Raw genomic sequence first — 72,089 nt, 5'->3', positions numbered from 1 at the left:
TAAGATGGAGACAAAAAGTGGTGACACAGATATAATGTAAGTACCCCTTTGTATTATCCTTTTAGATGACTACTACAATAACCAATAGAAACTCAATGAAAAGCCTAGAATATCTTGTTGATTCTATCAATTCTTTATATTATTAGAGAGTACAATTGATAGTAAACTCAAAACAACTACATACTACTAGATTTATTGTACTTTTCCTAAGAGAAACAAAATTTTACAAGCCACTTGGACCATCACAATGCCTTGAAAACTCATTTATAAAGCATGAGTTGCAACAAGCAAAGGGAAAATGTGACTGATAGGTGTCTTTTTACAATGAGGGAAACAACAAAACTTCTCAAAATATTTTGGATCTTTAACATAAATAGAAAAAGGTAGAAGTAGTTGCACATGACAACTAGAGCATCAAATCATCAATTTCGTCTTCTTCTTCAACTATCTCCTATTGGTAAAGCCTTTATCTCTATGATTTCCTCCCATACAAAAACTTCTCTCTTTGTTGGCCACTCACATGCTTTGTTTGATGTGAATTCACCAATAGACCTCTGCCACCTGGCATCTGTAACTGCTCTCCCTTCTATTATAAATTTAGTCATTTCATTTTCAAGTTTAAACAATGTATCAATGAGTTCATTAAAAGAAAACTCATTAGTGTCACCTTCAAAAATGGATTTCACTTGTGGAAATTTCACAATATGGTCAAAATAGTTGGACCACTCATTCCAATTTTTCACTTGGCCATCTGAGTTAATGATTGAAAGAATTAAAGAGTAAAACCCATTTATCAAAACTTTCATCTTATTTTGAATAATTATTGATTTCCTAGTAAATAATTGTAACAAATATTTCACTTTTCCCATGCTTTCTTTAAAAGAAATGACCTTATTTGTAAGGTTAGGCTTCTTAGCTAGCAATGGTATCAATCTATCAAAAAATTGCATGTAAGGTCCCCATTGTTGGAAAATTGGGTCAAGCCAACCCATAACTTCCTTACATACTTGCTCTACAGCTTGCAAGTTGGTGCATGCATTGTATGCATCTTAAGAGATTCTCTTTAAGATACGTATTCTATGATTTAGCACATTTAACATTACACCCTTCTTTGTTGCACTATCAAATTGGGGAACTTCTACTTCCACACTCACCATAGGCATAGGCACTATCACCCCTATGGGTATATCTTCTATTTGGGATTCTAATTCCACAATGTGCCTTACCTCTTCCACATCTCCTTGTACATGCTTTGCCTCTATTGCAATTTTGAGTTGGTCTTTCAGGGATGCCACTTCTACTTCTAAGCTCTATATTTCTCCCTCCTACTCTTATATCTTTTGTTTCTGCACATAGTTGGTCTTCAACTCTTCCTCATACAATCTTCTCACATCTAAGCACTCATTGTAGTAGCAACAAGCCTATCTTCTATATAATCCACCTTTGCTTCATTCATGAGTGAAAAATATTTGACTAGGTTGGATATCTCTTTGCCACTAGTATTATCTAGTGTTTAGACAATCATGTTGCCCAGAGCAGTCTCCTTGATTTCCATCATTCTATTTTTTTTGGTGTCAGGGGCAAAACTCCATACTGCTAGGGTCTTTGTATCTACACTAAAACTTGATCCTGTCTTTAGTCCTTCACTTCTACTAGCTTCATAGCTAATAGCCTTATCTTGCCTTCTCATCTAGTCAAGAACAAAAGCTTTCTCCATATCCCACCCTAGCACTAGAATCATGCCGCTCCTATGAACCAACTCCCTAGCTTCTATAGGGGTCATTGTTTCACTATCTATATCATATGCTAGTAGTTTATCAACCAATTTCTTATTCTTTTCAAGATCCTCTCCTAGCATGAGGCTCAATGTGAGCTCATTTTGCTTAGTTTTGTATAAAAATCTTTTAAAATTAGATGATTTTATAAAGTCATCATCTTCCATAAATTTCTCAGATTGGATGAGTCTATCATCCAATCTAGAAGCTACAATTTGTATGTCAATTGAGGCTCTTTCTACCTCTATAGCCCTTTTCTGCAAATAATTTTGTCTAATATCAACAAAATATTGGTCATTTCCTGGCATGACTTGCAAAGCTTTACTCATTACCCTCTCTAGGGTATGTATTGTTTTTTGCCTTTTATTCCCTTTGGCCACCCAAGTGGAAGATGATGGTTGTTCTTCCTCTTCAACATCAAACTCCAATTGAACATCTGGCTCAAGGGATTCTCTGTTCACCATTGCCTCCTCTCCCTGTAGCTCATTTAGCATTTGAGCCATGATGTGATAAAAAAATTTAACCATTTTTCTTAAATCTAGGTTAGTCCTCTTTAAGGCTTCCTCCAATTTCCTAATTTTACAATATTTTCCTAGCAACTCATTTGACTCCCTTATTGCTACTATATTAATAATTAATTCTTCTATAGGGATTGGTTTGCTAAGACGAAAAATATAACCCCTAATGGTTTTTACTTCATTTTTTATATAGTTTTCTGGGTCATACATTCTGTAAGGTCCAGTAACAAACTTATACTGGCCTAGGTACTCACTCAATTCTTCATATGCATTCTTCCCAATTACAAAATCTCCTACTTTAAAGCTTCTACAAACAAATGTAGGTTTTCATAGGGAAGGAGGAATCATTTCTTTGTTCATCAATAAGAATTGCCAAAAGAATTCAATGATAGCTAATCTAGGAGGAAGATACTTAGGTAATAAATAGGGTGGCTGGGGGCATGCATAGACTCTCATCAATGTACACTCCTCAAACAAAAATATGTCACCCTAATTGTGATCTAATTTTATTTTCTCATTTGAAAACAAAGGTCTAAGTAATGTTCTTAGCACATTGGGGGCCTAAAGAGGGTATGATCTACCATCCTCATAATAACATAACTAAACAAATTGAAAAACACATTTGCATTTGAATAATGAAAATTCTTATCCCAAATGGAATTCCATAGTTGCACAGGTAACTCACCAAATTCATCAGAAGTTTGATCAATGAAATCCTAGTAGATGTAACCAATATTCCTATATAGGATTAGGTGCATCAGCAATGAGTAATGATGAAATTTGAAGTCCTTCATCTCTCCTTTCTTGGAATTGACTATTTGATGGTGCATGCTATCCATGATGAATCCCACATAATCATATTATTTGTTATGGAAAGGGTCTTGTATGTCACATGCCATCTAAAATAATGAACCATAGACACAATCCTCAACACCATCACTTCCTAGAACGTTGTGTAGTCCATATACTATATTCTTAAAGTAGTTTTTGAATCTGCTCAATGGTAAGTGATCCTCTACTTTATTTAGAATCATCCCTACCTTTTTTACATTGTAAGGGATGTGGGGTAGCATCACATTGTTCATTTATTCCTCCCAAATTTTCCCTATAAATATTCAATGTCTATGGGCACATCCATATGTCCCTCCAAACCAAAAGCTTCTATGAAAGAAGTCCTATCAAGTGTGCATAGAATACTCCCATTGTGCCTATAGAATGACCTTGTGATTGGATTATAATAATTTATTAGTGCTTTCAATAAGTCCACATCAATAAATACCTTTGGGAATATCAATTTTTCCATGTTCTTGTTCCATGGGTTGGATACTAGTATGTTCTTAGTTCTATTCTAATAAAAATACAAAAATAGATTAAAGCCATCAATCTTAGGGCATTTTGCATCCCTACACAACAAGTAAGGGTCCTTGAAAACATGGTCATTCGCTGAAATTGTGTTGGATGACCCTAGAAGAATTTTTAACCAATCCTTTGCATGCGTGTTTGGCTTTCAAACCCTGAACTTCTTCTCTATTTTCATAGCACCCTTCTTCTTCCCTTTGGCTGTAACCTCTATGACATCATCACCTTCATCTTCAACTTATACTTCTTTAGTTGGAACCTCTTCAACCTCCATGTCAACCATATTTTCTACAAACTTACAACTTAACTCTTGCAACAAAAGCATAGAAAATCACAAAGCTATGAACACATCTGAAATTATTAGAACAGAAAACACAAGCTCTTCAAAATGGAAAATATTCTAAATGTTCAATTGAATCTTTATGGTTTAATTATGAAATCTACCATCTTTTTTAATAAATTATGCATGCACAAGTTTTTAATAACACCTTCATAGGCTATTAGCAAGGAATATCAACCGTGTAATTTGATCCTGGAGTACTTTCTTTCTTTTTATTTTACTTGGCCATGGTGAATTTGTCCTTTTCTCATAACTAGCATAACACCTCAACTAGCCACCTTTTTTCAAATTTGGTCTTCTGCTCATACACTGAATCAAAACTCCTCAATCTTTGTAACCCTAGAGATACAACTACCAAACCTTTATGTCTATCCTGTGATGCTTTAGAAAACTCCAAGCATAGAAGTTTTAGGGTTCTTTAAACATAGTTTTATAATTCCTTTTACGCTCTTACACACACCTTATATCATATAATTTCAAGCCTTTTTAACATGCCTCTCTATACTTACACTTTAACATATCTCGTACCAGCATAAAGCCTTGGATACACACTTCATTTTACCATTTATGCTCATATGGACAAGTACCACTGAAGGCCTTTAGAACTTTCTATATGCTCTTATGCTTGCTTCAATTTTTGAATCATCATAATGCTCCTTTCCTTTTCTTTTTTTTCCTTTATGCCCACACAAGTTACCATATTCTTGTAACATCAGAAAGCCTTTACAACCCTCCTCCCACTCTTATGGTTTATCCCCCTTCGTAGCATCATAAAGTGCTCATTTGATTACCCATTTACCTTTTACACTAATATGCTCAAACAAATCTTGTAGCCATGAAGAAGGAGATGAAACAACTCTTAATCCTCATGGTATGCTTAGAAACATAAGAGCATAAATGAAAATACTTATTTTAACAAATCAATGACCCAAATTAAGTTTCATAAAAAACATCACCATTGATTTAGCACATGCAAAATAAAAGATTTAAGTTATTCTCCATGTGGACTAGGCCCATATGTCACCTGCAAAGTTTCATCATTTGATTCATTCTTCTCAAGGCCCAAGTGGCACTTCATCAGGTCCCACACAACATGTCCCTCTATATGACCTCACTTTATGATTTCTCACAAGCTAGAATAGCAAAGGCTCATAGATGAAATGAAACCTTGCCTTGTTCTTATGGGTTCCTCTTGAATGTAGAACCATAAAGCCACTTTATGTCTTCTCATGAGATATCCTTTATGCCATCATAGGCCTTTATGCTCTTATGAAATTCAATGAAACATAAGTGCATGAAACAAAGCAATCCACCCTTTTGCTTATTTGCTTAGTTCATTACTCGTATCCCCGTAGAACAACAGACATGGTAACTTTTAAACTTTATTTTGCTCATATGCTTAAAAGCCAAACATATGATCAGAGGTTCCTCAATGATTTGCTTTTGCTCATTTGGGTTAACTCATCATTGTGGCATCATAAAGTAGCTTACAAAGAATTAAAAATCTTTTACACCTCTCTGCCCAAGGATCAATTGTATGACTAGAAGACCCCAAAGAGGACCGCTCTACTATTACAAAATACATAGTTGTATACTCATGCAACATGAATTCCTTTACATATTTACACCATTTTAGTGAAGTGTTACCATGAAAATAGAAAATAGTAAGCACTTCTTCCTTACAGGGAGCTCGAACATCATAAGACTACAAAGGAGAGAAACTTAGGCATTTTACAAACCCTTTTCAAAAAATTGAAAATAACCTAGGGTTTTTATAGGCTTAGGGAACTTTAATGACATTTTTGATGATAAACCTTGAGAATTTAATATAATTCAAACCACATAGAGATCAGGTTGTGACTAGGGTAACAATTTTTTTTGAAAAAATATAAAAGAGAAACCCTAATCTACAATACACGGGGATTACATGATTTTCACACATTTTTTCAAACTTCTTTGCACTATGAAAAATCAAACCATCAATAGTATTTGTATTAATATTTTGGTACTTCTTTAGAATTTGTAAGTGACTACTTTATTTCCAATTCAAAAAACAAAGGGTACTCATGTCCACTATTAATTAAATTCCTAATTACTAGGAAAGACCAAATACATACCATACAAGGTTGTCAACATTGGCAAAGATGTCATCAAAGGTTAGAATTGTGTTGTAGTGCCTCTCCCATTTGACTTCTATAAGTCATTCTGATGGATGCAACCTTGTTGATCTATTGTTGTGTAGGATCATGATTGTGACCTTGAGTGTTTTTCACCGTAGAGGTGATTTGATGTATGTTTCTGTATCAGTTGCCTTGATTATGCTTTGACTGATTTATGAGATTATGTTATGATTTATGGTTCACTGAGGTTTGTGCTAGTGCTTACCATGATCGATGTGGTAGCATGAGGTTGTTCCCTGATTACCTTGAGATGTGTACAAAGATTGCACTATGTACTATTACCATGCTACACTAGACTAGGTTCTTGTAGCAGTGGTTAGTCATGTTTATGACTGTGGTTGTTTATGTGTTTTAAATGCCTTTTTAATGCAAAGTAATCAAACTTTATTAAATTCTTAAATGATTAGAAATGTATTATCCATTTGGATTATTTGGTTATGTGTTGTGGACATTTACCTTGTTATATTTTGATCTGAGAGATATTTGTTACTTATGTCATGTTTTACATTTGAGATGACCTAAGGGTCAGATGTTATACTTTGATTTCAGTATTATAGATGTTAGACTACTATGTGGTTTAGTTGATCATTTTGCATGATGATGTCATTTTGAAATGATAGTGTGTTTTATGATGAGATCTAGTTATATGGTATTTGGACATACCTCTGATTATGTTAGGTGATAGATTTAATGCTTTGGTTATTTACTTCATTCTTGCATTGTTATGCTTTATGCAAATGTGTGTGATGTAAATATATTATTTTAATATAATTAAATAAATGGTTAAATTAGGTGATTTAATGAATTTATTGCTTTGGCTATGTTATTATATGCAATTGCACTTGATTGCGTTGTTTAGTGTGTAGGATTTATATCCCTGGTTGTGGCACATGGAGTTAGTGATTTAGCCATTCATATTTTACCAATGTCATCATTGTATGGTCAATGTATCCTTATTTTTAATTGTTTAAATTAAACCTTTCGGTGATTATTAAATCCAAACTCATTTGCATTATGTGATTAGACCACTGAGCGTGTCTATGCATTAAGAGTTTCACATTGTCGTAAAAGTTATTAAGGAGATTTTTGTGTTTTTGGGTTTTTGGGCTTTTTATTTGATTTATTTTAATTTCTAGTAGCTTTTACATAGATGAATTTCTATTTCTAGGATTAGCCTATTTTTGTTTGGGTTGATTCAGAGTTTAACTAGTTTGGTTGGTTAAATGCCCTAATCGATTATTCACTCAAAAAGTGAATAAGTATCCAAAAAGGAATTTAATTCCTCACTTCTCGCTTTCAAATTATAAAGTTGGAGAGTAAAACCCAAAAATCCTCTTCATGAGGATTTATTGTTTTGTTCGTTGTGGGAGCTACGAGCGTGAGATAATCGTAAGGTTGAGCTCATTGATTCTAGCTTGGGGAAACCTTGGATTGTCGCAATTTTTACCTATTTCTATGAGCTATTTATTTTATGGTTCAAATTCTCATTTTTCCCTTTTGTGTGTGAGGTAGGGCTTTCCTATTTTATTGTTTCAGCTTTGTTTCTACTTCTATTTTTGGTAGCTATTTGTTTGGAGGCTAACAACTAGTGTTCCCTTCTGTTTATGTATGTTAGTTCTACTTGGTTGGGCAGGTATGAACATTTCCCTATTTTTTAGGATGAGGGTTTGGGGTATTATGCCGTTATGCTAGCAATTTTTTCATACAGTGTCTAAACTTGATTATTTTTTGATTTTTGGGGGTTTTTGTACCCAAAGGCCAAATGGGTTTTAATTTCAAATGTTTGTCCAAATTTTGGGGTTTTTACCTTGTTTTGTGTGCTGTCCTATTTTCTCAAGTTTTCTTGGCACAATGTGGGTCGTGGACCTACATGATCTATTTGGATATCAGTTAGACCACTATTGCACTTTTATGTTGCATTGGGATGTGTGTTGCATCCGTATTCTCGATGTTGTGTTTGGTTGAGTGATTTTATACCTAGTGTTATTATTTCTTTTAAACCCTTGTTATTGTTTCGTGGACACTAGGATTAATCTAGAATTCATGCTCTCGGATTGAGGCCGATTGAGTGAGTTCATGATGTTTGGTCTTGTTGCATCATTGGGATTCATGTAGAATTCCATACTCTCAGATTGAGGTTGGTAGAGTGATTTCATGATGTATGGTTTTATTTGGCTTGGGATTCATGTAGAACCCATCCTCCTGAGTTACTTTTGATTGGGTGTTTTGATTTTCATTTTGTCCTCATCCTATCCTTGTGTTATGATCTTCGTGATGGTGGTGCACCACACACAAGTACGTGCACATACATTTGTCAGGTGACTTGCGAGGCTCGATCTTCTGTGGTACTTTTGAAAGTTATGATCATTGTGGTTGGGATGGGAGTTTGCATGCCCATGGGCACTTTTTGTAGGATGAGCATGGGTAGGGTAGGGTAGCATATGGAGGGGGCTTCTATCTCATAGCTTGGTGTTTATGGTGCCAGAGGTTGACGGAGGATAGGAAGTTTTAAGTAAGTGGTAACTAAATTAAAATGCGTGAGTGTTAATAAAATTTAAGATAATGAAAAGATTCACATTCATGTGATGGTTCCAAGGGAGTCCCTTGAGAGTGTTGCCACACATGATCCAAGCTTGGGCTTTTGGATTCCAAGTGACTCTCTATGATGTCAACCCCTACTTAGTAACCTTTTGAATGTCTAACTAGGACCTTTACTTCTTGCATATTCTTAGGTTCTTGGTTTCATCCATCATACTATCTGGCATGAGTGTTAGCCTTGGATGTTGTATTGTGTGTTTATGGTTGGATTATTATCTCCATCAGCACAATGAGTGTGGATATATAGGTGCCACATGGTTGGGAGGCATAGCTAACTTCACCACTACTAGGGATTGGTGTACAGAGATGGTCTTTTATCCTAGTGCGATCATTTCTGGATGTTTTCACTTGGTACTTCAGGTTCCAAAGTATGCTTTCTTGTGATTTATGTTTTCATTGGAATGCTTGGGTATCATGTTTAGATGATGTTAGTTTATTTGATGCATTCCCATATTATGATGTTTAGTAGTGCCTAGATGATGTGAATTGTTGTATTAGATTATCTATTACTTATTGGTTTAGCATGTTAGATTTCCTTAGGCTTATATTGTAGCATGTTTTAGTAGTGGCATCCCTATTACAATAGTACCGATGATCTGATTGGTGGCTTGGGATGTCATGTGTGGGAAGTAGCTAGGATCCATGATGATCTTATGATGCTATTGACAGTTGGGAGGAACTGTGTACTTAGTTTGTTTGTTTAGTTATTGAGATGTATTTTTGTACATTGCGATGTTGCTTCTGTTCACTGTGATGTTTCTTTGAGTATGTTCTTATTGCTATGGTTTCGATGGATAGATGTTCCTTTTTCCTTGTTGTTTATGCTCTTGAGTGTTCATTTCTTGATTTACGTGGATTCGTTACTCCTTGGTGTGGAGGTTTTAATGTTTTTTTTTTCTTTTTAGTCTTGTTCTATTGTTGTGCTGATGTATTTTCTCACGTGGATAGGCAGTGCCTCACACAAGAATGTACTTCTTCACATGAGAATGTACTTCTTCGCATAAGAATGCATTTCCTAATGTGAGAATGCAAATTCTCGTGTGATGTGCAAAAATCCTCACATGAAACCATGCACTTTCTCACATCAAACGATACAAGATCTTGCACAAAATTCAAGACTAGTGTACTTTCTTGTGCGAGAAATAGGAGGTAGTTAGGCTTGGCCGAGGAAGATTTGAAAGTTGGTTTTGGACACCCTTTTGGATTTTGCACCTTTCTAGTTCAAAATAGTCTTTCTAGGGGGTTTAAAATATATCATTTAAGTATAATTCCTTATACTTAAGATATATTTTAATATATGCCACGAATCTTTTGAGATAGGTTTTAGACCTCTCCAAGATAAGATAAAGATTCTAGAAAATTTCAAGGCTTTAGAAATCTAGACTTAGACAATTTTCAGGGCTTCAGGATTTCAGACTTAGCCAAATTTTTAGGATTCTACTTTTTACCCCAGCTTAGTTTTCTATTGATGAGTGGTCATTCCTTCAAGCTCTCATCATTTGCATAGTCATTGTTGGCTTTGTTTGTGTGTGTCAGTTTGGTTGTGGCATTCGAAGATTTGTTGGTTGTCGAGATTTTGGTGAAGTCTTTCGTTGCGATCTTTGTGATCCCTATATGATGTTGTCATGTTCATTCATACTTGTAAAAAAAAATATCTTGGCTTGTATTGAATCCTTGTTCCAAGGATCTCCAGGTAGGGCATGACATTTGCTATCAAAGCCCATGTTCAAATATTGGGATCTCTACATTTATGTTGCCCATGTGGTTGGTGTTGCATTGTGTGAGTGCGAGTGTCTTGGTGAGAACTCGTGATCCTTTTTGCTTTGGTATCTACTTGTGATGGACTTGCTTGTCCAGTAGATGTGACTAGATCTATGTGAGGAGAAGGAAGTGAGCCTTCCTTATTTTATTGATGGAATTGATGTGCCTTGTTGGTTGATTGCTTGTGTGTGACCCTTTTAGATGGAACCACTGATTGGTGTCCATGTGCTAGCTTTGAGTGCCTATTTGTTTCTCCTTGTGGAGAAAGGTGCATTGTTTTCCTATTTTCTCATTGTTGTAAGTAGATAGATGAATCTTATTTGTGATTCTATGTTATGTCATTATACTAATGAAATGGTTCCTTTCATTGAAAAATGAGTGTTATTGTGAATCATTACAAAGTAGTAGGTTTGCATTATGTCCTTGGGTTAATGACTTAAGTCCCGAACTTGATTGCCTCTAGAGCTTGTGAAAAAATATATTAATTTGATGGATATCTAAATGTTTCATTGCATGGAAATTATTGTTGTCTACATATGCATGAGGTTACTGATGGTATACTACTTGATGTGTGTGATTTTTTCTCTAACATTTCTAGGATGATGTATTGCTTAGCATTGTGTGGTGATTTATCCCTCTTGTGTGACTGTATTCAATCATCACCTATAATGTGATTTTTTTGATGCCTTATTTTATTTGGTTAAGGTACTTTCCTCATGTTGTTGGGCTAGAATTGGTTTTTGATATTTTTCCTCTCTTGGAATAGTCATCAAAATTTATCTATCACTATCTTTGTGATAGTTGTCACATTTGACTTATTGTTGAAATGAACTCTTTATGATACTTACTATTGGAATCGGCAATTTCCCCCATTTGGGCTTTTTGTTTTGGTTCATGATGACTATTTAGAATATGTTTTAACTGTTGCCCAGTTGTGTATTGTGGCTCTATCATGTTCATCTCAAACTTCTGGTGGTATGTATAAGGGATAATATCATGGAGAACATGCTAGTGTGTCATTGATAGATTTAAAGTTGTTATTGTAATTGAATGGTTTAAAAGATGAGTAAAAAGAATGTTATTCTTGAAAGAAATTGAAAGATATGTACTTGTTTTATGGTGACTCTTGAACCCTTTCTTTGAAACCTTTCAATTTCATTTTGCATTAGTGCTTATGTTATGTTTAAGTAATGAAATTTATGAAAGAAAAGTAATGATGTTTTTAGCATGTGAACTACCTTTCATTCCATGTCTTATGTTATTTTGGGCATGTGTGTTCTTGAGTGGATTTGGATGTTTTTTTCATCACTTGTCTTGGTGGTCAAGACTATTTTTTTTGCCTTTGTGGTTTTGTTTTGAGTGGTGATGCAAATCATAGGTGTTAGGACTCTGTTAGATTCTTCATGTTGTAGTCCTTGTTGATATCTTTCTGACACTTTTTGAATGGAGTTAATCCATTTGCGAATGTGAAAGTTATGGACTCCAAAGTGAAGGTAGTTTTTGTGTTGATCTGAGATTTGATGTGAGAAACTGGTGGTCATGCACTTTATCACCTGCTTCATTTCACTTTCTCACTTGGTTGGCTGAGAAACTTTGCATGAGATTGTGCTTATGCAAATTTTTACTTGGGGAACAAGAAGTAACTCTTTCACACTTTTGGAGTTGTTGATCGATGTTCCAAGTACCTTTTTTGAGTAGAGGCCAATTCAATCATGACATATCATATTTATGGCCATTGGAGAAGTTTAACTCTTCATGTTATTTATAGTGGAAGAGTTATCTAGTCTTCATAATCTAGTAGGTACTTGTTGGAGTTCGTGCTTGGGTTTGTGTGTTCCCTTTTGCATTGACCCACCCTTATGAGGTGAAGTGTGGTTTGTGAGCTTTCCTTGTTTGAGGATGATGTTGCCTTATCATTTGGGAGTGACTTAGTTCTTTGATGAGTCTAGATTCTCCTTTTTGGATGTTGCCTTGGGTGCATCTTTGTATCCTTTTATCTCTTGTGAGAGTAGGCTAGCATGGTCATGCCACTAGCTTAGTTAGTGTCTTCAATTGAGTATGTTGATAGTTGGTGGAATTATGATTTCCCTAATGTGTCATGGACTGATTTAGTGTAGAGGTTGAGAGAGACTCCCTCTCAGTCCTAATACTCTATAGTTTCTTTCTCCCTAAGCTTGTTTCTTTAAAGGATTGTCTCAGTTAAGTTTTCTCATTGATTGTTGACTTCAGGCTGGAGATTGAGTTTAGCGATAGCTTGGGTGTGGCTTTCCTAGCATGGTGCTGGAGGGACATGGTATTGTTGGACACCTGTTAACATCTTATGAGTTGGTATGTAGACATTGCATGATTGTATCCACTGACGAAATTCTTTGAACCTTGTGACAAGGTGATATCTTGTTTGGTTGGGTTGTGTAACCCTAGTTTCTAGTGGTAGTTGAGCTTTTGTACCTTGGAGAGGCATTGTGCTCCTATGCTTGGTAGTTAGTGGTGGTGAGTATCCTTTGGTGTGTGCTTTTTTTGTAAACTGTCATCCTCTTTTTTCTAAGGTTGAGTTTACATGGATTCTAGAATGCTCATGTGTGACATGATGGTATTCTTGGGAATTTTGGGATGCTTATCCCCCATGATTCCAACTCTTGTTAAAAGTGCATCATGTGTTGACCGGATTTTATGGTCATGAGGTAGGTGCATGTCTTTTTGGGGCCCTATTGACAAGGTAGAGTGGCTTGTTCCTTACCTTGTATTGTTGACCTATTTGGGGGTTGACGTGATGGTTTGAGAATGTTGGAGTGATCTAGTTTGACTTGTGGAGAGTTTGTTGAGTCATTCCTTTTGCTCAATTTTGGATTTTTGGTTCTTGTGTGTTTTGGTTTCTATTCTTGGATTGCAAGCTTCCAAGAGTAAGCCTAGTCTTTGTGGGGGATGATGTAGTGCATCTCCCATTTGACTTCTATAAGTCATCATGATGGATGCAACCTTGTTGATCTATTGTTGTGTAGGATCATGATTGTGACCTTGAGTCATTTTCACTATAGAGGTGATTTGATGTATGTTTCTGTATCAGTTGCCTTGATTATGCTTTGACTAATTTATGAGTTTATGTTATGATTTATGGTTCACTGAGGTTTGTGCCAGTGCTTACTAGGATCGATGTGGTAACATGAGGTTGTTCCATGATTACCTTGAGATGTGTGTAGAGATTGTACTATGTACTATTACCATGCTACACTGGACTAGGTTCCTATAGTAGTGGTTAGTCATGTTTATGACTATGGTTATTTATGTGTTTTAAATGCCTTTTTAATGTAGAGTAATCAACCTTTATTAAATTCTTAAATGATTAGAAATGTACTATCCAATTGGATTATTTGGTTATGTGTTGCGGACATTTACCTTGTTATATTTTGATCTGAGAGATATTTGTTACTTATCTCATATTTTATATTTGAGATGACCTAAGGGTCAGATGTTATACTTTTATTTTAGTATCATAGATGTTAGACTGCTATGTTGTTCAGTTGATCATTTTGCATGATGATGTCATTTTGAGATGATAGCATGTTTTATGATGAGATCTAGTTATCTGGTATTTGGACATACCATTGATTATGTTAGGTGATGGATTTAATGCTATGGTTATTAACTTCATTCCTACATTGTTATGCTTTATGCAAATGTAAGTGATGTAAATATATTATTTTAATATAATTAAATAAATGGTTAAACTAGGTGATTTAATGCATTTATTACTTCGGCTATGTTATTATATGCAATTGCACTTGATCACATTGTTTAGTGTGCAAGATTTATATCCCTAGCAGTCACACATGGAGTTAGTGATTTAGCCATTCATATTTTACCAATGTCATCATTGTATGGTCGATGTATCCTTATTTTTAATTGTTTAAATTAAACCTTTTGGTGATTATTAAATCCAAACTCATATGCATTATGTGATTAGACCAGTGAGTGCATCTATGCATTTAGAGTTTCACATTGTCGTAAAAGTTGTTAAGGAGATTTCTATCTTTTTGGGTTTTTGGGATTTTTATTTGATTTATTTTAATTTTTGGTAGCTTTCCATAGATGAATTTCTATTTCTAGGAATAGCTTGTTTTCATTTGGGTCAATTCGAAGTTTAACTAGGTTGGCTAGTTAAATGCCCTAATCGATTATTCGCTCGAAAAGTGAATAAGTATCCAAAAAGGAATTTAATTCCTCACTTATCACTTTCAAATCAAAAAGTTGGAGAGTAGAACCGAAAAATCCTCTTCATGAGGATTTATTGTTTTCTTTGTTGTGGGAGCTATAGGCATGGGATCGTCATGAGGTTGAGCTCGTTGGATCTAGGTTGGGGAAGCCTTGGATTGCCACAATTTTTAGCTACTTCTACAAGCTATTTATTTTATTGTTCAGATTCTCATTTTTCCCTTTTGGCTGTGAGGTAGGGCTTTCCTATTTTATTGTTTCGGCTCTATTTCTACTTATGTTTTTGGTAGCCATTAATTTGGAGGCTAAGAACTAGTTTTCCCCTTCATTTTTGTATGTTAGTTCTACCCAGTTGGGTGGGTACAAACATTTTCCTATTTTTTGGGATGAGGGTTTGGGGTTTTACATCATTATGCTAGCCATTTTTTGCATATAGTGTTTGAACTTGATTATTTTTAGATTTTTGGGGTTTTCATACCCAAATGCCAAATGGGTTTTAATTTCAACAGTTTTCCAAATTTTGGGGTTTTTACCTTGTTTTGTGTGCTGCCCTATTTTCTTGAGTTTTCTTGGCACAATGTGGGTTGTGGACTTGGACGATCCATTTGGATATTAGTTAGACCACTATTGCACTTTTATGTTGCATTGGGATGAGTGTTGCATCTGTACTCCTGACGTTGTGTTTGGTTGAGTGATTTTATACCTAGTGTTATTATTTCTTTTAGACCCTTGTTGTTGTTTCGTGGACACTAGCATTCGTGTAGAATTCATACTCCTAGATTGAGGTCGGTTGAGTGAGTTCGTGATGTTTCATTTTGTTGCATCATTAAGATTTGTGTAGAATTCCATACACTTAGATTGAGGCTGGTAGAGTGATTTCATGATGTATGGTTTTATTTGGCTTGGGATTCATGTAGAATCTATCCTCCTGAGTTGCTTTTGGTTGGGTGTTTTGTTTTTCATTGTGTCATCATCTTGTCCTTGTGTTATGATCTTCATGATGGTGGTGCACCACACATGAGTACATGCATGTACATTTTTTGGGTCACTTGTGAGGCTCGATCTTCCATGGTACTTCTGGAAGTTATGATCTTTGGGGTTGGGATGGGAGTTTGCATACCCACGGGCACTTGTCATAGGATGAGCATGGGTAGGGTAGTGTAGCATATGGAGGGGGCTTCTATCTTGTAGCTTGGCATTTATGATGATGAAGGTTGACATAGGATAGGAAGTTTTAAGTAAGTGATAACTAAATTAAAATAAGTGAGTGTTAATGAAATTTAAGATAATGAAAAGATCCACATTCGTGTGATGGTTGCAAGAGAGTCCCTTGAGAGTGTTGCCACACATGATCTAAGCCTGGGCTTTTGGATGCCAAGTGACTCTCCATGATGTCAGCCCCTACTTAGTAGCCTTTTGGATGTCTGACTAAGACCTTTACTTCTTGCATTGTCTTAGGTTCTTTGTTTCAACCATCATAATGTCTATCATGAGTGTTAGCCTTGGATGTTGTATTGTGTGTTTGTAGTTGGATCATTATCTCCATCAGCATGATGGGTGTGGACCTATGAGTGCCATGTGGTTGGGAGGCATAGCTACCTTCACCACTGCTAGGGACTGGTGTACACAGATGATCTTTTATCCTAGTGTGACCGTTGCTAGATGTTTTCACTTGGTACTTCGGGTTCCAGAGTATGCCTTCTTATGATTTATGTTTTCATTGGAATGCTTGGATATCATGTTTAGATTATGTTACTTTATTTGACACATTCACATATTATGATGTTTAGCAAGTGCCTAGATGATGTGAATTGTTGTATTAGATTATCTATTACTTATTGGTTTAGCATGTTATATTTCCTTATTATGATGTTCAACATGTAATAGGTGAAGTTATCTAATTGGTGGCTTGGGATGTTATGCACGGGGGATGGCTAGGATCCATGATGGTCTTATGATGCTATTGATGGTTGGGAGGAACCGCGTACTTAGTTTGGTTGTTTAGTTATTGTGATGTATTTCTATAGATTGCGATGTTGCTTCTATTCATTGCAATGTTTCTTTCAATATGTTCTTATTGCTATGGTTTGGATGGATAGAAGTTCCTTTTTCCTTATTGTTTATGCACTCAAGTGTTCATTTCTCAATTTACGTGGATCTAGTACTCCCTGGTGTGAAGGCTTTAATTTTTTTTTTCTTTTTAGTCTTGTTCTATTGTTGTGCTGATGTGTTTTCTTGTGTGGATAGGTAGTTCCTCGTGCAAGAATGTACTTCTTTGCTTAAGAATGTACTTCTTCATGTGAGAATACATTTCCTAATATGAGAATGTGAATCCTCATGTTGTGTGTAGAAAATCCTCGTGTGAAGCCATGCACTTTTGCAAAATTCAAGACCTATGTACTTTCTCATGTGAGAAATAGGGGGTAGTTAGGCTTGGCTAAGGAAAATTTGAAAGTTGGTTTTGGACACCCTTTTGGATTTTTCACCTTTCTAGTTCAAAACAATCTTTCTAGGGGGTTTTAAATATATCATTTAAGTATAATTCCTTATACTGAAGATATATTTTAATATATGTGATGAATCTTTTGAGAAAGGTTTCAAACCTCTCCGAGATAAGATAAAGATTCTAGGAAATTTCAAGGCCTCAAAAATCCAGACTTAGCCAATTTTCAGGGCTTCAAGATTTCAATCTTAGCCAAATTTTTAGGATTCTACGCTTTACCCTAGCTTGGTTTTTTTTTTATGAGTGGTCATTCCTTCAAGCCCTCATCATGTGTGTGGTCGTTGTTGGCTTTGTTTGTGTATGTTAGTTTGGTTGTGGCGTTCAAAGATTTGTTGGTTGCCGGGATTGTGGTGAAGCCTTCCATTGTGATCTTTGTGATCCTTGTATGATGTTTTCATGTTCATTCATACTTGTAAAAAAAAATATTTTGGCTTGTATTGAATCCTTGTTCCAAGGATCTCTAGGTAGGGCATTGCATGTGTGATTTGTGGATCGGAGTTGTAGCAATAAAAATTTCATCATAGTGAAAGCAAGTATTCAAGCATAGATGATTGGGAAAAGTAATAGCATATTAGGAGTTATTCTAGTTCTTTAATACTAGGATGAAGATTATGCAAGGTGCCAAGGAGATGAAATGATAAATACACGCATTTTTATAGGAGATAGGGTTTGAATCAACATCTCATGTATGTGGATGAGTAGAAAAGAAAAGTTAGAAAAATTATCAAATGACGATGGTACAAATAGAAACAAAAGAACCTGGAAGAAGAGTGTAGAAGTTGTAGATGCTCAGGTACTTTTTGATTCCCTCCAAAATTTTCTTATGAAAATCTTAATTTGATTGCCTATGTTCACTTGTCTATGTGTTCTCTATGCCTCCATACCTTCATATCAGATGAAAGATTTTGCCATCAAAATCATTCTATCTGTGACATATGGAAGAAATAATTTACTTCGAATGGATATTTGTGGATGTGATTTTCTCCTTTCCTCTTCCACTCTCATTCCCACCAATCTCATCTTTCACATTCATTAAAACTCTTTTTAGTACATTATTATCATGAAGTCGTAAAGGGAAGCATTCAAACAAAAGAGAGAATTGATTTGTAGTAGGATGTTTGATATTTAAATTTTGAATTTTATTCAAATATTATTAAATTATAATTGAAATAAAATAATTATGTTTTAAATATTTGAATAATGTTAATTTTTCCTATATAATTAAAAAATTAATTGATAAATAAAAATTAATTTTAAAATAAATATTTTAAGATTTTATAATAATTATGGTTAGATTTATATAATAATTAAATTATAGTAGAACAAAAAATATTAGTCATTATTAGATATGAAAGATAATTTTTATTCACAATAAAAAAAAAAAAAATTATTTGATTCAATAGCACATTTTCTTTATCATTTGAATAAGGAACCCTCCTACTAATTGGTCATTAATCTTTGAATAGTTATGTGATTAAAAAATAAATTGTAGATATGTATTCAAGGAAGATAAATGTATATATGTTAGAAAATAAATGCCTTGTGTAGGTTGTCTACCAATGATAATGTCTTTAGGCTCCACTCAAGATTGAGATCAATTTGGATGCACTATAAATTGAGTAAATAAGCTCAATCACATCCCAACATATCAACTATGTATGCAAATTATAACAACACACAATAATATCCAATTGAACTTGAGTTGATATGGTTTGGTGTACTAAAATACCTATCAATGTATGCATTTTGAAGATGTTCTACCTGAGTTTGGTAGTGATTATGATTTTACTTTCATTTATATGTGATTGGATAATATGAAGAGAGCCTCCAATGGAGATAGTAGACGTATCTATAATTTTGATAATTTTGTTTCTTATGGATAAGTTGATCCAAGTTTTATTGGGAGTCAAGATCCAAATTTGTTTGTTGATCCATATATTGAGATAACATATTTTTTATATAGGCATCAAATAAAGTGATTCTCAATATGTTTATACAAGGAAAGTACATCAACACTCTTTTAGTGCATTACTATCATGAAGTGGTAAAGTGAAGCATGCACATAAAATGAATACTTGTTTGGTTACAATTAAATTAAATATTAAATATTATGAAATTAATTTATAATTGAGTTAAAATACTTATATATATAAATATTTAAATTTAAAAATCACCTAAAATTCATTTTGCTCTTATTATAATACACACACACACACACACACACACACACACACACACATAATGTTTATAAATATTTGATTTTAAAATCACCTAAAATCTAAATTTTTGGCATAAGCGAGGTGTAGATGGATTTCTCATGCAATAATCTTACTAGGAGACAAACATTTATAGTAAAATGGAACTTCTAATTTATAGATTAGTCTATTATTATTTTATGAAATTTTATTATACATGAGTAATAATATTGTATTCATTCATTTTTGTTTGGGTGGCTAGTTATTTTTGATTAAGTAAAATAGATTTTATGGGTGATTGGTTATTAATGATTAACTACTTAGTCATTTATTTTGTAGTTTTTGTTTAGGTGACTAATTATTAGTGACTAATTTTCACTCATCCATTCAGTCACTTTTATTTGGTGAATTTTCTAATTTTACCTGATGAATTTATTAGTCACGTATTTAGTCACCTATAGTTTTAAATTACAAAGAAATAGTAGAATGTGATCAGTTTTAGTTATATGAATAAAAAATGTAGTGGTGTGACCAAAGATTTTAGTCACATAGTCACATATTTGCCAAAATGTACTAGTGCATGTATTTCAAATATTTTAGGTTCAATAGAATCAGTTGTTTGTTATGCATGAGGAAGTCCTCAAATGCATATCATGGTTACTTGAGGAAAATTGGTGTACATGGTGCATACATTATTACCTTTATCAAAAATGTTTTTAACTATTTGGAAAATAAAAACAAGTGGCATTTCTTGAAGTTAAGGTAAAGTGCCAAGATTTATGAAATATTTCCAATGTATTAAGTTAACAAATATAAATTATATTTAGGGTTTGGACATCTTTTGGGAACTTTTTAAGTGCCTAAACTTGATTTGATAAATAAGAATTTGAAATAGATGTATATATATCGAGGGTATTCATATGCATACATAACACCTTGATATATGTACACGTGTTTGATTTCTCTCTTTGTTGTATCATGAACCCTACACACAATAACAAAATACAAAGACTTGAAATTGGCTGGTAAATTGTGAGTAAATAAACAAAAAAATGCCCAAAGACTTTTTTTGCCTTTCTTTGCTTCAAAAAATTCAATTCTTTTTTTAAAAAAATCCATGTATGGCTGAATAGCTCAAAGTCTATGGCTCAAAGGCAAGAATGATCTTAAACCATAATTCATAATAAATAATATTAAAGATTTAATAATACATAATAGTAAGGTTTCAAAATCTATGCTTGAACTTGGCATGAAGACCTTGGTATGCAAATAGTTCATTCACCTTACAGTGATGGCTTACCCAACAATATGTACATGTTTGGGGACTCTTTAGGAGATGTTGGCACCAACAACTTCATTCCTAACAATATTGTGACAAAAAAATTTCAACCACATGGTGTCTCTTTTTTTAACTATCTAACTGGTCACTTCCTCAATGGCTAAACATCTTTTGATTTCTTAGGTATCTATTTGTCTTCAGTATTTCTAATTGAATTTAACAATAAATTGTTTTTAGTATATGCCAAAATATAATTCATGTGAGGCCTCACCCAATTTGTCATAGTATAGATGACATATTTGCATTATGATACTTCTAATTTGATGTTTTGATATACTTTTGAGACTATAGGGTTATGTTATTTTAATATCTACATTTTGATGATCTACACTTATGTCTACACATTGAGACCTAAATGATATAATTAATGATTTCATTCATGTTCTAACCCTTTTTTTAAAAATCGATTTAATAGAAGCTAAGTTACGGAAATGCTTGGAATGTGAAATCGTAATGCTTAAGTGGGGGCATGTTACTTGCATTTTGATATTTGAAATTTGGATATTTTGAAATTATTCAGGACTTAGAAGTACAATGGCTTATTTTATCTATCAATTTTGACATTTATAGTATTATTTTTCATTTATGATATGTACTAAGAACCTAATATTGTGAATGAGATGATCAAACAAATATGAATGCAACTTTACAAATTGAAGGATAGAAATTGGATTATAATATGATGTGAAAGGTTAATTTGATTATGATGATGATTTCATATGATATGCAGATTTTGATATTCTAAATTTTGAATGATTTATTGGAAATGATTAGGAGAAGAAATTTATTTGAATTATGGATTTTGTTACATTTTAATTTATATGCATTTATGATATGTATTTTATATGACATCCTTGGACTATTGATACTTGATTTTAGTGTGTAGGAAGTGGAACCATGGAAATTTTGGCAGGGGCGGGGGGGAACAAGGTCCAAACCTACGTGAACACATTTTAGGCAAGGAAAACCTTTGGAAGATTCAAAAACCTCATTGTGATCTATTTTATTTCCTAAATGTGAGCTTGCTTGTGTGTGAAATTTTTTAATCATAAAGATGCATTAGGGACATGTCATGATGATGTGGAATATGCTTTTATGTGTCAATTGATAATTATGGATTTTGTGTGTTAATGACATTTCATCTAGGGTTTTGGTCATGGTGGCATTTTACCCTAAAACTAATTATCTTGTTAATGATTAAGTAAACCCACTTGACAAAGGCTAGGATGGGTCATTATCAAAAGGAAATTTGAATTTAGACTTGACTAGGGTTTTGAAGGGTCATTAGGTGGTCCCAAAGTGTCTTTTGTGTGAAAATAAGCTACTCATATGCTAGTATAACATGTTGGGGACCTAATTTTGACCATGATAGAGCTTAGACATCCTAGGGGGCCCTTTACCAATGCCTTCTTCCATCAATTCGAAAATGGAGTTGTCACAAAGCTCTTTTCCATGTTTTCACTAAGTCAAAAATAGAAAACTTAGAGGGAGACAATTTTGTAAAGGAAGTGGCTTGGTTTTTTTGCTAAAATAGTTAGTGGGAAGGCCTTTTTAGGGAGTTTTGGAAAAACTAGTGGGGTGTTCACCCACTCTCTAAGTTTAGAGACTATTAGGGTTTGGAATCTTGGAGCGAGCTCTTCAACAAACTTTCATTACCATTTTGTAAAGGAATTTCTAGGTTGGTGTTCTTACCATGTAGTTAACTTTTTGCATCTTAAAGTTGAATCTTAGTATTGCATTCATGAGTATGTAGGTATACAGAATGGTATTATAAGAAAAATGTGTGGCATCATCTTGTATCATGTTGTGTTGTGTTGTGATGAGCATGAAGTTTGGATTTTTCATTGTCCTCTTATTTTCTTGAGTTTCCATGATTTTGTGCATGAGTGTTGTTATGGGTGTGAAGGCTTCACTCACCCTTTGGGAAGGGAACAGAAGTTTATTGGTAAATGTAACATGAGAATGAGCCAACTTGATAATCTAAATGGTATAAATAAGAGGTCAAGTTGTGAATTCTAAGTGTGGTTGTGAATTGATGTGATATGAGGACAGATTATTTTGGATGTGAATTTGAAGGATGATCAAAGATCATTGAGGAGCAGAAAAGCCATATTTGATCAAGGAGGATCTAATGATGTAGAACAGAGACCTATAATCAGCAATTTAGTTGCATCTTATTCAGGTCAATCCATTTTTTCTTTCTAACAATTGTAGTAGTGATTTCAAATCTCTTAATAGAGTTGGTTTAACAACCATTTTGTAAATCCTCTAACAAGGTGATAGTTTATTTGAATTGTTTTAAAGACCTCTAGCAAGGCCACTCCTAACAGGGTGATTAAATCCTCTAACAAGGTCACATCTAATAGTGTGTATTGTAACCTTTAATAGGGTTGGCTCCTAATAGGGCTCACTTCAGAAGAGTGAAAAATTGATAGCTAGTTACTTGGTGATTTTTCCCATAATGGGTTTCCACGTTAAATCTAGTGTCTCTTGTGTTCATTTTATTTAACCTTTGCATGCATATTAATAATTATGAATGCTAGATGATTAGTAACTAGTTAGTCAACCGATTTTCAACAATCTTACAGTGTTTACCAAGTATTAATAGTAAATAGGTATTTAAGGCATCTAAGGGATCTATGAATTATTTTGTGGTAACTAATTCACTCCCCCTATTAGTTACTCCATCTATTATTCCAACAATAGGTATCAGAGATTTTTGTGCTTTTAAGAAAAAATTTCAAGGATCTAAGCTAAAGATCAGGATGTCTTACAAGAGGGAAATTCCAAGACTTAACAAGGACAACTTCTCAACATGACAAGGATTGATGACACTTCATTTGGCTTCTATTGGTGATTCAGGACTAAAGTATCTTGATGAAAAACATGTAGAACCTGCTAGTACACTATCTGTTAATGATATTGTTGAAAAGAAGATTCACAACAACATGATGATAGATATAGCAACTACTTTGAGTTATGAAGAATTTGATGACATCAAAGATTTCAAAACCACCTTTGAAATGTGAAACAAGATGAAAGAGATCTATGGAGGAGATGATAATGTGAGAAGAGCGAAAGCAAAAAGTTTGAGAGGACAATTTGATCAAATGAAGATGAGAAAGGATGAAAACATTGCAAAATATGTTGAAAGAGTTAAAGCACATGTTAGTGCAATCAAAGCATCTAGAGGAGATATCAAGGAGGAGACAGTTATAAGTAAAGTTCTTAGAACTCTACTTCCCATTTATGCAATTAGAGTCTCTGCACTTCAAGAAAGAATATGTGAAGCAAATCATGAAATAAATTTAGAGGCCATGGTTGGAAGTTTGACTTCATTTGAGCTAGACAACTATGATAATTATGTTCCAGCTACCAAGAACATTGAATCACAATTTGAAGCCAAGCTTTCACTAAAAGAAAAAGTCAAAATGTTAAAGGATCCTTAGTTAGATAGTGATGAAGAATCCGAACAGAGTTTAGATAGTGATCTTGAAGTCGTTGAAGCTCTGCTAGCAAGGAAATATTCAAGAGGCAAAGGAAAATACAAAGGTAAGGTTCCTCTAATCTATTTTTCTTGTGAAGAAATTGGACATATTGCTGCTAGATGCCCAAATATGTAGAACAATGATGAGAAAAAGGGTCACAAATGCAATGGCAAGAAAGACTTCAAATCATTCAAGGATAGAGGTAAGAAAAGATGTTTCATGGAAAAAGATTCTAATGATTCTGATGAAGAAGAAGATGAAATTGTTTACATTGCTATAAAGGATGAATTTGATAATGATGAAGAAATGGCACTCATTTCTCATGTGAGAAAAAATGACCCATGGATTATAGATAGTGGTTGTTCTCATCACATGACTAGTGATAAAACTTAGTTTGAACACTTTAAAGACTATGATGGTGGCAGTGTAAAATTTGGTAACAATGAACCTTGTTTTATAAAAGGAAAATGAAGAATCTCACTAACCAAGGAACTTGTATGTGATAATGCATATTGGGTAGAAGGACTAAAGCACAATCTATTGAGTGTGGCACAACTACTCAATAATGGATCCAAAGTGGAATTTATGCATGGAAAAGAAAGACTGCTAGATGGGAAAGGAAAGCTGATTAGATCAAGCACTCAAACAAAAGGTAACTTGTTTTATCTTGAACTTGGTGAATGTTCATATTTTATTGCTCAAGTTGAAGAAATTTGGCTAAGGCATAGGAGGTTATGTCATGTAAACTTTGACAACTTGATAAAAATTAGTAAATTTAGGAAAGTAAGAGGCATTTCTAACATAAAGAAACCTAAGGTTGGTCTATGCAAGAATTGTCAAATTGGTAAAATGGGAAAGACAAACTTTAAAAGCAAGAACTATCAGACTGAAGAAATTCAAGAAATTGTGCATATTGATTTTTGTGGACCTATTGGCATTGAAAGTTATATTAGTGAAAAAAATTTCATTCTTTTTGTTGATGATTATTCAAGAATGATGACTATTATGTACCTAAGAGAGAAATAAGAAGAATTTGAAAAGTTCAAATGGTATTTGGCCAGAGTGGAAAAGGAAATAGGAAAAAGACTAAAATGTTTAAGGTCTGACAGAGGTGGTGAATTTATTTCACATGAATTCAATAGCTTTTGCATTGAAAGGGGAATCAAAAGATAGGTTTCAGCACTAGGAACTCTAGAACAAAATGGAATAGCAGAAACAAGGAATAGATTTATCATGGATTGTGCAAGTACCTTAATGATTGAGAAAAACATTGCTATCAAATATTGGAAGGAAGCTATCAGCACTGTAGTTCATACCTTGAACCGAGTAGAATTGAAAAATATTCATTCAAAACCCCTTATGAGTTATGGTATGGCTACAAACCCAATGTAAGTTACCTAAAAGTATTTGGAAGAAAATGTTACATTTTGAAAGAATCTAGAAAGGTAAATTTGATGTAAAAGGTGATGAAGGAATATTTTTGGGATACTCTTGAAAAAGTAAAGCATATAGATGTTTGAATTTATCTACTTAAAAAATCATAGAAAGTCCACATGTGAAAGTTGATGAGTTTGTAGAAAGAACTGAAGAAGAAAGCAAAAGGGAACCTAAAGATTACAGAAGATTTGTTTACATTGAACTTGATACAATGTCAAATATACCTATTAATTAGAAATCTTCAACTCCAGAGTCTTTAGTAATCAAGTCACAGGAAGTTCAATCTGAGCTAATGCCTACCAAGTTGCAAGAACCCAAGTTACAAACAAAAGCTACCAAATCAACATCTATCAAGCCAGAGCAACCAGATCTAGAACCAGAAGTTGAGACACAGAAGGATAATAATGCAAGTCATTAAAAAGGAAAGGAGCCCATGTTGGCCAAGTATGTTAGGAAGCATCATGCACCAGATTAGATCATTGGAGATAAATCAAAAGGAACAATGACAAGAAATAAGTTCAAAAGTACTTGTTTACTTGTCGATTTTGAACCTAAAAATGTCAAAGATGCACTAGACAATGAAAGATGGATTGAAGCTATGAATGAAGAGATAGAAAAAATAGAGAAAAAAAAAACATGGACTCTTGTACCTAGACCTAAAAACAAAAATGTAATTAGAACTAAGTGGGTATTCAAAAACAAGTTAAATGAAGATGGTAAGGTGTCAAGGAACAAAGCTAGACTGGTATGCAAATGATACTCTCAAGAAGAAGGTGTAGACTATGGAGAAATTTGTGCTCCTATTGCAAGATTGGAAGTTGTCAGAACCCTACTTGCATATGCTACATACAAAGGATTCAAAGTTTATTATATGGATGTCAAGTCAACATTTCTCAATGGTATATCAGATGAAGAGGTTTACATTGAACAACCTGAAGGTTTTGTTGATCCAAACAAGAAGGACATGGTCTACAAATTGCATAAATCATTATATGGTTTGAAACAAGCCCCTAGAGCATGGTATGAAAGATTGCATAACTATCTTATTCAGATTGGTTTTCAAAGAACTAATGAGAAGAGTAGTTTGTACATAAAGGAAGGACCAAATAATAAGATTATTTTGGCAGAAATATTTGTAGATGATACTTTTTTCACAAGAAATGATGATATTTGTAAAGAATTTTTAGAATAAATGAACAAGGAATTTGAAATGTCAATGTTTGGTAAAATCAAATTCTTTGTTGGTCTTCAAATTCAACAGAGTAAGAATGGCTTCTACATCACTCAATCTAAATACATCAAGGAGATACTAAAAAAGTTTGGTATGGAAGACTACAAACCTATTGGAGCTCCTATGTGTACTTGATTGAAACTTACCAAAGATGATGAATCAAAGGAAGTGGATCAGACATTGTATAAATCTATTATTGGAAAGTTGTAGTATGTAGTGCATACGAGACTAGACATTTCCATTGCAGTAGGAATTGTAGCAAGATTCTCAATAAAACCAAAAGAAAATCACATGATGGCAATCAAAAGGATCATGAGATACTTAAAAGGAATTGAAGATTATGGAATATGATATAAACTTGGAGGAAACCTGGATTTAAAAGTGTTCACTGATGCAGATTGGGTAGGGAATGTTGATGATAGGAAAAATACAACTAGAGGTGCTTTCTTTCTTGGAAAATAGTTGGTTTCTTGGACAAGTAAAAAGCATAATTGTACATCCCAATCCACAACAAAGGCTGAATATGTTGCAATAACAATAAACTGTTCAAACATTGTGTGGTTCAAACATTTATTGAAAGGTATGAAGCAAGAAATCAAAGAACCTATTGTTATGTTTTGTGACAACACAAGTACAATAAGCATATCCAAGAATCCAGTGATGCATTCAAAGACCAAGCATATTTCTATAAAATATCACTTTATTAGAGAATTGGTACAAGAAAAGAAAATCAGATTGGAATATGCCCATACAAAGGAACAAATTGCTGACATATTCACAAAGCCTTTACCTATGAATGCATTCTTGTATCTTAGAGGTAAGTTAGGGGTCATTCCCCTATCTAAAGCTCACTAAAATATAGTTTTAGTGATGTATCAATAGGAATAGAATTTAAGATCTATCAGTTGATGCAAGAAAACCAATGAAGACATTGCATATGAATCAGTACATCAGGTACAATGTTATTCAATTGATTTATGTTGTCTTTGGCATGTGTTATCAAAGAGGGAGAGTATACTATCATATCTTTTTGAAATTTGCAAAATAATTAATGTTTATGTAAAAGGGAGAGATAGTTTGTGAAAGAGGGAGAGATTATTATGAAAGAGGGAGTTTATTGTGTTTGAAGAAGAAAGTAAAGTATTTTTTCAATAAAGACTTGTTTTCAAATTTGATTCTACTATGACATGTTGTGTTTCCATCAATGCCAAAGAGGGAGATTGTTGGATACAATTTTTCAATTGTGTGTTTTCTTTGATGTCACACAAATATCATATCAATCATCAGATAGAGTCTACCGAGCTCAGATGGTCAACAAGGAAAAAGACAAAGTCTACTAATCTCAGATGGTCAACAAGGAAAAAGACAGAGTCTACTAAGCTCAGATGGTCAACAAAGCAAAAGATAGAGTCTACCGAGCTTAGATGGTTAGCAAGGCAAAAGATAGAGTCTACCGAGCTTATAAGAAGGTTAGTATAGAAAATTTGCAGTATCTACTGAGTAGACAGTTGTTACCGAGCTCACTCAATCATCAAACGGAATTATGGTAGAAATAGTTCTTACCAAGATCTCATGACCAGAGAATGAATTTAGTTCTTATTGAGTAAACTTAGTAGCCAAAAGATTTTGTAGATGTTGCAATGTTAATCGAGTCAAGATGGTTAACTCAAGAAATTTTTGGAAGCAATATTTACTGAGCAGGGTTGGCTAGTGAAGGATTTCATTATTTTATGAAATAACATTCTTTTCTTAAAATAATATTTGGAGCTGACTGATGTATGGTTTATTGGTAAATGTAACATGAGAATGAACTAAATTGATAATCTAAATGGTATAAAAAAGAGGTCAAATTATGAATTCTAAGTGTGGTAGTGAATTGATGTGATATGAGGACTGATTATTGTGGATGCAAATTTGAAGGATGATTAGAGATCATTGAGGAGCAGCAAAGCCATATTTGATCAAGGAGAATCTAATGATGGAGAATAGAGACCTATAATCAGCAATTTAGTTGCATCTTGTTCAAGTCAATTCATTGTTGCTTTCTAACAATTGTAGCAGTGATTTCAAATCTCTTAACAGAGTTGGTTTAAGATCCATTTTGTAAACCCTCTAACAAAGTGACAGTTTAGTTGAACTTTTGTAAAGATGTCTAGCAAGGCCACTCCTAATAGGGTGATTAAATCCTCTAATAGGGTCACACCTAACAGTGTGTATTGTAACCTTTAATAGGGTTGGCTCCTAACAAGGCTCACTTTAGAAGAGTGAAAAATTGGTAGCTAATTACTTGGTGGGTTTTCCCATATTGGGTCTCCATGTTAAATTTTGTGTCTCTTGTGTTCATTTTATTTAACCTTTTCATGCATATTAATAATTATGAATGCTAGATGATCAGTAACTAGTTAGTCTACCAAGTTTCAGCAATCCTATAGTGTTTACCGAGTATCAACAGTAAATAGGTATTTAAGACATCTAAGGGATCTATGAATTATTTTGTGGTAACTGATTCACCCCCCTTCTCAGTTACTCCATCTATTATTCCAACAATATTCATTCATATCTTGCTTTGGGAGTGATAAGGGAAAGATGGTGTAGAAAGGAAGTTTATGGAGTATGGACTTCAAGGAAGCTATAACAGATGGTAGTATATTTGGAGGAGTTTTGTGGAAACCCCAAAAGGGCATCTAAATTTGTTGATTTGTGAAAGCCTTGAAAGGGCTTAACTATTTTTATAGTAGATATGGTATGATATGGCAAGTCTCCTATTTGAGAGCACATATTCACCTTATGTTCAAGGTTTCATTGGTGAACCTTTGTGAAATACCCTTGGGATGGTATTGTTCAAGTGTTGTAATATGATGTTTATGCATTTGCAAGATTGGAATGAATCTTAGCTTGAATCTTGTTTCTCCTACTTGGTGGGTGGCTTCATAGAAGCCTAGGATGTGAGATGAGCCTCGATGGTTCTTATTTTAAATGTATTTGTAGGTTTTTGTGCTCAAGGGTTCAATAGGAAAAGTTGGATTTGATCCTCATGTTGGTGCAGTGTGAAGAGGGAACTTGTCATTGTGCAATGTACTTGAAAATGGAGAATTCTCAATCTTATTTAAATTCTTGTAATACATGATTGCATTATAGAGGAGAAGTGAATTTTAAAGATTCATATGTAACTCTACCATTGTTTCAATGTATGTGTTTGTATGTAATTTATTGAAAGAACATTGTAGGTGTGGTTGAGATGTTAAAAGAAACTATCTCAAGTAGATATTGAATTGTATTGAATGCTTATTGGAAAATACATAAGTATATGTTGGGATTATGTCCATTTCATATATGAAATGTTAAGAGAGAATTGTGTTCAATCATGTTTAATTTTGTAATTGGTCCTCATAGTGTGATTGGGATTGAGTATAAATTGATTCATAGTGTCATTGGTAGATATGAGGAAATGAATTTTGATTTCATAAGTTTATCTTGCTCAAAGTGTAATGCATACTCCAAATTGTTATCTTGTGAAAGAGTAGTAGGTTTGATTTCTCAAGCTTTGAATCTCAGATGAATTTCAATTTCTTGAATAGAATATTCAACTTGATGTATTAATCAAAATATCAGTATTAACATTAACGTCAACACTATAATTGGTCACCATGTCACAACACCTCAAGTAATAAAATAAGAAAGTAAAAGTAAAGATTAACAAATAGAAGTTTAGAAATGCATATATATGCATGAACAAATAAGCCTGGAAATGTACATTCCATCCTCTAGAATTTGTATAAGGAATAGTGAAATCTACTTTTAATATAGGCCAATAAAATAATAAAGGAATATTCTTGATACTCCTAGTAGGAGCCTATAAAATCTAGGGGTTATAATATAGGTTGAATAATAATAGACCTCCTAAGTTTTCCCCAAGAAGGGTCACATGATCTTTAGAAGGGGCATATAGGACCTAATCATATCATAGCAGAAATAAAATAAATAGAGAAAACTTAAAACATAAAAAATGAATATACACATAGGAATCTACCTTTTTTTAAAAGGGAGAAGAGTGGTGTTGTAATCATAATGTGGTCCCCATACCTTTTGGGAAAGAATTGAGTGCCTATGAAGATGAAAAGACTTTATTCTTATACTGACATGGTTAGAAAAACCAAGTACTAGGCATCTCATATTCCTTGTAGGGCCTTTTGGTGCATGAGAAGAGATTTGACATTGCTTTTGATCTGAAATAATGTCAGACTCCCCTCTCTTTTGACACCATGGAAATATGGCAAGGTGCCCAACATTGGTAAGGATGCTTTGGACTTGGTGATGTCACCTAAGGAGGGATAGGGGTAGGTGTTAGGGATTTGAGGAATTATAGGAAGCATGGTAACTTGGGAATAGGTGTTAAGTTAGGAAGTTAATGAATAGAGCAAAGGAAGTTAGGTTGGTTGTTAGATAGGATAGTTAGTAAAGTATGTTAAATGGTGTAGTTAATAGGTTAGTCTTTAGGAAAAATTGTTGGGTTAATGCTAGTAAATAGAAAATTAATTAAATAAGAGTTAGTATTAAGATGATTACTAGTAATGAGTAGTTATGTTGCATTAGGTACGTTTAATTTTGAAAGCACCTTAGTGTTTGAGATTATATTGAGATGAGGAAAATAATAGTTAGTAGGAATGTAATTAAATCTTGGGTTATGGAATGCAATGCACATATCCATATTTTTTTATAATTATTTTATTTATCTATTGTCTTATATATAAAAGTATACTTAATTTTAAGAGGCAATGTGAAATATTTTATAAACATAAATATTAGATAAGGTATATATTTATGTTAAGTCCTTTTACTTAATCTTCCCATAAACTACAACCCATGAACATAGTATATCATGAGAAATGTGTAATTGTTATGACATTGAGAAATAATACATTAGTAAGACATGTAAAAATATTAATAAATATGTACATCACCTTGAGGATATATCTATATATAATTAGAGTATGATTCTTAGATGGGACATGGGAATTGTTAGGGTATCTTTAGTTATAGACTATTTAGGAGTTATCAAAATTTAGTAATTAAAAAGGAAATATTAATTAAGGATAAATGGATTATTAGAAGGTATCACTATTGAGAAATTTCAAGAATAAATAATTAAGAATTGATTTAAAATACCTAGGTAGAAAACATCAATTTAGTTGAAAATTAATAAAGAATAAAATGTACATATTTCACTAAAATAGAAATAACCATACCCCTAAAAGCATTGAAACATAGAACGTAATGATTAATGTTATATAACTTAAAGTTAGAACATCTAGGACAATTGTAAACATAGTCAAATTTGCAAATGATTCAAAATTATTGCAATGTCTTATTTCAAGGATAGGATGTGGAATTGAAATGATAATATCATTTAGCTTTTATGTCACAACCTAGAAAACAAATTGGCTTCCCCATGGAAACTTGGAATATGAAATTTTGAATGGAAACAATTCTTCCGCATCAACTAAAAATTTATTATTCCCAACTCAATGATTGATTAAAGTAGCATTCCTAGATTCTTGAGGGATATGAGTTTTTAGAATATTCATAAAAAAATATAGCTATATGTTTATGCACTATCCTTTAGTTCACCTTTCAAAAAAAAAATTGTTGGTTGTGTTTTACCTTTCTAATTTTAGGGCATGAAAATTCATCCAAGTAGGTAGAATGTTAGAGAGGATTTGTGTCTTTGACTAACATCATAATGCTCTACCAAATCAGCGTTAGATTGTGGTGACTGATTAGGAAAGTGATGTACATACTTCATAAATTCTTTGGGGCTTAGGGCATCGCCCTGAATTTTTTTTTTTGGGCTGAAATGTAATTATTAACTATAACCCTAAAGTGGTAAAAGTACTTGTATAAAAGGCCTTAGGGTTGGGGATTGTTACATAGTTGTGATGCAAAAATTGGTTCTTGTAGCGATATTGAGCTATAAGGGATTACAAATTGTAATCAGGTTGTAATCACTAGAACATTATAATATTAGACTTGCTATTTAGTGGACGTAGCCCAGGGATTGGGTGAACCACGTTAAATCTTGGTGTCTTGTGTTCTTTTCTATTTGATCTATTATTTTTTGATATTGTTTATATTTTCATGTAATTGTTATTTATGTTTGTGGTTTAATCCTAACAATTAGGTCCAAGTTTACAAGGTCTTTCTTTTTTTATTTTGGTTATATATAATTGTAAAAAATAGTAATGGGATTAGGTTATAATACTATGAATTTACATATATTTAAATAAGAAGATGTTTTGATCAAACAACTTTGAATAGAAAATTCAATTTATATCACAATGAGTATATCATAAAATAAATAAGGATAGATGATAAATTATGTTAAGATTTTTCTTTAAAAATATCATGATGAATTCTTCAGTTAATATTGAGAAAGACATTAATTTCATGAAATTCTATAGTTTATAATGGTGTCAAGATTTCTCTCTAAATTTGGTTAGTTATGTCTTGTTATCAATATTTTGAATTGAACATTTTCTCTTCTCTAAGTATCAACCAAATACTTAGATGGAAATATTGTCAAAAAATTTATCAATGTTTTTTCTCTATATTGATGGTGTACAATTCTAAACAATGTTGTTGATACTCCTCCTTCATGTTGTTTCATATTTTTTTGTTTCTTTGCTCTTTTGTAACTTGTCAATACTCCTCCTTCATGTTGATTTTTGTAACTTGTGAATATAGTGAAATCTTTCTTGGGGCTCCCTCACTTCCCTCATCCCTTTTTGAAGCCAAAGGGAATCTTTTCAACTGGTATAAATTTTGCATAAGTAGGTATGGGACTACTAGATTCAATAGGAGATGGACAAGTAGTTCTACACTATATTTTCATTCTAAATTTGGATTTGCATGGTACCTCTATTAAATATAGTGAAGTCGCATAAAATAAATTAAGTTTAGATTATGGTATTCAATTAAAACTTTAAAAAACCACATATATTTTCATTTCTCCATACTATTTATAGAATTTTCAAAAAGAAATATCTAATGAGATTTCATTGTTCTTGCAAAAGGTCATTGACATGAGTACCCAAGTTCAACAATTTGAGTATTTTATGGGGACAAGAAAAATCCATGAACATATTGGATCAAAAGAGCTCAAATCCTTCCTTGTGAGCTCCTTATATTCACTAGTAGAATTTTGGAAAATAAATGACCATGTGACTAAAACTTTTAATAATAAGACTAAAATTGATAAAATTCTAATAATGTTTTATAATTTATAGGTCACTAAATAAATGACTAATTTGGTGATTTGGTAAAATCACAAGGTATGCAATAGATAAGTGACTAAATAAATGATTAAATAAGTGATTAAACAATTGGTCACTAATAGTTGGTCATCTAGAGAAGAGTGGGTGTTTAACCAAGTTGGTGAGTTGTGATGTGTAGTTATTGATCACCTAATAATAATTCATGGATTTTTTTAACAATTTTTTTCTTGTGCACTCTCCCCTTCAATTTGAAAAGAAATCTTAAATGTATTCCTATCACAAGTTATAAGATTTATGTGGATTTTTTATCTACCAACACTATATAGAGGGACTAACAAAGACCTTCATCTTCTTGTATTTTTTCTACATCAAACTACTATAGGTTATGGTTATATATATGGATCTCATGTGTATAAATTTATTTCTTACAAGATGATACCCCCTTTTTTTATTAATTAAAAAAAATACAATCCAATATTAATATAGAAGTTAGCTATAATATTTTATGAAAAAGTTAGCAATTTTTATTTTTAAACACATTATTTCAAGGATAAGGATTACAATAAAATTATATTTACTAACTAAAAATTTATTTATTTTTCATTTTCTTCTTTTATTTAATGAATTTATTTATTTTTACAATTAAATATAATATCATTGTATATATTTTATATTAAGATCATTTACATATTGAGTGCTCCTTAAGAGCAACAATTACAACTTATTCAAGCTCCTTTTGAGAAATCACACTAGAAACAACAATTGGAAGACTAAGAGTCACAACTTAGAATCCACTTCTTACAAATGAGACAAATATAACCAGTAGAAGACAAAGAGTCACAACTTAGAATTTCACAAAGATGTCCCTCTTGGGATTTGAACTAGGGTGTCCACAATGAGAAATCATTGCTTCAACCAACTTAGTTAAACCCCTTGGACACATAGTTGTATATATTTCAAATAACCATATTAAAATATGAACAATTAATAATGTAATGCATAATAAAATTTCAAAAAATATAATGGGTATTATTTTATTATTTTAAAATAATAACTATTAAATGATTGTGATAGTTAACAATTCTATAATATTGTAATAACAAAAATTTCTAAAACTGTCCATAATTTTATGAAATTGATCTATTGACTTCTAAATACTCTCACCCTAAAATTTGGAAGATTAGAAAATTGATCAATCTTTGAAGTTTTGGACACTCTCTATTGGTCTAATTTTTCACAGTATAGAAAAAGTCTAAAATTTGGGTGAAAAACCAGTTTATGTCTTTGTATTTTGTAGACTAGGGTTTTCATTCCTCATAATTTTCATAATCTTAGGTTACCCTAGTTGTGCCCTGATTATGTGTTGTCAAAATCTTTTGAATTCTCAAAGTTTATCTCTTAACAAGGCGATTATAATACCTTAAGTGAACCCTAGGTCTCTTATGTTTCTTTTAAAAAAAAAACTTGAGCACGAACTTTTAAAGTTTTTGAATATTCCCTTATGTTTTTTAGCTTTTTCGCCCTACATCTCTTTTCCTTTTAAGGAGCATCGCCTGATCATGACAAGATCGAGGGTTGTCACTTTGTCATTATGATAAGATGTGAGTTAAGTGAGCATCATGACATAGGAACTACTGTCAAACTAAGCTGTGATGCCTAGATAAATGGAGGCGGTGATTGGAAAAGTTTTGCAATGGTTTTTAATCACATGAACTTTGTTTTTCTCCCTGAGCTAGAAAAGTAATCGGGGACCCCAAAAAAATTTTAGGCTCTGGTATTTGTGTCTTCAGCATCGAGAAGTTCAAGTCTCTTGCCGATAGTGAGGTAGCAATCAACCTAGAAACCCAAGTCATGGTAGTCGTCAAACTTCCTGGTGGTCATTAAGAGTCCCAAGTGGCATAATAAATGATGATATCATTGTCGTGTAAGAACTACTTGTAGACACCTAAAAAACTTTTAGAAAATAAAGTATTTTTATTTTCTAAAAAATTCTTGATGACATCATCATTTATTAATTAATTTATTTATTTTTATGCCATTAAATCCCTTTATCTTAATTAAAAATATTTAAATAAGGAATCCCTCCCAAAAATCTTTAAATCTTATTTAAACATTATTTCCTTATTTATTAATTATTGAATTAATAAATTGACCAAAAAAACCCAAAATAAATAAAAAATTTATTTTTTTCCCAAAACTTGGCCAATTTCCTTAAGACCACTAACCTCTTCCAAAATCTTCTAATCCTTCTTTAATTTTGATTAAAAGGCTAATCCCATCATTTCCTACCCCTAATCCCAACTCAAAATATTTAATTAAGATTAAATATTAATCCTCATGTTTATTAAAAAAGTTTTAATAAATATCTCCTCAACCCAAACTCTTGAAATAAATAAAACTTTATTTATTTCCTAAAAATATAATTTATCCTCATCCTAAGAAGTTTTAGACTCTTCTAGAAAGTCTTCATCCTCATCCTAGGAAATTCTAGACTATTCTAGAAAGTCTTTATCCTCATCCAAAGTCTAGACTCTTCTAGAAGATGTCTTTAAACCTAATCCTAATCCCCTCCTAACCTTGTCACATTCCCTAAACATGGGTTAAGACTGACTAACCCAAGCCAAAGTTAACAAATATCTCCTCCTTCACCCACCCTCATTAAATGCCATCCACTTGCCTATCCCTAAGCTAATCCTAAACCATCCTAATCCATCCTCTAATCATTTGCACAAGCCTAACCAAGTTTAAAACCTTCCTAATCAAGCCCAAGTCAAAATTTCTCTCATCACCCTCAAAATATCTCAACCATAAAATTTTATGAAGTCCACTAGGCCATAAATGACTCTTCCAAGCCCTTTTATTGCTCTTACAAGCCATTATGAGGGTCTTTATGAAGATTTTATCCCTTGAGCCTCCTTTGTTGACTCATCCTTCCCCTTTCCTCCATCCTCTCACCATGTGACATGTGTCACTCCTTGATTGGTTGTAAGGAAGCACAATCCATGTGCTCTCCTCTCATGCAATCTAAGCCCTCCATGAGCTTTTTCCCATCCTTGCATCTTAGCCCTCAATCCCTCAAGCCTCTTGCATATAAATTGGATCCTTCCCCTTTGCAAAATAACACAATCCATGAAGTAAAGTTATAATGCTATTTTGAGAGCCAAATCCATACTAAAGCCATCTATCCACACCAAAAATCCAAAATCATCCATTGAAGCCTTTGGAAGCATATTGAGCATACATCCTATCCATTTAGATAAAGCCACTCAACAAGAGAGCTTCTCATTGAGAGAGCCTATTAATGGCTCATATTTTCAATTGAGAGCTCATCTTAGTCTATCTTAAAGTTTATGAATTTTTTTTAGTTTGTAGAAGCTTTATTTAAATTTAGTTTCTATTAGCATACTAACATTGCTCATATACATTTTGGCATGCCCGGTGGGACCCTGCATGGGTCATCTTCATTAGCTTTTTTAGTCAAGTTTTGTATGTCATTTGCTGATTTTGGCTAATTTTTCTTATTTTTGTGATTGGTAGGATTGTATAAATTGGTTTTGTAGGTCCACATGAGCATGAAGAAGACAAAGGAACTCATAGTCTATCTCATAGTATTTGCAGATTTTTCAAGCTTATAGGTGGACAAAGCACTTGGAATTCTTCTTCCTCTTCTTGTCTATATTCTTCTTATTCCATCTACTTCTTCTTCTTATTGTAGGAGATCTTGGCCATTTTTTTTTTAAGGAAGAAAAATCATACACACTTCTTTTTAGTGCTTAAAATGAACTGCCAAATCATACTTAAATCCATTAAAAAATTAAAAATTTGCAAAAAAGAAAAAATCTTTTAACAAGTGAATATAAACCAATCTAATCATTTGCATCCTTGCAACATCAAGGTTTTAGATGCATTCATGCAAAGTTAGGAACACTTCATTTTTGGGAATTTAAAAAGAACTTCAAGTTTCCATTTCAAAAGGTTCAAAATCAACACTAAGTGCACACTAAAATCTAAATCAAACTCAAAGCATCAATCAAGGATAAAATGAACCTCATTTGAAAATATTTTAAAATTATTTTAAAAATCTCATGAAAACTAAGAGTCCTAAAACTTTTGTTATTTGTTCCAAACAAATGTCTTGTTGCAAAATCTTGAATGTTTCTTAGGTTTTTCATGCATAAAAACAATCTAGGAATATCATTTTTGGGGCTTAAAATATGCAAACTATAACACAAAATCTTGAATGAAAACCAAAGACCAAAGAGTCATTTTCACTTTTGAGTCCAAAACAATCTTGAATGATCTAAGGTTAAAAAAAAGCACTTCAAAGTTCCTAAAACAACACACAAAATTTCAATCTTGAATGCTCAAAGAAAAAAACTTGAATGTTTAACCACTTGTCTTTGAATGCATGTTGCTAAAATCACTCTTGAATGCCATGGATTAAAATCAAATTTTTCTTGAATGCATGATTAAAACAACAAATCCAATCTTGAATGCCAAGGATCAATTAACCATTGCAATATCAAACACTTCATTTGGAGCTTCTAAAAATTGAACAAAACAAATCTCTTTTCCACATGCAATCTAGGTAAAGTTTGATTTTTGGACATTTAAGAAACTTTGTTAAGTTAAAATACAAATTTGCAAAAATCAATTTGAGTAGTTCCTTGGACTCACCTCTTTTCTAATCACCAATCAAATATCAACCATTGGTTGCAATCTCAGCGCCATTTATGGGGATGGGTCTACTTGAAAAAGGTGTTAAATGTTCCACAATCTAACTCACTCACTTGGTCTTTGAATGTTCGCTTTAACTTTATCAAAATTCTTAAATGATAAAAACTCTAGATTAAATCGATCACACTTCAAGTTTGGGCACTAAAATTGAACAACAACTGACGTGGAGAGCCTCCGAACGTGCAATTGAAATCGAATCTCACACACTTTTGTCTTGGGCTTAAAACAAACTCACACTCAATCTTGAATGCCTTAAAGAAAATTAATCGATACTTGACATGGAGGGCCTCTGGGCACGCGAGTTTGCTTTTTTTGACCCTAACTCTTCTTATTTTTTGCATTCTTCAATCAATTTACTTTTGTTGCTGCTTCAAGTTGAATTGAACATTGTCTCTTAAACATGAGTGCTTGCAAAGTCTAGATTAGCACACATAAGAGTCAGTTGGTAAAAGAAAAAGCGTGTTTTTTAGCCCAAGGTCATCCAAGTCTTCTCTCCCCTTGTCGTCTTTCGAGGCCATCTTAGGTGCATAAGATTAGGATCCAAAACCTTGTTTATTTTTAGGAGGCCTGCTTGGAGATTTCATCACCCCTTGGACGACCTCAACTCCAGCGTTCTGGCAGAGTATAAGAATCGGGAGGTGAATCGAAAGACACCTCTCTTGGGATCAAGATTTTGTCACTTGGGCTAAGCCTCAAGGAACTTTATACCCTTGAGAAGTGAAAGAGGAGAAGTGGGTTACCACTCCTCTCGGCTGTGTGACATCTTTTTGGTCTCATCTACGGATTTGGGCCTCATGTACCTTGGGTATATTGAGGACTCCTTAGCTAAACCAACTGTCAGCCTTGTAGACAACCATCTAAGATGTTGGTGTGTTTGACGTGCTTGCTCAAAAATTTTGTTTGCTTATTTGTTAATAGCTTTTCAATGAATGTTTGCCAACTTTGGTCAAAATCCCAAAAAAGCAGAAATCTCCCAGCTCAAGGCATACTTAGTGTAGTCACTACCTCATCAGAAAATCATCCAAGCTCCCCCGCTGCAACCGAATCTATCTAGTTCCTTGCTTTAGAACAATCCCAAATCCAAAGTCCATCCAAATCATCCCCCCAACCAGCTAGCAACCCAATCCAAAATCACCCAAGCCTTTAAAGAGTTGTTGTTACTCTGCCAGAGTTTGCTATCCAATCAATCCTACCAATCAACCAATCTCACCAAGGTTATCCCTTTGACAGAGCATTGTCTAGGGTAATCCAGCTTTGTCACTTGTATCCTTCATCACCTTGAGCTAAAGGTTGGGATCCACAAGTGGTCAATCTTGTGTCATGCCATAGGATCACTATTCTATCCTTAGGTTGACACAATCACCACGAATCCTGCACATAGGAAAGAAAAACCCTCACTTTTTGATAGCATACCCTTGAAGTCTTCCACCCACAAGAAAGCCAAAAATCTCCAGCCAATCCTCCTTAGGTCTATCATACAGCTTTGACTCTCCCTAGGAAATCTTTCATCAGCCAATCCAAAATCTGTGCTTAATCCAAATCCAACCATGAGCTTCCGTGTTCATCCATATGCAAGACCCCATCCCCATCAAAATCACCATCAAAGCATGAAGTACCAATCCTATCATGATGTTTTTGGTCACATTGTTCTTGCTCTCGCCACCTCCTATTCCAATGATGATGAAAATCTTGTTGACTATGACGGGTATATTGAAAGCCCTAGAAACATTCCCCCAAGCATCCCCCAAAATCCAAGAGTTATTCCAAACTATCTAGTCATGCCATCTAATATTCCAGCTTCTCCTCCATCACCCAATCAACCAAGCTTCCAATCTTCCACCCCCATCACACTATCTATTCCTGTCAATCCACCTCCACCTCCAACACACGAGTCTCCAAGGAATCTCCTAAAGGAAATACAAGAAAAGTCGCCTCCAACAGTCCATAAGCCATGTCATCTAATCCAACCATGTGAAGTAGTCAGTAATGAAGCTTCCCCATCTATAATATCACCTCCATCTCCAATAGCTATCATCCCCATACCACCCATTGAATCACTCCAAATCCCATCCACATCTCCTCCTCCAAGCATTATCCAAATCCCATATAATGAACCTCATGCATCCACTCCCATCCATTCTTGTCAAGATCTTGTCCAAAAGCATGTTGAAATATCCTCCGATAGAACAACAGATCTTGCCATCCCACTTATTCCCCTACATGATCCACTTTTACCATCCCCTCCATATCTAAATCCTACCATCTTACTTATTCCATCTCAAGATCCCTTTCCCTCAGCCCACCCAACTCAAGATCCTATCCGCCCATCTCCTCTGCTTCATGATCATACATCTCCCATAATCCATGATGATAGATCCATCAAAGAAGAACTAATTATCATATCCAAAGCTCCAACTCCTTCATCTAGTAATGGACTCACATCTTGTGTTCCAAATAATGAACATCATATTGAAAAAAGAAATGAAAATGTATTTCTAGATGTTGGTATCCCTGCTATTCCTGCATGGTCCCAAGTCCTTCCATCTCCACCCCAAAGTTCCCATCCATCTTATTCTACATCTATTTTGGGCCCTCATCCACATGGATTTATGCTATTATGCAGATAGATTACTAAATTATACTAATCATATGTTTCCTTTTTAGATCCAAATAGAGTTTTATGTTGGTGCTAATGATTTACCATTCATCTTGTTTTTCTTGACTAAGAGGAAGATATGCTCAGGGGTCTTTAGACCTTGAATTTAAATGCTTTTTTAGGGATGTATATAGATATTTCATAATGGAATAGAAATTTCTTTATTTATGATGAAGTCCTCAAAAGTCATTTGTTGAAATGAATTCAACAGAAAGTAGTGAAGCACTTTGATTTTTATAGCCAATAAGATCAAATTTCAAAATATATAAAAGCATCTAGTAGCAATCCAACATGCCCTCCCCATCTAGGATTTATGTGGAGAGTTTGCATCCAATATGGTGTGATGAAACCAAATTTAGTTTCGAATGATCAAACTAGAGTTTCTCTTAAATATATTCATAACGTATACATTTTATGAAAGCCAATTGCATGATTTAATTATTTGTTTGATTTCCTTGAATTGTTAATCAATTATTAAAACCAACTTTTTCTTAAATATTTTTACAAACTAATTATTAGTGGACAATACAACTAGTCTTTAATTTTCCTTATATAATTCCTTACATTGATCTTTCAGCAAATAAAATTCGATTATATGATTCTGTAATTGAAACCATTTAATATGTAAAAAAAATTAGGATTTTGAGCTCATAGATAGAAAAGTTGCACTATTATGTGATAATGATTTGAAGAAGGTACTACCAAGAAAAACTCTATTTAGTGTTGGATCTAGATCATAGATTTCTCAATTCTACTCATTTTGTTGAAGTCCCCCATGAAGAGGTGGAATATGTCACATAAACTTACTTAAAGGGAATAAAAAATGTTGAATCAAGTGTGCTATGTAGTCTTTTACCTGGATAATTTTTTAAATATCATTTTATTTTTTGAAAATATTTCTTCTATAATTGTAAGGACTCATTCTTTAGTTATCTATTCCTTTTCCTTGATTGAACCTTTCCATGTTGGTTAGCAACTCTAATTACGTGGAGAAGATTGATATTTATCTTTAGAAAATTGCATTATGCTCAAATAATTGAAAAAATGTTAAATATTATAATGTGTGAAACTTGAAGTACTTGGTAACAGAATCCTCCTTCGGAATCTAGTTGTGAAGCAAGTGTAATAGTCTCTACCAATAAAGCTTTATTGTTGAAAATATATCCTAGTTGTGATTCATTGCAATAGCTTTCTCTATTGAAACTTAATTAGAGTATATGTCTTTTTTGCATGTATTCCTTTGAAGCAAGAATCAATACAAGAAAAATGTTTCTTAAAAGATTGATCATGAAGGAGTTATATTTTGCATTCATCAATAAGAAATATCATAGAAAAGATTCATCCATTAGCTTCATTGTTCTTGATTTTGTCCCCATGCATTTTATGTCTTAAATCTACTATTCTAATGAATTCAAGATAGATTTACTGATCTAGATAATTACAAAGATTGATGCAAGAGCATCCAGAGGTATAAGGGCAATCTTGTGTCACCCAAAAAAATGTACTTAGACTTAGTTTCTATTTCATGTCTTTACATTTTTCGATACCCATTTGGCTCAAATAAAGGTTCCAACTCTCATAGTTCAACTATCAGTGCATTTGAAAATCTCGAAAAAATAGGAGCATGCAATTTGGCCATCATTTTGGTGACCTAGAAGGTGTGACTTGGCTAGATGAATGTAATTGAGATTTAAAGCATTCCAGAAAAAGAATCAGGTCAAAAGGCCCCACAGTTTGAAAGTTATTGTAGTTTTTCGAGTTTTGGAGACCTCCTAAGAATGCTTCAAAGTCAGGTTTGGGGCATTAAATGACCTCAAAAAGGGTTGAAAGATGGGGGACGAGTGAAGCTCGTCCATAGGGCTATAGAGCGCTTCAAGAGCTTTTCGAAAATGTAAACGGTTCGTCAATCAGAGCTACGGTTCAAAAGTTATGCCTCCTGGAAGTTCGGCTACCATTTCTGAATTCTTCTAGATTTTCACCGACTTCTAACGTGGCTTCTGGAACCTTCTATTTTGTCGGTGGATGCCTAGCACTTTCTAGAATGTACTTCTAGTCCTTAATCCTTCGGGGTCTATTTAAGGAGATTTTTGGCATTGTAAAAGGCAGTTCGGATTGGAGCTTGAGAGGAGGTGCTAAAAGGAGAAATATTCTCCAGAGTTATGCTATTGTAAGCCCGTAGGGCATGTTTTGAAGGTTATTTTCTCTACACTATTTGTACTAGCATATTTTCTCAGTTAATATAATTCCCCCTTTCTATTGTGTCTATTCTGTTGTTGGGTTGTGTCCCCATCAAGTGGTATCAGAGCGGGTTTTTCCTGAGTGTGTAGACAGAGCGCCGACTGTGAGGTAGTTTGCACTAGGACTGTGTGGTTGTGGGTTCAAGTTAGAAGATGCCTCCACAAAGAGAGTGTGGTGGAAGGGCAAGAGCTATTGATCCTGAGGAGGTTAGAGCCCTCTAGAGATAGGTACAAGCATTGCAAGAGGAGCTTCGTAGAGGAGCAAATATTGCCACAGATGACAATAGTGAGGATGACAATGAAGAGGAAGTAATGGAAGTTAACGGGGAAGTTCTGAATCTTGTAGAGGAAAGGCTTTTTAGGGCCATTACTAGGTTTGGAAAAAGACCTACAATTAAAGTGGGTATATTTTTGAGAAATTTGAAACCAGATGAGTTGATCGATTGGATCAATGAACTGGAAGAATACTTTGAGTATGAGGATATAAGGGACCCAGGTAGGGTTAAGTTTGCAAAGGCCAAACTAAAAGGTCATGCCAAAATTTGGTGGCAAGAGGTTCAACTGGAAAGACTTAGAAGAGGAAAGGAGAAGATCACAAGATGGGATCGCATGGTGGACAAATTGAAGAAGCAGTTCATTCCTGTGGACTACAAGCTTGATCTGTTTAAGAAGATGCATGGGTTAAAGCAAGCAAGAAGATCAGTCCAAGAATATACAGAGGAGTTTTATCGACTCCTGATTAGAGCGGGGCATGCAAAAGCAAATAAGGAGAAGGTTTCTCGTTATATCAGTGGGTTACGACCTAGCATCCAGGAGGAATTAAGTCTGGTAAGAATGACCAGCGTTGAAGAAGCATACCAGTTTGCCCTATGAGTTGAAGAGAACCTGAGTAAAAGGTTTGAAGGAAGACAAAGAGGGTGTGGTCAAGGAGGAAGGGGAAGTGGTAGATCATCTGGAGGCCGCAATGAAACTCAAAAGAAAAATGAAGATGAGGGTACTAGTAGGAACCAGAGGAATGAGGGTTTCAACCGCTCCCGTGATCAATATTTTGGAAATCAAAGAGGAAGAGGTAGAGGACGTGGACAAGGAAGAGGAGGCTTTCATGGTACCTATTTCCATTGCAATGAAGAGGGTCATCGTGCCTTTGAATTCCCTCAATGACAAGGAAGGACATATAGGAGAGCTAAGGGCCAAGCTAGGGTTGCTCATGTGGATGAGGATGCACAATCATCACATTCAGAGGATGCATAAAGAGGAGAGACCTTGGTAAATGAAAGAGTCCTACTAAGTGGTGAAAATGAACCAGGACAACGAAGGATTTTGTTCTGTACCAGATGCAAGTGTGAGGATAAATGTTGTGATGTGATCATTGATGGTGGTAGCACTGATAATTTTGTATCCGAAGAGATGGTCTCTAAGCTGAAGCTCAAGAGGGAGAAACATCCCCAACCCTATTAGATTTCTTGGGTAAAAGATGATCATAAGGTCCTAGTAAGTGAACAATGTTTAGTAAAATTCAAAATTGGGAGTTACCATGATGAAGTTCTCTGTGATTTTATTTCAATGGATGTTTGCCATCTATTATTGGGTAGACCATGGCAGTTTGATAGACATGCAATACATGATGGACATGCAAACACATACTCTCTGACAAAGGATGGAGTTCACCACAAATTGAAGCCCATGAAAAAGGAAGGTGAAAAGGTATGTAGCAGTGCTAGGATTTTTCTTGTTGATGGAAGGAAGTTTTTAGATGGCATGAAACATCAGCGTATGTGTTATGCTTTGATTCCTAGGAAAGATAAAGAAGGTAGTAGTGAAATACCATTTGAAGTTTTAGATTTACTAGGAGAATTTGGAGATATTATCTCTGATAATGTTCCAGATGGATTGCCACCAGTAAGGAAAATTAGTCATCAGATAGATCTGATTCCAGGAGCTAGTTTTCCTAACAAGGCTGCTCACAGGATGACTCCTACTGAAACAGAGGAGCTAAATAGACAGGTTCAGGAGCTGTTGAGGAAGGGCTTGATTCGAGAGAGCCTAAGTCCATGTGCAGTACCTACAGTACTTGCACCAAAGAAGGATGGAGAGTGGAGGATGTGTACAGATTCTCGAGCTGTAAATAGGATAACCATCAAGTACCGGTTTCCTTTACCAAGGATGGATGATCTTATGGATTGCTTGAGTGGAGCTCAGTACTTCACAAAGATAGGTCTAAAGAGTGGCTATCATCAGATACAAATTTGAGAAGGAGATGAGTGGAAAACAGCCTTCAAGACCAAGGAGGGTCTTTATGAGTGGTTAGTCATGCCCTTTGGATTGACGAATGCCCCAAGCACCTTCATGCGGCTCATGAATGAGGTACTTAAGAAGTTCTTGGAAAAATTTGTTATTGTCTATTTGGATGATATTTTAATTTTCAGTAAGACTTTGGAAGAACATTTACTGCATATTCGTAGTGTCCTTGAAAGGCTAAGGGAAGAGAAACTGTTAATTAATCTAAAGAAGTGTGTCTTTTCAAAAAGGGAGTTAGTCTATTTGGGATTTTTTATATCACCTGAAGGTCTCAAAATGGATCCAGAGAAGGTAAAAGCCATCTTGGAATGGCCTACTCCAAGGTCTGCTACTGAGGTAAGATCATTTCATGGTCTGGTTAGTTTTTACAGGAAGTTTATTAAGAATTTCAGTGGCATATGTGCACCTCTAACTGATACAATAAGAGGGGATAGAAAAGAGTTCAAATGGACTGCAGCAGCTGCGAGAAGTTTTGAATTGCTGAAGAAGAAGGTGACTGAACAGCCTGTGTTGGCACTTCCAGATTTTAGAAAAGTATTCCAGGTGGATTGTGATGCTAGTGGTAGCGCTATTGGGGCTGTATTAAGCCAAGAAGGTAAGCCTATTGCATATTTTAGTGAAAAATTGAATGATGCAAAGAAGAAGTATTCTTTTTATGATCAAGAGTTCTATGCAATAGTTCAGGCCTTAAAGAAATGGAGGCATTATTTGTTGCCAAAGGAATTTGTTTTCTATACTGATCATTAGGCATTACAGTACCTAAATAGCCAAGGTAAATTGAATCAGAGGCATATGAAGTGGGTAGAATTCTTGCAGAGTTATACATTTGTGTTGAAGCATAGAAGTGGAAAATCTAACAGGGTTGCAGATGCATTAAGTAGGAGACAGTTGTTGCTTACAACAATGCAGGTTGAAGTAGTTGGGTTTGATGAACTCAAGAATTTGTACCCCAAGGATCCTGATTTTGCTGAAGCATGGAAAGCTTGTAAAGAACCTGTTACTGTAGATAGAACGAAGTGGTTAGACTATTTGATTCAGGATGGCATGTTGTTCAAAGGTAGTCAATTGTGCATTCCAAGGAGTTCCATGAGGGAAAATCTGATTAAGGAGAAACACAGTGGAGGGATGGCAAGACATTTTGGTCAGGATAAGACCATTGCCATTCTTAGAGAACATTATTTTTGGCCTCAAATTACATAGGATGTGAAGAAGTTTTTACAGAGTTGCCAAGGGGTTTAGTCACAATACTGGCCTATATCAGCCATTGCCTGTTCCATCAAGGCCCTGGGAGGACATAAGTATGGATTTTGTTCTTGGATTGCCAAGGACACAAAGGGGTAATGACTCAGTATTCGTGGTGGTTGAGAGGTTCTCCAAAATGGCACATTTCATTCCATGCCACAAAACTCATGATGCTGTCCATATTGTAGACTTGTTTTTCAAATAGGTGGTAAGACTACATGGTCTTCCAAGGAGTATAGTTTCTGACCGAGATACTAAATTTGTGGGGTATTTCTGGAGGACATTGTGGAAGAAGTTGAGAACAGACTTGAAATTCAGTTCCATGCATCACCCATAGACTGATGGCCAAACAGAAGTGGTAAATAGAAGTCTGGGCAATTTGCTGAGATGTTTAGTTGGAGATAAGCCCAAGGGATGGGATTTGATTCTACCACAGGCAGAGTTTGCTTATAATAACTCTGTAAATAGGAGTACTGGAAATTGTATATGGAAATAGCCCAAGGACTAAGCCAAAATTGAGGAAGATAGAACAAGTGCTGAAGCTGAGGAATTTGTTGAACACATCAAGCGTCTACATGAGGAGGTTCAAGCACACATTATCAAGATGAATCAAGAGTATAAAGCTAGGGCTGATGCAAGGAGAAGACATAAGGAATTCCAAGTAGGGGATCTAGTCATGGTGCACTTACAAAAAGAAAGATTTCCAGTTGGTACTTACAACAAGCTGAAAATGAAGAAATTTGGCCCCTGCAAAATTTTGAAGAAACATAACTCAAGAAATGCATATGAGGTGGAACTGCCAGATGGTATTCACATTTCTCCCATTTTTAACATTGCAGATTTAATAGAGTATCATGATGATGGTGCAAATGAAGAGCTGGTTTTAGAGCCATGTCCAATTCCTGCTTCTAAGAAGGAGGAGATAGAAGACATTCCAGATCATCGTGTGGGTAGGAGTACCAAAAACAAGCAGTATGAAGAGTATTTGGTCAAATGGAAAGGACGACCGATCGAGGACTCGACTTGGATTTCAGCAGCTGAGGTTTCCCATTTGGGATTTCCTCTACCATCCATAAAGTGATAGGGTCACTTTTCAATCTACCCTGGGTGTTTGATGCAGGAGCATCCAGAGGTATAAGGGCAATCCTGTGTCACCCAAAAAAATGTACTTAGACTTAGTTTCTGTTTCATGTCTTTACATTTTTGGATACCCATTTGGCTCAAATAAAGGTTCCAACTCTCATAGTTCAACTATCAGTGCATTTGAAAATCCTGAAAAAATAGGAGCATGCAATTTGGCCATCATTTTGGTGACCTAGAAGGTGTGGCTTGGCCAGATGAATGTAATTGAGATTTAGAGAATTCCATAAAAATAATCAGGTCAAAAGGCCCCATGGTTTGAAAGTTATTGCAGTTTTTCGGGTTTTGGAGACCTCCTAAGAATGCTTCAAAGTTAGGTTTGGGGCATTAAATGACCTCAAAAAGGGTCAAAAATGGGGGATGAGCAAAGCTCGTCCATAGGGCTATTGAGCGCTTCGAGAGCTTTCTGAAAATGTAAACGGTTCGTCAATCGGAGCTACGGTTCAAAAGTTATGCCTCCCGAAAGTTCGGCTATAGTTTCTAGATTCTTCTAGATTTGCACCGACTTCTAACGCGGCTTCTGGAACCTTCTATTTTGTCGGTGGATGCCTACTAGCACTTTCTAGAATGTACTCCTAGTCCTTAATCCTCCGAGGTCTATTTAAAGAGATTTTTGGCATTGTAAAAGGTAGTTCGGATTGGAGCTTGAGAGGAGGTGCTAAAAGGAGAAATATTCTCCAGATTTATGCTATTGTAAGCTCGTAGGGCATGTTTTGAAGGTTATTTTCTCTGCACTATTTGTACTAGCATATTTTCTCAGTTAATATAATTCCCCCTTTCTATTGTGTCTATTCTATTGTTGGGTTGTGTCCCCATCAAAGATTCAAAGTAAAAGGAAAAGATAGTTCAAAGGGAAAAATATAGTATAAGTTTTAGAAGAAAACAAGTTGTAGATGCACATTTTAGCTCTCTGGATTTTGTATGGGGAGTGATACATAATCCACTCCCCAATTATAGAACAATAAAATAATCCTCAACATTCCTCCTATATAAAATAATAAATAAATTAGTCCTACATCCCATCATTACAATCTAAGACTATGATGAAATGTACAGATTTAAATGGATCAACCCCATATCCCATTGAAAATCCCATATATTCTTAGCCACAAAATAAAATAATAATAAAACACATTTCTTTATAAACCCTACTTCAATATATTTAACACATGTTATTTGGTTTAGCAAAGGAGGGATAGAGGTCATGTGAATCCCACCCTCCTCCTCCATTTTCTATTATCAAGGCATCTATAAAGATCACCTAGCTTGGTCAGCAACATACACCCATCCCCCTTACCTACATGGTATATTAAACATGGGTGAAAAGGCCCCTTGGGGTTTGTGACCCCCACTCATCCCAATACTCTGACCACTCCTAACTAGACCTACTATGTGTGAAGGAGAAGGGACCACCCTTTTTCATCTCCGCTTTTCATTTAGATGATGGCATTAAGGGGTTTGAAGGAGGGACACATAAGTAAGTGGTAAGGGAAGTATATATTGTTAGGGGGTTAGTAAATTATATTTTAAACAATGTGTATTTAGATAGTAGATAGTAAATTGTTGATTTAAAACTTGTAGGCAATTAGACTTGTATAATTTAGTAAAGTAAGGAATGCTTGAGTTAGTTCGTATAGATGAAATAGTTAGGGGTATAGTTATGTAGCGAGTATGTTACTTGTCATTAATTAATTAGTAGAAATAGATTTGTGATTAGTTAGTAAGTATATGTGTTAGCACACAAACATTAGTTAGAGAATGGAACTATTAATTAGGGGATGTGCAAATGAATTTTGTAAATGGAATGAGATAATTGTAAAATTAAATTGTAATAAGAGATTGTTAAATTAAAGTAAGATGATGATGATAGTAGGTATGTAGATAAATTTGTAGTAAAATAGTATTAGTAGGTAATGTTATTTAGTGAGGGCATAGTAGCTTTGATTCTTTGAATTAGTTAGTAAATACTATTAGTTGGTATTCAATATTTAAGTTATTAAATTTAGTTGGTGGTGAATATAAATGGTAAGTGTTAGGGTAAAGAGTATAGGTGGTAAGGTAGAAATTAGTTAGAAAATAGACCATTAGAGATCTAGTGGAGGTTAGTAGTGTATGCACCCTAAAATGGTCACCTAGACTATGGGCCCCCATTATTCAATTTATCAAATTTCCTAAATCAATGGTTTGTAATATTCTATTAAATCAATTTAAATCAATTTCCTTGATCAAATTCAATTTTTATTTTATTTTTAAGGTTGATCATTTTATCCTAAGTCTTATTTAATTAAAAGAAAATCTCCCTTTTAATTAAATAAAATAAGTCCCCATTTAATTAAAAGAAAACCTCTCTTTTAATTAAATAATTCATCCACATTTAATTAATTAAAAGAAAAACCCCTCTTTTAATTTAATTAAATATTTCCTATTTAATTAAAAGAACTTTCTCCCTTCTAATTAAAGAAAAATCCCACTTAAATATATTTTTTTGATGAAAAAGGAAATAAAACAAATAAAAAATTAAATAAATCTATTTTTCATTTTTTCTACACTTAATGTGGGAGTTATCTTTTTCCTTTTTCCACTTTCTTCTCCATTTAATTTTTTTCCTATTTTCTCATTGGTAGATCTTTATTTCATAGAGATCATTCTTTCTCCACCCTTGATTAAATCTTTTTTCCTCTTAATCTTGATCATCCAATCTTCTTTATAAGGGAGAGCCATCTCCTTATTTTGGACATCTATTATTATGCTATTGTTACACTACAAGTTTGGAGAATGATTTTTGAAGGAGGAGTTTGAATACTAAAACTTTTTGTGGAGAACTTCTATCTTCTTGTCTTATTCTCTCTTGCATGCATGGCTTCCATCATGAGTTTTTATTCTTGCATTTGTATATTAACTTAGATCCATATTTGTTTTCATATTGCATTGTTATTAGATTTTCTTTTTTTGCATTGTTTTGCATTGTTATCTTATAGATTAGTTTTCATCTCCATTTGTATGCATATTGGATCCTTGAATCTCTTGTTTCATGGTGTACTTGCATGGGCATAGACTAGGTCAAACTGAGGGCCTCCATTACAAACCCTTGCACTCCATGAATAGAGAGCTATGAGCCACCATTCAAGACCTCATTTTTGAGAAATCTTGAATATAATAACTCATAGAAGTGTGCCCACATTTTAGGCATACAAGTAGTAGTATAGGAAGAGAATAATTAGCTATTTAAAGTTAAGAAACTGAGTTAGTAGTTAAAGTGTTGAACTTACTTAGTGACTAAAAATACTAATAGATAGTGGGTTATTAAAGTTGTTAGAATATAATTCAATATCAAAATGTAAGTGTATAAATAAATTATTAATTCATTAGTATATAAATAAGGGTAGATAACCATGCTAGTGAAAAATAGTTTATCAATTTGTGTTTCCTATATTTGAGTAATGATAGGGTATGTTTATAAAACCTTATATCCTTTGTATGACTTAATGTAGCATCATGAATCTATAAGTGTGGATAATTTAATTAATAAATGCTTATGTTATGGTTAGAAGGTTATATAGGTTAGAGTAGTATAGATAACTTGATACTTGATATAGGGTTATGCTAGAAGGTGAATTAAATTTCATAATTGATTTAACAATAAGAAATTAATGTTCTATTTAGTTTCAATAGGTTATGTTAATAATTAGATTGTTTAACCTTTAAGTGTGGATTGGTTTCTCTAGGGGATTGACCTAGTATTTTGTAACAAGTGTATGACAATGAAATAAATCTAATGTGACTCATGTTATGAATCAGATCAAATGATGTGTAACTCAATATAGTTAAGTAAGGTTGACTAGGCCACTATGTAGAGTTGAACACTAAATATATCAATATTGTAAAAGGGTTCTATCTACATGACAAAAATGATACTTGTGAGCCTAACATAATTAAGTTATACCTACTTATCTCAAAATCAACTTAAGGGCTTGGGAACCCAAAACCTCTTTACCTGATGACATACCATTGAAGACCAAACCCTTTCATGTATACTTGTCCAAGACAATGTTTTAACTAGAGACTGAAAACCCCAAGACACTAGCAAACTAATTGTACAACCTCAAAGACTTGAACTCAATCACCATATTTCCATTACACATTCAATGTTAGTATGTATTAACCTAGTTTTTATCATCTTAAATTTTCCTTTTTTTGTGTTTTTACCTTAAAATTTTAGGCATGACATAGTGACCATGATCATGGTAGATCTAATGTTGGGAAGACAAATTTGTCAATTTTTTGCATTATCCTTTAAAGGGTACTAGCTTAATGGAAGAGCACCTACTTTTTAAGTAGGAGGGTGGTGGTTCAATTCCATCATGCCCTAATGTGACTAAAGTAATGATTAAATAAACTACCTAATATACTACCAAATATACTACCAAATAAATTACCAAATATAGTATCATTTATACTACCCAAAAACTACCAAATATACTACTAAACAAACTACCAAAATTACCAAATAAACTACCAAGCAACAACAATAAATGACTAAATTAATGACATAATCAATGATTAAAATAGTTTAGTCATAAATTTGGTTGGGAGATAAATGTTTGGCAATAAAATACCATTGGTAACTTGATCACAATTAGTCATATATCTACAATTTTTAGTAGTTTATTTAGTAATATATTATAGTTTTTGTACTGGTGATTATATATCATATGGAGGAAATAACATCTCCAACTACCTATCTAATACTACATTTCAAAACACAAACACGCCAAAATGACTTATTAATTTGATGGTGGAAACATTTGTTTTACACATTATAGTAAGATTTTCAATACAACTATTATTAATTTTGACTTCTTTTTAGTGTCACTTTGAGAAGTACAATAAATTTTAACTCAACTATCTAAACAAACTATTGTTTGAATCAAAGCTTCTATTCTACAATAAAATAACCTATATAATAATTGTTTAGTCTCAATTGTGATAAAATATTTGTGTTTTCACTATAATTTGCAAGGTCTTTATCAGTTTGGAGCAAGAAAGTCCCTCGTATATGACATTTTAGCTATAGGATATACAAGAAACTTTTTTTTTTTAATAATTCAGCTAACTATCACAATTGTGACAACATGTTCTGATGGATAGTCATCACTCCCACAACACAGTTGTCACAACACTATCACAACTATGATGTTGATGGTTAGATGTTGCTTGCATAGCACAACTATCACAATATCATCACAACTATGATGGTGTTCTAATTAGGATCTAGGACTACTATAGAGGAATGCTTAACATTATTACATAGAGTTAATTCAATGCATTAATTAGTGAATTAACACAACTTAAATGCTTAATTGAATAAAACATAATAAGGTAATGACTCAAAGGAAGAGAGTAGAGGGATAGAAGACAAAACACAATTGATAACGGAGTTCATTCATGGGTTGGACTATGTCTCTAGGTCCTACTCCAATAGAGGTACCAATTTAATTAGCTTCAAAATCAATTACAAGTGTTCAAGATCTTCCCTTCAAGCACAATTGCATCATTATTCTCCAATGTTTAGGAATAATAATCAAGTCTCGAAGATCATAATCTCCTTCTCATCACCTAGATGATTTTTCAAAGGACTAATGCCTCCTTTAATACATAAAATTTAGCCAAAAATGGGCTAAAACAATTAACCAACATAATCCCCCATTTTGATTACATATATTCAAAATTACCCCTTTAGCATTTTCTTGTTATGATCTCACACCAAAATTAAGGGTTTTTTTTAACAAATACCCTTATTTAAATAAGCTTGGGTAGATTTCTTATGCATATATAACAACTCTTCCTCTAATATCAAATGTACCATAAATAGCTCATTGGTTGACCTTTTTTTTGGAGGGCAATGGTTGGGAATCCAACTCCCATCATCTTATTCCTTTAATTTGAATTAAGTAACCATTTTAATTTGAATTTGAAAATTTTCCCTCTCTTTAAGATTTTATGATGTCATGCTGATGTCATCAGAATCCATACTTTTACCTAAACTTCAAACCATCATAACTTTCACATCTGATCTCCATTTTTGTTGAAATAAATACTGTTGGAAAGCTTTTGACAAGCTCTTTCATTTGAAATGCATTGTTGACCACTTTTGAGATGGTTATTTTTTCATCTTTTTATGGCATCTAGTCCTAATTTGACCAAACTTTGACTGGTCATAACTTTGTCGTCTAAACTACAATTTTGCCTATTCAAGTTGCATTAGAGTCAAAGTTGTGAACTCTTTCTAAAGATGTTAATTCTTGGAGTATTGGAGAAATTTCAATTTTCACTTATTTTTATCCTCTAGATCAAGCCTTCCCACTGAAGAGCTTTTGGTCCTCCAAAAGTTTGATCACTCAGAAAGTAAGTGAGGGTAAAGTTCCCTAACTTTACCAATCTCCATCCATCTTGCCCTACTTGGATGCGTCATCTTCAATCCCACTCAGACATATTCAATTGTTCCTCTTCATCAAGTCTTGATATTCCTATCAAGGATGACATCTTCTGGCAATTATGACATGTACTCTAGTGAAAGATCATCAATGGATGGAACTTGAGTGTCTTTGTCTTCATCCAAGATCATTTGAGGCTCATAAAACTTCAGATTCTCAACATTGACAACTGAGTATATTTGCATGTATGAAATAAGATTAAGGTAGAAAGCATTGGTACCAATCTTCTCTAAGATTTCAAAAGGACCATACTGAATAAGATTGAGCTTCATTCCTTCACCTTGCATGTTTTCCTTGTTGATATGTAACCAAACTCTATCACCAACTTTGAAATGGTGATTGATGCAATGATTATCATGGGGAGCCTTGTATTTTTCTTAGCTCTACTCCAACTATGCTTCTACTGTTGGATACAATTATTAATACTGTATTGTCTTTGATGTTAGACAAATGTCATATCAGTCATCAGACATAATCTACTAAGCTTAGATGATCAACAAAGCAATTTACAGTGTTAATCGAGCTCACTCAGGCATCAAAGGATCTTGTAGCAAAAAGTTAATGTTTACCAAGTTCACTCGGGCATCAAAGGATCTTGTAGTAAAAAGTTAATGTTTACTGAGTTCACTCGGGCATCAAAGGATCTTGTAGCAAAAAGTTAATGTTTATCGAGTTCACTCGTGCATCAAAGGATCTTGTAGCAAAAAGTTTTGTGTTAACCGAGCTCCCAAGGTTAACAAAGAAAATTTAATGTCTACCGAGCTCACTCGATTATCAAAGGAAATTTGGTAGAGAGTTAGCTTTTACTGAGCTTACAAGGTTAGCAAAGGAAGGTCAGTACTAATCAAGTTCACTCAGTCTCCAAAGGATTTTTGCAGGGTTTGTAGTGTTTACCGAGACTCACTTGGTTAACATTAGAAAACCATTCTGGAGTAGTGGTCACCGAGCTGGGTCAGCCAGCGAAGGATTTTATTGTTTTGACATTAAGTTCAATTGTTTCATGCAGCCGACTAATGTAATGATTTTTTTAGTTCTTGTAACTTATATTTGAGCCGACTTGATAATCTAAAAGGTATATATTTAGATGTTCAAGTTGTGAATTGAAGTGTGTGTGAGTATATGGATGAGGATGGAATAAGCGAATATTGAGCAAATTTTGATGAAAGATTAGATATCCTAGAGGAGCTACAAAGTTGTATTCTATCAGTAAGGATCCAGTAAAGTAGAATAGAGATCTATAATCAGCAAAAGATAAGTTGCATATCTTTCAGGTCACCTCATTGTTTCTTTCTAATCATTGTAACAGTGAATCTAGAATCTCTTAATAGAGTTGGTTTAACAACCATTTTGTAAATCCTCTAACAAGGTGATAGTTCAATTAAATTATTCTCAAGACCTCTAACTAGGCCACTTCTAATAGGGTGGTTAAATCCTCTAACAAGGTCACACCTAACAATGTGCATTGTAACCTTTAACAAGGTTGGCTCCTAACAGGGCTCACTTCAGAAGAGTGAAAATTGGTGACTAGTTACTTGATGGTTTTTTCCCATATTGGGTTTCCATGTTAAATCTAGTGTCTCTTGTGTTCATTTATTTTAACCTTTGCAAGCATAATAATAACTATGAACGCTAGATGATCAGTAATTAGTTAACCTACTAAATTACAGTATTCCTGCACTATTTATCGAGTATCAGTAGTAAGTAAATATTATAGACATCTAAGAAATTTTTGGAATTTTTTTTGTGGTAACTGATTCACCCCTCCCCTCTCAATTACTTCATCTATATTTCCAACAATTGGTATCAGAACCTTTGGTGCTTGTAGGACAAGATTTCAAGGATCTAAGCCAAATATTAAGATGTCTTATAAGAGGGAAATTCCAAGACTTAACAGGGACAACTTCTCAGCATGGCAAGGGTTGATGAGACTTCATCTAGCTTCTATTGGAGATACAGGACTAAAATACCTTAACAAAAAATATGCAAAACTAGTTGGTACACTATCTGTCAATGATATTGTTGAAAAGAAGACCCACAACATTATGATGATAGATATAATATCTGCTCTGAGTTATGAAGAATTTGATGACATTAAGGACTATAAATCTACCTTTGAAATGTGGAAAAAGCTGAAAAAAATCTATGGAGGAGATGATAATGTAAGAAGAACCAAAGCAAAAAGTTTGAGAGGACAATTTGATCAGATGAGGATGAGAGAGGATGAAAACATTGCAAAATATGTTGAAAGAGTCAAAGCATGTGTTAGTGCAATCAAAGCATCTGGAGGAGATATCAAGGAGGAGACAATTATATGTAAAGTTCTTAGAACTCTACTTCCCATTTATGCAATCAGAGTTTCAGCAATTCAAGAAAGAAGATGTGAAGCAAATCATAAGATAAATCTAGAGGCCATAGTTGGAAGATTAACTGCATTTGAACTAGACAACTTTGACAATTATGTTCCAGCTTCCAAAAATATTGAATCAGCATTTGAAGCCAAGCTTTCACTCAAGGAGAAAAGTAAAAAGAAAAAGGAATCTTAGTTAGGAAGTGAAGATGAATTAGACCAAAGTTCAGACAGTGATCTTGAGGTGATTGAAGCTCTACTAGGAGGAAAATATTCTAGAGACAAAGGAAAATATAAAGGTAAAGTTTCTCTAATCTATTTTTCATGTGAATAAATTGGTCATATTGCTACTAGGTGCCCAAACAATTAGAACAAAGATGAGAAGAAAGGTTACAAGTACAATGGCAAGAAAGACTTCAAATCATTCAAGGATAAAGGTAAGAAAACATGTTTTATGGCTAAAGATTCTAATGATTCTAATGATGAAGAAGAAGATGAAATTGTCTACATTGTTGTGAATGATGAGTTTGATAATGATGAGGACATGGCACTCATTTCTCATATGAGAAAAAATGATACATGGATCATAGATAGTGGTTGTTCTCATCACATGACTGGTGATAAAACTAAGTTTGAGTACTTCGAAGACTATGATGGTGGCAGTGTAAGATTTGGTAACAATGAACCTTGTTGTATAAAAAGAAGAGGAAGAATCTATCTAACCAAAGAACTTATATGTGATAATGCCTATTGGGTAGAAGGACTAAAGCATAATCTGTTGAGTCTGGCACAGCTACTCAATAATGGATTCAAAGTATAATTAATGCATGGAAAAGAAAGACTGCTAGATGGAAAAGGAAAATTGATTGGATCAGGCACTCAAACAAAAGGTAACTTATTTTATCTTGAACTTGGTGAATGTTCATGTTTTATTGCTCAAGTTGAAGAAAGTTGGTTATGGCATAAAAGTTTGTGTCATGTAAATTTTGATAACTTGGTGAAGATAAGAAAATTCAAGAAAGTAAGAGGCATTCCAAATATAAAGAAACCTGAGGTTGGTCTATGCAAAAATTATCAAATTGGTAAAATGGGAAAGACTACTTTTAAAAGTAAAAACTATCAGTCAGAAGATATATTAAAAATTGTGCATACTGATTTATGTGGACCCATTGGAATTGAAAGCTATATTGGAGAAAAGTTTTTTATTCTTTTTGTTGATGATTACTCAAGAATAATGATTGTCATGTATCTAAAGAACAAATCAGATGCATTTGAGAAATTCAAATAGTATTTGGCAAGAGTAGAAAAGGAAACAAGAATAAGATTGAAATGCTTGAGGTCAGACAGAGGTGGAGAATTCATTTCACATGAGTTCAATAACTTTTGCATTGAGAGAGGAATAAAAAGATAGGTATCAGCCCCTGGAACTCCTAAACAAAATGGAATAGCTAAAAGGAGAAATAGATCTATCATGGATTGTGCAAGAACCTTAATGATTGAAAAGAACATTGCTATCAAATACTGGAAGGAAGCTATCAGCACTATAGTTCATACCTTGAACTAAGTATATCTTAAAAAGGACTCATTCAAAACTCCCTATGAGCTATGGTATGGCTATAAACCTAATGTAACTTATCTAAAAGTATTTGGAAGTAAATGTTACATTTTGAAAGAATCTAGAAAAGGAAAATTTGATGTAAAAGGTGATGAAGGAATATTTTTGGGATACTCTTGCAAAAGTAAAGCATATAGATGTTTGAACTTGTCTACTTACAAAGTCATAGAAAGTGCATATGTGAAAGCTGATGAGTTTGCAAAAAGGATTGAAGAAGAAAGCAAAAGGGAACTAGAAGATTATAGAAGGTTTGTTTTCACTAAACCTAATACAATACCAGTCAATCAGGAATCTTCTACTCTCAAGTCATTAGTAACCAAGTTACAGGAAGTTCAAACCAAGCTACAGCAACCCGAGTTACATTCTAATGCTACCAAATGAGTGTCTACCGAGTCTGAAGGACCCAAGCCAATATCTACCAAGCTAGAATAGCCAAAATAGCCAAAACCTAAAGCTGAAGTACAAGAGGATAACAATGAAATTCATTCAAAAGGAAAGGAACCTATATTAGCAAAATATGTTAGGAAACATCATTTAGCAGATCAGATCATTAGAGACAAATCTGAAGGAACCATGACAAGAAGTAAGTTGAAAGGTACTTGTTTACTTGCTAATTTTGAACCTAGAAATATCAATGATGCATTGGGAAATGATAGTGGGATTGAGGCTATGAATGAAGTAATAGAGCAGATAGAGAAAAACAAGACATGGACTCTTGTACGCAGGCCTAAAGATAAAAATGTGATTGGAACTAAGTGGGTATTCAAAAAAAAGTTGGATGAAGATGGTAAGGTATCAAGAAATAATGCTAGACTAGTATGCAAAGGATATGCTCAAGAAGAAGGAATAGACTATGGAGAAAATTTTATTCCTGTTGCAAGATTGGAAGGAGTTAGAACCTTACTAGCATATGCTGCTCACAAAAGATTCAAAGTTTATCAGATGGATGTCAAGTTAGCATTCCTCAATGGTATACTGGATGAAAAATTTTACATTGAACAACTTGAAGGTTTTGTTGATCCAGATAAGAAGAACATGGTTTGGAAATTACACAAAGCATTGTATGGTTTGAAACAAGCCCCTAGAGCATGGTATGAAAGATTGCACAACTATCTTATTCAGATTGGTTTTCAAAGAACTAATGATAACATTAGCTTGTATATAAAGGAAGGACTAGATAATAAGATTGTTTTGGCATAAATATTTGTAGATGATCCTATTTTTATAGGGAATGATGATATTTGCAAAGAATTTTTAGAGCAAATGAACAAGGAATTTGAAATGTCTATGTTTGGAGAGATCAAATTCTTTGTTGGTCTTCAAATTCAGTAGAATAAAAAATGGTATCTACATCACTCAATCAAAATACATCAAGGAGATATTGAAAAAGTTTGGTATGGAAGATTGTAAACCAGTTGGGACTCCTATGTGTACTAGATTAAAACTTACCAAAGAAGAGGAATCAAAAGAAGTAGATCAAACATTGTATAGATCTATGATTAGAAAGTTGCAGTATGTAGTTCATACTAGGCCAAATATTGCCCTTGCAGTTGGTATTGTAGCAAGATTTTTAGCAAAATCAAGAGAAAATCACATGATGGCAATCAAAAGAATAATGAGATACTTGAAAAGAACTGAAGATTATGGTTTATGGTACAAATTTGGAGGTAATCTAGATTTGAAAGTGTTTACTAATGCTGATTGGGCAGGAAACTTTGATGACAAAAAAAGTACAAGTGGAGGAGAATTCTTTCTTGGAAAGAGGTTGGTTTCTTGGACACGCAAAAAGAAAAATTGTACATCTCAATCTATAGCAAAGGTAGAGTATGTTGCTACTATAGTTAACTATTCTAATATTGTTTGGTTTAAACAGTTGTTGGAAGGCATGAAGGTGGAAATTAAAGAACTAGTTGTTATGTTGTGTGATAATACAAGTGCAATAAACATATCTAAGAATCCAGTGATGCATTCCAAAACCAAGCACATTGCAATAAAATATCATTTTGTCAGAGAATTGGTGCAAGATAAGGAGATCAGATTGGAATATGTTCATACAAAGGAACAAATTGTTGACATATTCACAAAGCCATTAACTAAGGATGCATTCTTGTATCTAAGAGGTAAGTTAGGGGTCACTCCCCTATCTGAAGTTCACTAAGATAAAGTTTTAGTGATGCATCAATGCATACCAAGTTGAAGATCTATCAGTTGATGTAGCATAATCAGGAAATATTGCATATGAATCAATACTAAAGGTACATTAAAATTCATTTGAGTTGTTTTGTCTTTGGCATGTGTTGTGAAAGAGGGAGAGTTTTACTGAGTTTTGCTATCATATATTTCTGAAATTTGTTTGAGAAGAAGAGTTTTCTATAGAATTCCTTCACAAAGGGAGATTACTGAAAGAGGGAGAGTTTGTTATCTAATAGAGAAGGTTATTCTGATAGAAAAAGGCTTGTTAGACTTGTTTTCAAGGTTCATTCTGCTATGACATGTTGTGCTTCCATCAATGCCAAAGAGGGAGATTGTTGGATACAATTGTTAATTGTGTATTGTCTTTGATGTTACACAAATGTCATATCAATCATCAAATAGAGTTTACCAGGCTCAGATGATCAAGAAAGCAATTTACAGTGTTAATCAAGCTCACTCGGGCATCAAAGGATCTTGTAGCAAAAAGTTAATGTTTACCGAGTTCACTCGGGCATCAAAGGATCTTGTAGCAAAAAGTTAATGTTTACCGAGGTCACTCAGGCATCAAAGGATATAGTAGCAAAAAGTTAGTGTTAATCGAGCTCCCAAGGTTAACAAAGAAAAGTTAATGTCTACCGAGCTCACTCGGTTATCAAAGAAAATGTGATAGAGAGTTAGCTTCTACTAAGCTCACAAGCTCAGCAAAGGAAGGTCAGTGCTAACCTAGTTCACTCAGTCTCCAAAGGATTTTTGCAGGGTTTGTAGTGTCTACCAAGCCTCACTTGGTTAACACTAGAAAACCATTATGGAGTAGTGGTCATCGAGCTGGGTTGGCCAGCGAAGGATTTTATTGTTTTGATATTAAGTTCAATTGTTTCATGTAGCCAACTGATGTAATGATTTTTTCAGTTGCTGTAACTTATATTTGAGTTGACTTGATAATCTGAAAGGTATATATTTAGATGTTCAAGTTGTGAATTAAAGTGTGTGTGAGTATATGGATGAGGATGGAATAAGCGAATATTGAGGAAATTTTGATGAAAGATTAGATATCTTGGAGGATCTACAAAGTTGTATTCTATCAGTAAGGATCCAATAAAGTAGAATAGAGATCTGTAATCAGCAAAAGATAAGTTGCATATCTTTCAGGTCACCTCATTGTTTCTTTCTAATCATTATAATAGTGAATCTAGAATCTCTTAATAGAGTTGGTTTAATAGCCATTTTGTAAATCCTCTAACAAGGTGATAGTTTAGTTGAATTGTTCTAAAGACCTCTAACTAGGTCACTCCTAATAGGGTGATTAAATCCTCTAACAAGGTCACACCTAACAGTGTGCATTGTAACCTTTAACAAGGTTGGCTCCTAACAGGGCTCACTTCAGAAGAGTGAAAATTGGTGACTAGTTACTTGGTGGTTTTTTCCATATTGGGTGTCCATGTTAAATCTGGTGTCTCTTGTGTTCATTTATTTTAACCTTTGCAAGAATAATAATAAATATGAATGCTAGATGATCAATAATTAGTTAACCTACCAAATTATAGTATTCCTACACTATTTATTGAGTATCAGCAGTAAGTAAATATTATAGACATCTAAGGGATTTTTGGAATTATTTTTGTGGTAACTGATTCACCCCTCCCCTCTCAGTTACTTCATCTATATTTCTAGCATCTACTACCTGATGAATTTCTTGGACCTTCTAGATGAAATTTAAAGCCTTTTGTGCATTATGGCATCCATCTACAACATTTTTCTTTCCAAAAGAAAAATCCATTGGTGTCCTAGGCAAATAACTAAAGCCAGTCTCGAAAGGAGATCTCTTTGTAGAAGAGTGTGCAACATGATTGTAAGCATGTTTCACATAGTGAAGACTTTCATCCCACAACTTAGGATACTTATTGTAGTAAACTCTAAGCAGATGAACAACTATCTTATTGACTACCTCTATCTATCCATTGGTCTCCAGATGGAAGGTTGTACTCTTCTTTAGCCTGGTATCCATGAGTCCCCACAATGATGACCAATATTCCCCAAAGAATTGAGAATCTCGATCTGATACAATAGAAGTAGGTAACCCAAAATGAACCCATACAAATTGAAAGTATAAATGAGCTATTAGTTCAGTAGTGACTTACTTTTTCCAAGGCATTAAAATATACATTTTGCTAAATTGATCATCTGCTACATACAAATAGTCACGACCCTTCCTAGACATAGGTAAACCTCCCACAGAGTCCATAGATACACTTTCCCATGGATGGGTTGGTACAAGTAATGGTGTGTACAAACCCAATTTCCTATTACTTGGTTTGCTAGTTGCACACATTACACATCCTTTTATATAATTAGTGACAATTTCTTGTATATGAAGCTAGTAAAAATCTTCTATAATTGAGCCAATGTCTTACTTACCCCGAAATGTCCAGTAATCAAAGAGGTGTGTGCTTCAAAAATTACATGTGTCTATTCATCTTTAGGAATACATAAATTTACTATGTGGTACAATAAGTTATTATGCACATAATAATCTTTCTCTTCCACCTATTTACCCTAGATTAAAGCTACATAGATATCCTTAAAGTTCTCATCATTAGCATATTGTTTTTAAAAAATTTCATGAACCATAGAACTATTCTGAAGGATTATCAAAGCATTCTAAATAGGAGGTCCAAAGAACATATTTGCTACTTTTTTATGGGAACCATTCTTATACCTAATTACCAAATGAAACTATTGCAGAAAACCCATCCACCTAAAGTGCCTACTGTGTTGCAACTTAGATTGTGAGTACAAATACTAAAGTGGCTGGTGATCAGTGTGGATTATAGTTCCTTTTCCCATTCAATAGTGTTTCCATCTTTTAACACTTTGAACTAAAGCCTAAAGTTCTTTATCATAAGTGGAATAGTTGTTTACTGCTCCTAAAAAAGTTTTAGAGTGGTAGTAGACTAGTTTACCTCCTTGCATTAGTATAGCTCCCATGGAAAACCCACTTGCATCTATCTCAATCTTGAATGGTTGATGTAAATTTGATAAAACCAAAACTGGTGTGGTACTCAAATTTTCCTTCAAAGTGTCAAAATCCTTCTATTGTAGACCTCCCCATTGAAAAGTTGTCTGGGTATTGGTTAATGCATGCAATGATGATGTAATGAAAGAGAAGTTTGTAATGAACTTATTCTAGTACTATAACATGCCTAAGAAACTGCTGACTTTTGTAACTATACTTGGCTTAGGCCATTTCACAATACATTCAACCTTCATAGGGTTTACTTTTAATTGACCATCTCCTACAACATAGCCTAAGTACACTAAGAATGTCTTAGTGAATTTACATTTAGACATCTTTACAAAAAGTTTTTCTTTTCTCAATACATCTAGTACTTTCTTTACATGAATTATATGATCATCCCAAGATTTATTGAATACAAGAATATTATCTAAAAAAAATATGACAAAATCATCAATAAAAGGATGAAAGACATCACTCATGACTCTTATGAATGTAGCTAGTGCATTACAAAACCTGAATGGCATAACCAACCACTCATAAATTCCCTATTTTGACTTAAAATCAGTTTTCCAAATATCACTTTTTGCAGTTCTAATTATCTTATGATATCCGCTATGTAAGTCTAGCTTAGTGAAATAAATTGCATTTTTCAATTGATCAAGTAAACCATCAATCCTAGAAAGAGGGTACCTATTCTTTCCTATTATCTTGTTCAAAGCCCTGTAGTCAATGGGCATTCTCCAAGTCCCATCTTTCTTTGGAACCAACACAATAGGAGAACCACAAGGAGAAGTACTAGGATGAATAACTCATTTCTCGACTAGCTCTTGAACTTGATTCCTAATTTCTTCATTCTACAAGATTGATAAGTGGTACATACTGATATTAGGAAGTGGCACATCTTGCTACAACTAAATCTCACATTGTATCTCTCTTTTAGGAGTCAATCCCTTTGATTCATAAAAAAAGTCATCATAAGTGGAAACAAATTTGACCAATTCAGCTTTATGTTTTGGATCACATCCCTTAAATGCCTCATATTTTTCATCTTCTTTGGCTTTTACAATCATCAACACAAAATTCTTACTAGAGTTGAATACCCTTTCATTTGACTAGCATTAACTAGGGCCAAATTATTCTTTGTTTTATGTGCACGTACAATGTCAATCTTATCTTTATAAAGATGATACTTATTTCCCCTATATAAGATAGCTTGTCGGTCATACAAATAGGGATTCCCAGGCACAAGACCACAAATATCTAGAGGGACTACATTAGCTTCTACCTCATCTACAAAGTTTGTAGTGATAGAAAATTTTAACTTACATTACTTGGTTACCTATAACTATGCATCATCACAAACTCATCCAAGAGGATATGGTTTTAGATGAGGTGTTGTAGTCAAATTAAGCTTTCAACAACTTCCTCATTTATCAAATTAACTTGAGAACCCATATCAACTAATGTATCAACCTTAGTATGCTTGATAACAACTTGGATGTGAAATAATTGATTCCTTTGATTATCATTCTTAGGAGAAGATTCTTTACTAGTACTTGCACTTGTGCTAGAAGAATTTGTAGCTGATGAGAGAGATATAACTTTTCCCTTACCTTGGATCCCGATGGCAAAAATCCTTGTTTCATCTCCAAAATAAAATCCAAGTTCTTATTGAATTATAGCAGCAGTTTTCTATTTACCTTTGTTTCCACCATATCACTTTAGCCTCTTTTCAGGATGCAAATTCTAGCACTTAGAATCATCATGCCCTTCTTTCTTGCAATGTGAGAATGTGGGTTTCTCACCCTCTTTCTTCACTGTAGCTATCTTCTTACCCTTTCCTTTTCCTTCAAACTCTTCCTCATACTTAGATAGCTTTTTATTAGAATTATCAATAAAAGTACCCTTACCCCTTGATTCTAAATGTGTTTCCTATACGCATACTTCATTAAAATTACAAGGATTTAGAATGAGCATGGAATGCCTTAGGTAAGAATGAAGACCACCTATATACTTGAGTAAAGTGTCCTAGGTATACAATGGGACATTTAATGAAATAGACTTTTTATGAAATTCATGGGTGTAATCCTACATAGTTTGACCTTTCCCTTGCCTAAAATGTTGCTAGCTCATCATTAACTAATACATATGGCCTAGGGGGTAGAATTGCTTCTTTAAAGAAGTAACAAATTTACAACAAGACAATTTGAACTTACCATGCTGTGAAGTTTCATCTTGAGCCCTACTCTCCCACCAAGTTAGAGCTACACCACCTAATTGAAGAATGGCTAGCTAAAGTCTATCAACATCATCTACAAGGTTTTGAACTCTACAATAGACTTCTACTTGTTGAATCTAGTCATCTAATTTCTCAGCATTTAACTCCCCACAATACTTTGACAAATCAAACTTTACATCCAACTTGACTCAAGGCTTATGTCCACCCTTAAAAATTTTAGAAGACTCAGAATGGGTAGAAGAAGGAGAAGAGGGGGGAGAAGGAGAAGACGAAGAAGATAGAGAAGATAGAGGTGTGTTTGGAGGATCAAAATCACCTCCTTTCTTTTTCCCTTTGTCCTTCCAAGCTGCATGTCTTTTCATCTTTTCTTCTCTTTCATGTACCAAAACTTCTACCATTGTTTGCAAATTCTAAAGAGTCTTTTGGATACTTCAATCTTCCAAACCTTGTCCACCACCTTTATCTTCCATCTGGAATGGTAGATTAGCTCTTCATTTTTTGATCTCAGGATTATATTCCTCAAGGTCTCCTTTGTAATACCCCAAAATTGGCTCATTGCCATGATACCAATTTTGGTCTACTTCTAATCAATTCTAAGTCCTATTCTAAAAGGCAATTCTCATTCTGCTATTCGCTACTTGACTTGATTGTCAGATGCAGAAGACCCTAATCTGCATTCATCATATTTCTTATTTAATTCCTATAGTATTTACTCATATTAGTCATATTAAACCTATTGATTAATATTTAATTTAATTATTAAGTATTTATACTTTAATTAAATTATATTATATCCTAAGGCTAATGTACTATGGAATTAAATTTATTTAATTTAATAAATGTGCCTATTTTAATTAATTAAATAAAATTATTTAATTAAATGGAGAACTTACTTCTAATCAATTAAACAAAGTTATTTAATTAAATGGGAAGCCATTCCTAATTAATTAAATGAAGTTATTTAATTAAATAAGAAAAGTGTCTTTAATTAATTAAATAGAATTATTTAATTAAATAGGAAAGGTAATTATGAGAGCATATCTCATTTTATTAAATTAAATATCTTGCCAAAATCTCTCTTCAGTTCAAAAGGGAAATTCCCAGTTCACTGTTGATCAAAAAAGAATTAAATCAGTTAATTCCTTATTATACTAAAATTAAATTAGTTAACTCCCTCTAATTTGGGAATCTTCCTTTTTGACTGAACTTCATCTTCAATCCTGACTGTTGATTGAAATCAATCTCAACCATTGATGGATTCTAGGAAAGTCTATTTAAGAGACCCTCATCTCTTCATTTTAAAAGAGGATGAATTAGAATTTGCATTGAATTGCTATTGAAATTCATACTCATATTTGCTCACATTTGCTCACATTTTTGCATACATCTTGTATTCTTAGTTTAAATTCATTTAGTTTAATATGCATAGTTTAATCTAGTTTTGTTTCAATTGTTCCTAGATTAGAATGCATTTCTCATTCTAGATTAATCTACACAATCATATAGATTAGCTGCATTTCTTTAAATCCTTCGTTCTTAGAGGGTTTGGTTGCCTGCACCTTGATTCTAAGGATATTAAGAAGCAAAATCCCTTTAGATAGAAGGCAAAATGTCACTTTGCAGGGCAAATCTTGGATGAACAATCTCATGTTCATTCTGGGATGAATCCACAAATAATGATTGTGTTGAAGTGTGTGTGTTAGCAGAGGCCGCATATTCACGCATACATCCTTCACCTTGATTTAACCTAGTTCTTGTTAACATTCAAATCTGCAATACTACTCTAACTAGGTTCTGATACCAAACTTGATTTGATTAGGATCTAGGACTATTATAGAGGAATACTTAACATTATTACATAGAGTTAATTCAAAGCATTAATTAGCAAATTAACACAACTTAAATTCTTAAATGAACAAAACATAATAAGGTAATGACTGAAAGAAAAGTAGTAGAGATATAGAACACAAAACAAAATGGATAATGGAGTTCATCCATAGGTCAAACTACATCTCTGGGTCCTACTCCAATAGAGGGACCAGTCTAATTAGCTCCAAAATCAATTACAAGTTTTCAAGATCTTCCTTTCAAGAATAATTGTAGCATTATTATTCAATGTGTAGGAATAATCATCAAGTCTCCAAGAGCATAATCTCCTTCTCATCATCTAGATGATTTTTAAAAAGACTAATGCCTCCTTTTATACATAAAATTTAGCCAAAAATGGGCTAAAACAATTAACCAACATAATCCCCCATTTTGATTACATATATCTAAATTCACCCCTTTAACATTTTCTTGTTATGATCTCACACCAAAATTAAGATTTTCTTTTTAACAAATACCCTTATTTAAATAAGGTTGGGTGAATTTGTTATGCATATATAACAACTCTTCCTCTAATATCAAATGTACCATAAATAGCCCATTAGTTGGCCTTATTTGTAGGAGGGCAATGATTGGGAGTTTAACTCCCATCATCTAATTCCTTTAATTCAAATTAAGTAATCATTTTAATTTGAATTTGAAATTTTTTCCTCTCTTTAAGATTTTATGATGTCATGCTGATATCATTAGAATTCTTACTTTTACTTGAACTTCAAACCATTATAAATTTCACATTTGATCTCCATTTTTGATGAAATGAATTCCATTAGAAAGCTTTTGATGAGCTTTTTCATTTGAAATCCACTGTTGACCACTTTTGCGATGATTATTTTTTTACCTTTTTATAGCCTCTAGTCCTAGTTTGACCAAATTTTGACTGGTCGTAACTTTTTCATCTAAACTCCAATGTTGCCTATTCAAGTTGCATTGGAGTTAGAATTGTGAACACTTTATAATGATATTAACTCTTGGAGCATTGGAGACATTTCAATTTTCACTTATTTTTATCACTCGTATTAGATGGATAGTTCTAATGGTTTGGTGTCACTTCCACAACATAGTTGTCACATAGACATCCCAATTATGATGGAGGACAAGAAGATTAAAACATTGTAATTGTAATGGTCTAGTGTCACAATTGTTATGATGTCAACATGAACTCTATCCCTTTCCTCCTTCCAAGTTATGACATTTTTTCCATTGCAATTGTTATGATAACCCTTGACATCATAATTTGCAATAGAAAAAGTCCAATTCCCATCTGATGGGAGAAAATTTGTGATTTTGTGGCTTGGGTGATAGGTGGGCATCACAATTATGATAGCCCACCATCATAATTTGGGCCCAAATGTAGTAGCACTATAAAATGTCAAGCACAAATACCTAATCCAAAGGTACTCACTTGTATTTGTAGTTTTCAAAAAGAAATCCATAGTTGCAATAGTACCCACAATAGGTGCCAACCCATCCAACTATCCATACCTCTAAAGGTATACCAAGTGAATCTCACAAAATCAACATTTCTAATCTATAATTTGCAATCACAAGCCTCAAGAGAAATACCTACCACGTATCTACCAAGAAGCTCCCACTATGAAAGATAATGTCAACTCTATAACCAATCCACCCACAACATCTCAAAGAAGTGAATCCATGTAGTATCAAGGACATCCACAATAAATGAACCAATAACCTACAAGAACAACTCTCGTAATGAGTCTCCATTGCTCTCCTAATTTCTCCACAACCAAAAAAGGAAAAAAATAAAGGAATAACCATGCCATCTCTCACACGATATACATGAACACAAACTAGTGGTCACAACATCCAACCAATATCAAATTCAATGTAAGTGAAACTAAACATCTAGGAAGGTAACCAAGACCAAAGAGAAATCATACAAATCATAACCTATCATGTCCCTCTACACACACCTCTAGATGTAGAATGTGCAAAGTATAGTCTCCTCCATAAAAAAACCCCAACAATTAGCCACAACAACACCTAAACCACACTATATAAATAATCATGAATTTTAGCCTCTCACAAGAACATCAAACTCATAAACTATTCTAAAACCAAGGAATAGCCATTCCAAATCCAAGGAATATGCCTAATATAAAACCATCTCCCAAACTCAACCAGCATAACAACATATACACATGGAGATAATCAATGCTAAACCATCTCTAAAATAGACCCTCAAGAACTAACCCATGTACCATAACTCAAGATCCATATCATGAAAGACAAGCATAAACATAATGCACCTGAAAGAAAAAATGGGCAATACATCTCAAATAGTAAACCATTGAGTATATCAAGAGTGGAGAATGAGAATGAAAATCAAGATATCCAAGTCTCCAACCAAGACCTATCTAAGAACAATCTCCTCTCAAGTCCATATTAGGTGAATGCTCCTCAAACTTCCTACTAAAAAAATCAACTATCCCAACAAATACTTCTCTAATTCAAGAGATATTGACACAAACACCATCTTTGAGTATCCATGAGCACCTCTAACCAATAAATCCATGCCAAATCCAAAAGAAACATAGCAATATTATTAAGTATCTAGCAAATGATCAATTTACTCAATACCAGGAAACTAAACCAAGATAAATGTCAAAATTCCAACCATGGCCTTAGGAACATAAGCATGACAATATATCAAAACTCTAAACATTTAGCAAGAGTATACCATGACATAATAATGAAATCATCTTAACATCAAGCATAATATATCAAATGAAAGCATAAACTGCACCTCTACCAAGAACCCCATGAATCCTTAAGATGTAACCATATACAAAAACCATGAGTAAAACCATCTCCACATACTATGAAGAACCAAGTGTACCATTCAAATTTCAAAGATCCTTCTATAGCAACATGATCTAAGACAAATCTCCAACACTTGCAAACACTCAATAAATATATCAATGACAAAAAATCCCACTCAATTGTAGTACTGACGCACCCATGGAATTACAATATCTATCTCCTACATGAAGATCATCTAGATCTACACACACACAACCAAAGTGTTAGTACCAAGTGAAACCAAGATCTCTAAACCAAGAAGATACAAACCAAACTAGGAACTAACCCTGTACTGCCACCTCATCACTATCACAAGCTCCCACTATAATATGTATCCAAGCTATCCATGACATCATGATGAAAAAACCATCCTCTAACCATGAGAATCAACCAAGGAATAAAACCATCAAAGAACTCAAAATGCACATGATGAGCTCCTAAAAAGAAATAAAAAACCCATGATCCTCAACCAAGAAGATATATACCACCATAACCAAATCAAGAATCCAAACTAATGAGAATCAAGGATGTCCCTATATATCCAATAATAGAATGAAAAATTATATTGCACCATGACCACATCTATGGAACTAAAAACTAACTTTCAAAGTGTCCAATTTGTCAGCATAAAAAAGTCAACCACAATTTTCTACCATGATTATACCCGGTAACAACATCTCATCCCTTCTACATGAAGATAAATCAAAAAATCATGTGACATAGGGCTTAGAAAACCAAAATCCAAGCCAAAAATTTGAATATACATGAATAATGAAAGATCAATGGGCAAAGACAACTCATAGGAAAGCTATAAATGTAACCTATAAGTATAGACCATTTACAACACTACACAACTTGTAGACACAGAAATTCATCATACATATTCAAACTAAAACTTGATAACCATATCATCATGAGAGAAATTTGAAATATGAACTGAGTATACAATGACATCAAATCC

Source organism: Cupressus sempervirens, chromosome 9 (genome assembly GCF_028749045.1).
Source record: "Cupressus sempervirens isolate cs-2001-9-10 chromosome 9, ASM2874904v1, whole genome shotgun sequence".
Lineage (NCBI taxonomy): Eukaryota > Viridiplantae > Streptophyta > Pinopsida > Cupressales > Cupressaceae > Cupressus > Cupressus sempervirens.
The sequence above is the reverse complement of the archived record's forward strand: the minus strand, read 5'-3'. Positions refer to the sequence as shown.